We start from the raw sequence: 72,089 nt of genomic DNA on the forward strand, positions 1-72,089 counted from the left end.
CAATGCAAATAGTCTGGGTAGCCATTAGAGTCTTATGGCTTGGGGGTGGAAGCTGTTTAGAAGCCTCTTGGACCTAGACTTGGCGCTCCGGTGCCGCTTGCCATGCGGTTGCAGAGAGAACAGTCTATGACTAGGGTGGCTGGAGTCTTTGACAATTTTTAGGGCCTTCCTCTGACACCGCCTGGTATACAGGTCCTGGATAGCAGGAAGCTTGGCCCTGGTGGTGTACTGGGCAGTACGCACTACCCTTTGTTGTGCCTTGCGGTCGGAGGCCGAGCAGTTGCCATACCAGGCAGTGATGCAACCCGTCAGCAAGCCTCCGACCTGTCATTCACCTGTTTTCAGATATAGTTTTCTACATTTTTCATTAAGTTGTTTTCATTAGCATACTGTTAGCTAGCTAGCTATCGCTAGCTGGCTGGCTCACTTACTAACATTACATGTATGATCTTTGTAGTAATATTATTAGAATCTCAGTATCAAGGCTTAGGAGAAGACCCAGATGCAGACAGTTTTGAAGTAACAAAAGTTTTTTTACAGAAACAGGGGGCAGGCAAATGACAGGTCAAGGGCAGGCAGAGAACAGTAGTCCAGAGCAGAGTCTGGAAGGTACAGAACGGCAGGCAGGCTCAGGGTCAGGGCAGGCAGAATGGTCAAAAACTTGGAAAGCTAGAAAACAGGAACTACAGAAAGACAGAAGCACAGGAAAAACGCTGGTATGCTTGACAAAACAAACAAACTGGCAACAGACAAACAGAGAACACAGATATAAGTACACTGTGGATAACGGGGAAGATGGGCAACACCTGGAGGGAGGTGGAGACAAGCACAAAGACAAGTCAAACAGATCAGGGTGTGACACTCAGAGCCATTGCTAGTTATAGCCTAATGTTAGCTAGCTAACATTGAATCTAGTCGGTTAGATTTAGCCTCCTGCAGATTCATGCAGGGAGGTAATGTTATAAATTGAGATTATGGTTTATAGTTTAGCTTGCTACCTAGCTACATGTCTAAACAAAAGACTCCAGTATGCAAGTCACCATTTCACTGTACCGTTTACACTTTCTGTATCCTGTACATCCTGCTAGGTAAAGTACCCCCCTTATCTCAGCTCACTGGTCAACATAGCAGCACCCACATGTAGCACATGCTCCAGCAGGTATATCTCTCTGGTCACCCCCAAAACCAATTCTTCCTTTGCCCGCCTCTCCTTCCAGATCTCTGCTGCCAATGACTGGAACGAACTACAAACATCTCTGAAACTGGAAACACTTATCTCCCTCACTAGCTTTAAATAAAAGTGAAATACATTTTTCAAAAAATACATGTGACAAATAAACCATGATTTTATTTTATATAGTGTGTGTTTACCAGAGACTGTAATGTGAAGAAACATGACCTGCACCAAAGTCAAATTAGGATATAATGTTAGGCCAACGAGAGGGTGTCCAAGTTCTTTCTTCAGTAGAATGCCCTAATTTAATTTCATCACACTCACAACTGTAAGCTATTTTCTGTAATTAGTGCTGCAATTAGTGCCCCAGATGTTTCTGCCATCTCCTTAGTTATCAGACTCTGCTTCCACGGGGCATTCCACTGATTTCAAAACTCTGTCCTGCAACAACTAGAGAGAAACACTTATTTGTGATATCTTTTTTTTTAAAGCCATACACATACTGAGCAGCCCTTAGTTATCGACTGAAGCTAGCTATGGCAGAGTATTCCCAACTCATCTCTCGGGATGTCCAGCCTATCCGTTATCTCAGCCAATCATGGCTAGCGAGAACGTTCCTGAATTTTCCATGGCTAAACCAACTAAGCTCATAATTTAACAATTTTATTCGTATTTACAGACGGGATACAAGTTTGCTATTAAGGCACATGAAAGTTCACATGTTCCAGAAGGCATTTCTACCAACAAAAAAAAACACCTTTTGATAAGTTCAAATGCCTCGCCTGTGAAGCAGTGATGCGTGACATATACCTTGTTTCCTGAAACGAGTCGCATATTATGAAAGGCCTTATGAATCTGTATTACTGTCACGCCTTGGTCTTAGTATTTTGTGTTTTCTTTAATTATTTGTTCAGGCCAGGGTGTGACATGGGTTTATTGTGTTGTCGTATTGGTTTTTTTTGTAGGCATTGGGATTGTGGCTGATTAGGGGTGTGTCTAGCATAGGCTTGGCTGCCTGAGGCGGTTCTCAATCAGAGTCAGGTGATTCTCGTTGTCTCTGATTGGGAACCATATTTAGGTAGCCTGGGTTTCACTGTGTATTTTGTGGGTGATTGTTCCTGTCTCTGTGTTAGTGTTCACCAGATAGGCTGTAACAGGTTTTCGCGTTTCGTTTGTTGTTTTTGTATATTATGTTATTTCATGTATCGTCGATACTACATTAAAGAACATGACTAACCACCACGCTGCATTTTGGTCCGCTTCTCCTTCAACTGACGAACGCCGTTACAATTACATACTTTAAAAGTTGTTTATAAATTTGTGAATAACTAGCCTACTAAACGTTAACAAAGTGAGAGTAATGATTTTTAAATGATGAATAAACTATTTACTAAACCATTAAATTATTTATTTCATTGGGAAGAAAAAATAATAATAAAGTGTTACCACCCATGGAGTGGATAGGTTGGTGTAGAAGATAACTTAAAGGAGTAGTTCACTATTTTACAACATGATGTTAGATGGTACCTCACCCTGAAAGTAGGCTATGGCCCAGGATAAAGTGTTCTTTATTAACACTGCAGTGGGCTAAATCAGGGTCACACAAATCTACTTTGAAAGAAAAGTATACACCTCACACAGATGGTTATGGCCTTAAAAAAGAAGGCACCTGTACCATGTCAGATAGAGAGTTGAATGTATTACATTTTGAGTTTGCATCCCAATATTACACAATTTAAATAGATCACAGAAGACTGAAAAATAACTACACTGTTTGACACAGAAACACTAGATTTTAAAAAAAAGATAATGAAAAATATTAATTACATTCCACCCATGAGGCCACTAGGTCATTTTGACTGCAGGAAATGGCTACACAGCCACTACAATCTTCAGCTAACTTTAGCCACCGCTAGCAAAACATCTATGAAAATTATGGAGCATGTGATCCCCTGAGACCCCAAAAATGTAGAATCAACTCAAATCAACTCCTTATTTCGTTTCATGTTACTTAAAAGTGATTTGGCCATAGAAAAAAAATAAAAAACATGTTCACATGCTTCAAAACTTCAATTAGTTTTTAGCTAGTGGTGGCTATAGTTAACTATGTTTTGTTGTGGCTGAAAACTGAACAATGGATTCATATTTATCCTGGCTCATAGTCTATATTCAGGCTGAGGAAACATCTAATATCATGTTGTAAAATAAGGAACAACTCCTTTAAATTAAAAACACAATTGTTGACCTCAAATTATACACATCTACATTTTACAATTTAATCATTTACCAGACACTCTTAACAGGAGGGTAACGTGCCGTGCCTCAAGCGCACAGAAATATTTTTCACCTAGTCGGCTTGGGGATTCGAACCAGCGACCTTTCGGTTACTGGCCACTAGTCTGTTACCATAAATAAAAATAAAAAATACACTTTTTATTTTGCTCTGGTCCCCTTTTTTTAACCTTTTAAGGATCTGACAAACCCACGACATACCCAAATCTAACTGCCTGTAGCTCAGTCATTGAAGCAAGGATATGCATATTCTTGATATCATTTGAAAGGAAACACTTTGAAGTTTGTGGAAATGTGAAAGGAATGTAGGATAATATAACACATTAGATCTGGTAAAAGACAATACAAAAGAAAAAAACGTTTTTTAAATTGTTTTGTACAACCATCTTTGAAATGCAAGAGAAAGGCCATAATGTATTATTCCAGCCCCGGCACAATTTAGATTTTGGACACTAGATGGCAGCAGTGTATGTGCAAAGTTTTAGACTGATCCAAGGAACCATTGCATTTCTGTTCAATATGTTGTACCATGACTGCCCAAATGTGCCTAATTTGTATATAAATACATTTTCGAGGTCATAACTGTGCACTCTCCTAAAACAATAGCATGGTATTATTTCAATTGTACAGTGCTGTTAGATTAACAATAATTTTTAGCTTTCTGCCAATATCAGATATGTCTATGTCCTGGGAAATGTTCTTGTTACTTAGAAATTCATGCTAATCGCATTAGCCTACATTAGCTCAATCGTCCCGTGGGGGACCCACCGATCTTGAAGAAGTTCTTTAACAACATAGGGAAAATGAATAATTTAGATAGAATTATAATTATTTCACCTAGGGATGTACATCTGAGAGATGCACTTGACAGCATACTTCCTCTCCTCTGAGCCTTTGAAGAGCGGAAAATTAAGTGCCAAAACAAGTAGAAGAAACACAATAACGTTGGCTACTGAACCTCAACAGAGTCCTCTCGCTCCCTAACTTCCCCTTATAATGTGCAAATACATTTTCCCTATTCTCTGTAAACCAGAGCTAAATTAGATCACTTTACAGTCGGTGTTTGCAGTGGCCTCCAAAGCGCAAACTGTCTCTGTGGGAAACCGACCATGAACAGTTAAAAACTGACAGTAATCTCCAAGGATAACTCATTTGAATAAAACATACACTCACTAGCCAGCCCTTGGCAGATCAATTAGTAGAGTGGAAGAGAGAAGAAGAGAGGGATATTCCTCATTTCCTCCCGCTTGTCTTTGCATTGTTCCAATCATTAAATCTAGTCAATTTTATCTGGGCTTCAGGCTGATTGGGAGATCTGTTTCTGGGAGCGAGAGAGCAGAGCTTAACAAGCATTCCATGGTGTGGCTTAGTCAGGAAACAGACAATTAAAGTCCAGGTAGCAGATAATGGACCCTATCAGATATTTATGTAGTTGGGGCTGTATAGTAACTAATATACATGGGTTCTAACTTGAAAACCACAAAGACTGACGGAAGGCCCTAAACGCAAGATCATAATTTCTTTGACAAGGTGGAAGAACAGATTGCATGTAGTCTTCTGTACAAGGTAAACTGGTGCGCACCAGGTGGCACTTCCTTTTTAGTATGGAAACTGGCTGTGGCGATTCTTCGACAATATTCACAACATATTGACTCAGATACAACCTTTATAGATTAAAAAACTAATTTCATCAATTACACGTGGAAAACTTATTTGAGTGAACATTAGCAATCCAGCAGCAGATGAAATATAAAATGTATTATCTCCTCCCTCTCTCCCTGGTTATAGTTTGTGGCTATCAGTGTCTAGCTGGCTAGGTTTATGATATTTACTAGCCCATACCAGTGACAAACGTAGGTATGTTATCGACATATGGCAGTACACAAACAAAATCTAGCTCACTTATTTTGCCAGCAAGAAAGAAATAGCCACACTAGCTATTATTACCAAATGCTCTTCAGGCAAATCACGAGTGGTACCATTAGTATGACAAGATGATAATACAGATCCTTCAGAAAATATTCAGACCCCTTCAATTTGTCCACATGTTGATACTTTACTGCCTGATTCTAAAATTGATTTAATAAAACATTTTCCTCAGCAATCTACACATAATAGCCCATAATGACAAAGCAAAAACAGGATTAAGACATTTTTGCAAATATATTAAAAATAAAAAAATATAAATAACTTATTTACACAAGTATTCAGACCCTTTGCTATGAGCCAGAAAATGTTGCTCAGGTGTATCCTGTTTCCATTGATCATCCGTGAGATGTTTCTACAACTGAATTGAAGTCCACCTGTGGTATATTCTATTGATTGGACATGATTTGGAAAGGCACACACCTGTCTATATAAGGCCACACAGTTGAAAGTGTATGTCAGAGCAAAAACCAAGCAATGAGGTCGAAGGAGTAGAGCGCTGAGACAGGATTGTTTTGTCATGACTACACATGAGGATTACATTGGGTCAGAGCAGCTTGGCAAGGGCTGACAATCACCAGACGCTCTGCCAGACCCTTTAGCACCTCCACAAACTGGTCAAACATTTTATGCAGCAGAGGACTCCCTGGCTCTCTAGTATTGGGATGGGATGTCTTTGTCTAGAGAGAGGTTTACCAGCCCAAAACTCTAGCATCCAAAAAGTGAACACTGGAACAATATTTCTAACATAAAGAATATGGGAAATGGTCAGTGGGGACCTAAAGAATAATAATTTTGCTTTTAATTTTGTGATATAATTAAAAACTGTATGAACCAAATACTGTAACTTAGGAAGGGCACCCCCTCTAGCTGTCAAGTTTCCATCGAATACGTTTTCTATGTGATATGACAATTAATGAAACTATTTTTTGTAAGATAGGAATGTGATTTTAGGAGTCATAAGAGATAACTTCTAATCATATCCTTTGCACATTAAGTACCCACGCCCCGAATGAGGTCAGAGAGCTTGTCAGCGTGATGGAACTGTCCTTTTCGACCATAGTGCCTGACTAAGAATTAGCAAATCATACCAGAAGATGTGAGACTGTGGTCCACATGTTGAAATGGATAGAAACTCTGAACCTCAACACTAGATGAGAAGATAACCTCACCTACAATACCAGGAAACATGGATTGTTAGCTACTTGTGGGAAATGGATAAAACAACAAAAGGTGAAAAAGATCAACTCACCAGACTATAGCTGTCCGTGTAAAGGGGTTCAAACTCTGACTATTCACACAGGTTAAGAACAAGTTCTGAACAAAAACTGCCCATTGGATACCGGACAACTAAGAAGAAGGACATTGTGACATCTGATGGAACCTCAGAGCATGTACAAGTGGCATGTACAATGGCATTCAAACACGTAAATACATTCATTGCTTCTTATTCCAAAATGGGTGGCGTTTTGCGTGCAAAGTATATGATTAATGTGACAAAAGTCCTAGAATGTATCCACGATAAATATTCCTTTTTCTCCATCTCTCTATTTTACTCACCCCCTTTTCCATCTCTGTGTAAAACGCTATCATATCTTGGTAGTCCACTAGGGACTTTTGTCTCAGACATGTCGACATTTGGTTAGTTTTATCTGTCTTACTTAGATGGAAGACATGAGCTAAATGCGGTAGCTTTATAGCTAGTTAACATTAGCATTAAGGTACCAAGCTAGTTCTTTCACTTACCCTTATCACTTCCGTGCTCACTGAAGCCCGTGATAATTCTCGGTTTCTGCTGGTACAGCTGGCTGTTTGAGATGCTTTAGAAGCCCCATTGATGGTAGGGACAACATCTACTTTGAGAAGCAACTTCTTGATGAAGCCCTCCTTCCATTGTTGATGACTCTGAAAGTTCTCAGGGATGAAATGTGCCCCTCAGATTGACGAGTAGATGTCCAATTTGCCCGCCTCATTCTCACACATTTTAAAGAATCTTTTCATTCACTGTGTGACGTTCACCACGGGGTATTGTGGGATTGTTTCCAGAAGTTAGTGCTGATTTGGAGAAAACCTCAAACCCAACTTTTAGAACAAGATTACAATATTATAACAATTGATTGAAGAGTTTTATAATTTGTGAATGTTATCTTTGGGTGCTCTAAGTTACCATTATATGCATTTCTGGCATTGAGAAATAGGTGCTACACTCCCTTTAAATCAATAAGACAGCAGTCAGCAGATTACCATTCCGCCTCCCCCTCATCTCTTTGCACGACAAACGTTATTTGGAAAGCTTTTCTGCAGGTTGCTTACTCAAGCAAAGCACAGGCAAACTTTTAGTCACACTGGCTGAGAGCTCTCACAGCAGCCACTTGTGGTGCCTTAGTGTCTCTTTTCTGCTGTATTTCAACCTTGTTATGCAGTAGCTTACCCAGCAGAGGAAAAGAAAACATACAATGGTGGAGGATTTTATTGTTTTGAAGATCCTTTCCAATCACATATCATCATCTTGATATATCACATATCACCCTCATGATATGCACACCACATTTCACTGCACAATATCTAGCGTGTATCACAGCCAACTGAGTAAAGTATTTCACAACCCACAGACAGAATGGAAGTATTGCCTGTGCACTGACCTTGAATGCAGAGAAAAATAATAGAACACTTTGCACCAATCAAGAACTCAAAGGGAGATAGGCTTTGATATACTGTAGGCATTGTTTTTCTTGCTAGTATATGCAAATCCCAGTAACATGGTAAAACGACTGCAAGTCAAGTTCTCTTTGTGAGGTCAGCGATCGGCGGTAGACATGCAGAGTTGGATACAGTTGATTAATTCTTCTTTGGTGTCCACATCTCTTCCTCTCGTTCTCTCCTTCCAGACTACATACTAATACTCTCTCAATTCCTCTCTCTCTCTTTTTCTTCCTTCCCCCTCTGTCTCTTCTCTTCTCCTTTCACAAACAGGGTGTCAGATATCTAAAAGTAACAAGGGAAGGAGACATCCAATTAAAAACACAATGCATTATTATTTCAGAGCCTTCCCCACAGGCAATCTGGGAAGCCGTTCAGATGATATAACAGCTCACCAGACCCTATGCCACTACGCCAGCTCAGAGGACACGATAAGGAGGTTTTTACTGTTAATGCGTGAGCTCACCAGCTGTGGCAACTATGGACTTTCCCCAGCAGCTTGCGCTTTCCCCCTCTCTCACCCTCCCTAGCTCTCATCCTCCCTCTTCCCCTCTGCCTTGCTCTCTCTCTCTCTCTCTCTCTCTCTCTCTCTCTCCTCTCTCTCACTCACAAACACGCACACTCCCAAATGCACAGGGATTGCAGCAGCATGTACTGTACGAGTGCCTATTGCCAGTGAGTGCAGGAGCGGCAGCGGACGAGTGTCAGTGATGCTTGAATGAGGTGAAAGAGAGAGAGAGAGAGAGAGAGAGAGAGAGAGAGAGAGAGAGAGAGAGAGAGAGAGAGAGAGAGAGAGAGAGAGAGAAGTAGGGAGGACTTCATTGTGGACCTTACGGGTTTGGAGGCCGTTTTCTTTTCTATCCTGAACCTTTGCCGATGTGCCACAACTATCCAGCTGTCACTGCAGTGGCTGTCTCTTTGGTACCCTATCCTCTCTCTGGACGGAGCTCTCTATGCCACTACATGAATGGATATGCACCAGCTCAGTGGGAGATCTATGCTTTCTCATCCTTTGCTCCACTGATTTGTTTCTCAAGGTAAGTGTTTAACACTTAAGTCTGTATAGTAATAATGATAGGAAGTTAATATAGAAACATAGGAGAATCTGCACATAATGTCAGTTTATCAGCTTTGATTTGTCAAGATACAGCAGGTGCCCGAGTGGTTTGAATGTCTTTACTGTATTTGCTCTGATATACTGTATGTCCGGTTGCTTTATTGTCTAGACGCTGATATGTGGAGGATTCAAAGGGGGCATTCTAGCCAACCAGTAAAAGGCTCACAATTTATCTGGAGAAAGCAATGATGTTGTCTTTATGTTATCTGTTTCACTTTTGGCTGATACTATCTGATTTCCTGTTTAGAAAGTGTAATGAACAGATTACTGAACAAGGAAATGTTCAGGTGAATATTCAGTTAGATTTTACATATTGATTTAGTCTTGTAGTATTGATCGATTGCACTTAAGGGTTGACCATTATTGCTCTTTTCAATGGGCTAACACATGTGATCATTGGCATTGTATAATTTGTAGGGATATCAATGATAGTGCTCAAGTGCTTGTGACAGTGAGATGTAGTTGGTGTTCAGTGTTGAACACATACCATAGCTACAGTAGTGCTGCTGAAAGTACAGTGATTATTATGAGCGATAGATGTGTTCCTCAAGGCTTCATGTGACGAGGAGATGAGGATCCCACCTGGGACTCGCAACTTATCATGAGTAATGACGTGTGATCTTGACGCTCCCGGCAGAGCACTGCATCACATAGAGGGCAGATCAGATTTTCTCTCTCTCCTCTCTCTGTCTATTAAATACTGTTTCATAGTCATCCCACCCTTCTCTCTCTATAGCCCCGTTTATACCTGGTGCTAACATGCATCCTTTGTCCTGATCTTGTCCACATTCTGATTGTGCCCAAATTTTGGGGCAGGTGTAGATGATTAAAAGACGCATTGTGATCTGATTTTGATGAGATCTTCCTGACCACCTCCGGAGGTAATCAGGGATTCAATGTATCTGGATATCGATCAAGTGTAAACAAAGCTGGATGGTCAAGCCAATTAAATCATTATGCAAGCCTCTAAAATAATTGACAGGTAGCTCCACTAATGTATTGCATCAATAATTGTCAATAATTCATATTTTTTTCAAAATAAATACAGGAAGACAACAGGAAATCTGGTCACAATGCAGACATAGTGGACAGATAAGAAACACATTCTAATACCATGTGTTGATGTGACACTGGTTGGATCATATTGATCAGATCACAAAATCCACATTAGCGCAAGGTGCAAACGAGGCTTCTGAAACCAGTTCAGAGGGTTTGTTCTCCCCCTGCCTCATTTCAAACCAATCTCTGTCTCTACAGAAACCTTTATCTTAGAAACCAGCTTATGGTGTGCCCAAACCATCTTCTATCCTAGGCCCCCACCTCTGTCTCTATCAGTCTAATCAAATATTGGATTCTCTCCTGGCTCTGTTTATGAGAAACCAACCACTTAGTTCCTTCATCCTTTACTGTTGTTGGAGCAATTCAAATTATCTTACCCCTTTCTTTGAAACATCAGCAGCCATACCCTCGTCAGTGAGTGAGTAAAAAGCGTGGCTCACAGTAACCTGTAAATATGGTACAATTGGGCAAGGAACAGCTACTGTAAGGCATGGGAACATTAACCAATCTGCCATCACACTCTCTCCTGCTTCTGGGAAACACCCCTCAGCTCCTCACAGCTCTCTCGCCCTTGTAACCATGTCAATGCGTCAGGTGTAATGCACTTCTCCTTGTCATGGCGATGCTAAACTTACTGTTCGGAAAGATCCATTTCATAGCATTGGCTTTCAGTGAGAAGATGAGAAAATTGAGGCCTTTTTAAAAGCTCCCCTACTCCTCTGTAAAAGAAAGTGCAGTGCAGTGATGAATCTTTTAAGCCAATGCCATAAAGCACAGTCTCAGGTCTCAGGTGTATCCTGCAGCCCAGCAAGTTACTAAGAATTCACCAGACAGACAGAACCGAGATATGAGGATGTGCATTACTGGGGGATACCTAGCCTATAACTTGGTGGGTATGTCAAAAAATATATAGTAAATACCACACATATACTACAGTGTGTAGTAAAGTATTCTACAGTATACAAAAAAATGATATAGTAAGTACTAAACATGATCGAGGGATACTGCAGTGTGGAGTATAGTATTCTACAGTATACTACAATTTGCTACAGAATTCTATAGTAAGTACTATAATATTCTATAGTAACCTGTAGTATTTTCTCATGTGGGGAAGGCCAGTATGATAATGATAAGAAAACCAATTCTTACAGATGTCCCCACATCAGGCACATTATTCTCAAATCACATATTGTGCAATGGATGGCGAAGTACTTCTGATTAGGTAAACTTGCATGATCAAACAGTAGATACAAAGTACCCAACAAAGAGTTATGGCCCCTCCTCTTTTGGCATCCTAGTATTAAAAAAGGGTGCCAATATGCTATGCAACACACACATCTGGCGTGTGTCCTCAGATATTCCCAATTATAAACTGAGTGGTTCGAGCCCTGAATGCTGATTGGCTGAAAGCTGTGGTACTGTATATCAGACCGTATACCAAGGGTTGACAAAACATTTATTTTTACTGCTCTAATTACACTAGTAACCAGTTTATAATAGCAATAAGGTACCTCTAAGGTTTGTGGTATATGGCCAATATACCTCAACTAAGTGCTATATCCAGGCACTCTGCGATGTGTCATGCGTAACAACAGCCCTTAGCCGTGGTATATTGGCCTTATACCACACCATGTCAGGCCTTTTATCTTAATTATCTCTCTCTGTATAATGGGTTTTTCCAAGATGGTGTCATGGGGGAATTGGTGCTTTGGGGCAGTCAATGCTCCTCAGAAGAGCAAGGGGAGGACCATCCTCCTCAGTGAATCTAATAAATAAATATTGAAACTTATATTTCTTTGATAATATTGAGAAACAACCTAGGTTTACAAGTAGCTTTTCCTATTACCATGTAATTACCATGTGCCATATCATATTCTGCGATTAGGTTCTTCAGTAGATAATGCTAATGATCTTTACTCCACAAATAGAGTTGTGAGGTACTGTATGTTATATAAATTAATTTTGTTGTGTAAATAACACTTACATGGTGCTGTGAGCAGTGCTCGGACTGTGCCATACACACTCAGTAAAAAGGGTATGGTTAGAGTACAGTAATTCTTCCCTGGGGTACAAAATGGTCTAAATACACATAATGTGCCTTCAGAGGTACACATAATGATCTCACATGGTACTGTTTGGTTCGTTTAAGGGTACATGTGTGGCAGTGGAGGCTCCTCAGAGCAGGAAGGGGAGTACCATCCTCCTCAGTGAATTTCATAAAAAATGAAAATAGCAAAATATTAGAAGTTGTATTTTTGAGATACAACTGTACTAAATATATTCACGTTACCAAAACAATGATTTTAAACACTGTTTTTCAGTGAAGGTCTACAGCAGCCTCAACAGCACTTTGTAGGGAAGCACCATGGTGTAGCCGTAGGACAGCTAGCTTCCTTCCTCCTGTGGGTACATTGAATTTAATACAAAACCTAGGAGGCTCAGGCTCACCCCCTTCCATAGACTTACACAGTAATTATGACAACTTCTGGAGGATGTCCTCCAACGTATTAGAGCTCTTGCAGCATGAACTGACATGTTGTCCACCTATTCAGAGAATGAATATAGAGCTGAAAGCATAAGCTACAGCTAGCTAGCACTGCAGTGCATAAAATGTGGTGAGTAGTTGACTGGGGCGGCAGGGTAGCCTAGTGGTTAGAGCATTGGACTAGTAACCAAAAGGTTGCAAGTTTAAATCCTGACAAGGTACTAAATCTGTCGTTCTGCCCCTGAACAGGCAGTTAACCCACTGTTCCTAGGCTGAAATTGAAAATAAGAATTTGTTGTTGACTTGCCTAGTAAAATAAAGGTTAAAAAAAGAGAGAGAAAGACAATAGATTTCTTACAAAATGAAAGAGAAGCGAGAGAGAGGGCAATAAAGAGAGAGCTGTCTATATTTTTACTTTAAATTTCACTTACTTAGCTGGTGTGTTAAGAGTAAATGAGTGAAGAGGTGTGGAGTCAGGCGCAGAGAGCAAAGGATGTGGGAAAAACAACACGCTTTAATGTCCTGGAAACATAACATGTACAAAAGTGGAAACACAAATGAACAGAAATATAAACGGACAGCGTGAAACCCAAAATGCCAACAAAAATACACTCAAACAAGGAAACAGGAGAACAAGCCCGCACGAAACAGAAGCGGGCTGAACAGACTATATATAACCCTATCCTAACAACCAAACTAGAAACAGGTGCTACCAATTAGACAAAACTAAACGAACACAGAACAACGGATTGCGATAGCTAGTAGACCGGCGACGACGACCGCCGAGCATCACCCGAACAAGAAGGGGAGTCACCTTCGGTAATATTCGTGACAGTACCCCCCTCGGCCTCCGGGGACGACCCGGAGGCCGAGGCGCTGGGCGATCCGGACGGAGGCGATGGAATTCACTCAACATAGAAGGGTCTAGAATATCCCTCACCGGAACCCAGCACCTCTCCTCCGGACCGTACCCCTCCCAGTCAACGAGGTACTGCAAGCCTCTCACCCGGCGTCTCGAGTCCAGAATAGCTCGTATCTTGTACGCCGGGGACCCCTCGATGTCCAGAGGGGGCGGAGGAACCTCCGGTACCTCATCTTCCTGCATGGGACCAGCTACCACCAGCCTGAGAAGAGACACATGAAATGAGGGGTTAATACGATAATACGAAGGAAGTAATAATCGATAACAAACCTCATTTATTCTCCTCAGGACTTTAAATGGCCCTATACACTGCGGACCCAGCTTCCGGCAGGGCAAGCGGAGAGGCAGGTTTCGAGTCGAGAGCCAGACCCTGTCCCCAGGTGCAAACACGGGGGCCTCACTGCGGTGACGGTCAGCGCTCTTCTTCTGCCTTATACTACCTTGGCGTAATGACTCTTGGACCGCCCTCCAGGTCTCTTTAGAGTGCTGTACCCACTCCTCCACCGCAGGAGCCTCAGTCTGGCTCTGATGCCACGGTGCCAGGACCGGCTGGTACCCCAACACGCACTCAAATGGTGACATGTTGGTAGAGGAGGGGCATAGTGAATTCTGGGCTATTTCTGCCCAGGGAATATATCTCGCCCACTCCCCTGGCCGGTCCTGGCAATACGACCGCAGAAACCTACCCACCTCCTGGTTAACTCTCTCCACCTGACCATTACTCTCCGGGTGATACCCTGAGGTCAGGCTGACCGAGACCCCCAGACGTTCCATAAATGCCCTCCAAACACGGGAGATAAATTGGTGGGCCCGATCAGAAACTATATCCTCGGGCACCCCGTAGTGCCGGAAGACATAGGTGAAAAGAGCTTCCGCAGTCTGTAGGGCCGTAGGGAGACCGGGCAATGGGATAAGACGGCAGGACTTAGAGAACCGATCCACAACGACCAGGATAGTAGTGTTACCCTGAGAGGGGGGGAGGTCAGTAAGAAAATCCACCGAAAGATGGGTCCACGGCCGTTGTGGAACGGGAAGAGGTTGTAATTTACCCCTTGGCAGGTGTCTAGGAGCCTTACTCTGGGCGCACACCGAACAGGAGGAAACATAGAATCGCACATCCCTCCTCAAAGTGGGCCACCAGTACTTCCTCTCAAGACCTCTCACTGTCCTATAAATACCTGGGTGACCCGACGAGGGTAGACAATGAGCCCATCGAATCAATTGATCACGGACAGCCAGCGGCACGTACCTACGACCCTCCGGACACTGTGGAGGCGCAGGTTCCCCCCTTAGCGCCCGCTTGAAGTCCGCGTCCACATCCCATACTACCGGTGCCACCAGCTTAGCTGCCGGAATGATGGGAGTAGGATCGATGGACCTGTCCTCAGTGTCATAGAGTCTTGACAGCGCGTCAGCCTTAGTGTTGAGGGAACCTGGTCTATACGAGATAGTGAAACGAAATCTGGTGAAAAACATGGCCCACCTTGCCTGACGAGGATTCAGTCTCTTAGCTGATCGGATATACTCCAGGTTACGATGGTCAGTCCAGATAAGGAAAGGGTGCTTAGCCCCCTCAAGCCAGTGTCTCCACACCTTCAGGGCCTTAACAATAGCCAACAACTCCCTATCCCCCACATCATAATTCCGCTCCGCTGGCCCGAGTTTCTTAGAAAAAAAAGGCACAGGGGCGGAGCTTCGGTGGCACACCCGAACGCTGTGATAGCACCGCTCCAACCCCAGCCTGGGATGCATCCACCTCTACTATAAACGCCAAAGAAGGGTCCGGATGTGCCAACACCGGCGCCTTAGTAAACATCGCCTTCAACTTATGAAAAGCTCCGTTCGCCTCTGCTGACCACTGCAAACGGTGGAAACCTGGTCTGGACTCTCCACCGTTGTAGCACCGATGGAAACCCCTACACACCTGCCTGAACACTCATCAGACCACCCCTGTAGAGTTCCCTGTTTCCACGAAATCGTAGGATTATGAATAGCTAGCCAGGGAATCCCCAGAACAACTGGAAACGCAGGTGAATCGATAAGGAACAAACTAATTTGCTCCTTGTGATTCCCCTGCGTAATCATCTCCAACGAAATTGTGGCTCTCTTCACCAGCCCTGACCCTAATGGTCGACTATCTAAAGAGTGCACTGTAAAAGGGGGGTCTACTTTTACTAACGGAATCCTCAACCTCTGAGCGAGTCCGTGATCTATAAAGTTTCCAGCTGCGCCTGAATCTACCAGTGCCTTATGCTGGAGAGAAGGAGAATAATTAAGGAAACAAATTAATAGGAACATGTGACCAACAGGAAACTCTGGGAGAGTGTGGTGCTTACTCACCTGGGGTGACCGATGAGTGTTCTGCCTGCCCTCATGATTCCCAGATTAATTCCTCCAGCACCGACCAGACGTGTGCCCTCTCCGGCCACAACTGGTACAGGAGGAGCTTCCTCCTCCGATCTCCCTTGACGCGGTCCCTCCTAGCTCCATCGGGATAGGGGCAGGAGGATCAGGAGGTAGAACTGACAGGACCCTTTCAGAACGTCCACGAGCAGTTAGCAGATGGTCTAACCGGATCGACAGGTCTATCAGTCCATCCAGGCCAAGTGTAGTATCCCGACAGGCCAGCTCCCTACGGACGTCCTCTCTCAGGCTACACCTGTAATGGTCTATCAGGGCCCTGTCGTTCCACCCTGCTCCCGCAACCAAGGTCCGGAACTCCAGCGTGAAGTCCTGCGCGCTCCTCGTCCCCTGTCTAAGATGGAACAATCTCTCACCCGCCGCTCGACCCTCTGGAGGGTGATCGAACACGGCCCTGAAACGGCGGATGAACTCCGGGTAGTTGTCCTTCGCCGAGTCGGGCCCATTCCAGACCGCATTAGCCCACTCCAGGGCTCTACTGGTCAGGCAGGTGATGAGGACCCCTACTCTCTCCTCCTCCGAGGGGGCCGGCCGAACGGTGGCCAGGTAGAGGTCTAATTGCAGCAGGAATCCCTGGCACCCCTTCGCTGCTCCATCGTAATTCCTCGGAGGCGTCATGTGCAGAGAGCTGGAACCGGATCCAGATGGGGGAGATGGTAGAGTTGCTGGTAGGAGGGTCGGTGGGGTAGTCGTAGGGAAACCATTCCTCTCCCAACGATCCATCCTCTCCATCATCTGTTCTATTGCTGATCCTAGGCGATGGAGGATGGACGTGTGATGTTGAACTCGCTCCTCCATAGTGGGAAGAGGAGTGGTCGCTGCTCCTGCTGACTCCATATGAAGGTGCGGGCTTCTGCTAAGAGTAAATGAGTGAAGAGGTGTGGAGTCAGGCGCAGAGAGCAAAGGATGTGGGAAAAACAACACGCTTTAATGTCCTGGAAACATAACATGTACAAAAGTGGAAACACAAATGAACAGAAATATAAACGGACAGCGTGAAACCCAAAATGCCAACAAAAATACACTCAAACAAGGAAACAGGAGAACAAGCCCGCACGAAACAGAAGCGGGCTGAACAGACTATATATAACCCTATCCTAACAACCAAACTAGAAACAGGTGCTACCAATTAGACAAAACTAAACGAACACAGAACAATGGATCGGCGATAGCTAGTAGACCGGCGACGACGACCGCCGAGCGCCACCCGAACAAGAAGGGGAGTCACCTTCGGTAATATTCGTGACATGGTGGCTGCAGCTAGCTTGTTTAGCCTACTCAAACACCCGGCACAAACAGAGAGGGATGCTATGTTAGCTAGCTGGCAATGGCTATCCAACACTGGCACTCTTCCAAGTCAAAGTACATTTTTGGTTTAATTTATTTATTGCCACCGGGGCCCACCGGTGTAGCTGCTAAGCTACTTTATCACAACGATGTAGGCTGTGTGTAGTGGTTAATGGTTATGATACGAAGGTTTGGTTTGGAAAGGTTTTTTTGCCTGGCCACAGACAACTGAGAGCATACAGATCATACGGTTTGTATGTGGTTGCTATGAAAGTGAACTGTGTTTGTGTGTATTCATTCCGCCGTATCTATTGAAAAACGTTTCTTATAATGAAGCAAGTGGAATATAACGGGGATAAACTTACCTGAATTTGTCCAATAAAAACACTTCTTTGCAACTGTTGGACTAATGATTACACTCTAGATCAGCTACATGTAGGCAAGAGTGTGCAAGACAGTATTGAATGTGTCACTGCTTGTCACCTTGACTGCAAAAAAAAACCATCTCGACCAATCATGGGCTAGGTTGTAGCAACGATGGGTATAGGGAGTATAATGTACTAGCCGAAACCTATCAATGTTACATTGAGCTGGGTGAATAGAATATGAATGACAGCCATCCAATATGCTTAAACAGCACCAACCACCACTGTGTTGGGGAATTAGTATGTGGTTTCACAACATAAATAGTACGGATTGCTATGATTTGATGCACTGAGAAAACATGCCTTGGCAGCAGATAGACAGCAAACTGCAAGTGAGATATGGTTTTCCATTCACTGATGATATGCATCACGTGTGCTGTGTCAAGGTCAATGACATTGATAGTGCTGCTATCAATGCCTCTGTAATACCATTACTATACCATTTATGAGAGTGGATAGGCTGCATTTTAATCCTACAAACACGCCTTATCAGGAGAGCATGTCAATCACTACACCTCAAGAGAATCTCTCTAGAAGCATGTTCACATGCTGGAGCTGGAGGCAGAGCTGAGTATCGTAAGTCAGCAATGTTATAGATTTGCTAGCAGGGATAGTGATACATTCATATATATATATAACCAGACAGCTCATTCCTATGTCCAAATAACTGACAGAAAACACTAGATAATTATGGCGATGACCACTCAATCATAGCATCTGATGTGGGGTTTTCCATCTAACATTTCTGTATGAAGAACTGAAGGGCAATTGTAACAGACAGCATGGTCTGCCAGAGTTCATAAGGAGATTTAAGAGGATTGCTTTTGCAATTTTAGAGTCAATGCATTATTCATAATCCCCTGGATGGTTGGGGCCAAACCAGGGAAGAACCTCTGGTCATTAGCAGTGATAGGTAGCCCTGGGAAGTAGGGAGTGAGTATGAAGAGGAAAAGTAACTGGTTATTCAGAGGAGCTGTGGCGGTGACACATACTCAGTTGTCTTTAAAATGATCATACGACACTCCAGGTTTGCTCACGAACCTTGAGGGAATGAGGATTTTTTTAAATATACAGTATATATTCTCTATGTGTGAATAAGCATTTAGCTTCTTTACATGCTTTGTCTTGTGTTTGAATATAAAGTAAGGACCACTAGAGGGGACTTTGTATGGATCTAGATACAATTCAATGGTTTGAGATGGCAAGAAGAATATATCTAAAAAGGCTTCCCTTTCATCTGTAGTCTGAGATACAACAAAAGGTCATAATGTCTACAAGGCTACAAAGTAAGACACCTGGCACGATTCCCAATGCATTCAGTTGGCCCTTTTATCAGCCCTTGTCCAATGCTATCTTAATATTGTGTGAGTGAGAGGACCTGACGTACTGACAGACTCTCTTTAAAACGTTGAAAATGGGGCTTCCTTTCTTCCTTTTATTCAGGTGACATTAGGGGTAGTGTGGTAGAATCAGTGCTCATATATTGCCCACATGGACAGAAGGCAATGCTAAGGCTAATACAGGCTCTTGGATAACTCCAAAATATCAATGACATACATATGATTTTTCTACATAACTTCATAACCTCATTACAGTCTGTTTCATTATAAGCAATTGTGTGGGGTAGTGCTTTGGACTTTGGACTTATAAGGAGTTTGAGATGAAAAAACAGTATGTCACCAAGCATACTGATGGATTGACTACGTCTCAAAATGATTGAACGTGATTGCTTTCAGAGAAGTGACTATGCCATGAAGGGCCTACATTTGTGTAGTAACAAATGATGCGTTCAGGTTTATTTATCACATAGTGTCTCATCGTATAAAGATGATGAACTAGCTTGGCTCTGATATTTCCTTTTAACACAATTTCATTCTCTAAAACTGCTTTCCATGTTAGTCCGTTGGTAATCAAATCTATTATAAATCTCGTACACTATTCCAATGACACAAAGTCAAACATTATTCAATGCACTACAGGCCCTTAAATACGACAGCTCTGAATGTGGAATATCTATAGAAATATTTATTTGGCATAACAATAATAACATACAATAAGTCTGTGTCTGTGTGTGTCTCATCTGTGACATAAATCGTGATCACGTATAAATTCATCTCTGGGCCTGGTTGCATAAAACATTTAAAGTTATCTTTTCCCTTAAAGTTTCATTAACTTTAAGTCAGTTGCACAAAACATTTTAAGGTGAATCCCCCCCTAAAATTGAGTGGCAAAGTTAAGGATCCACATGATGTACCTTAACTACTTCATTCAGTATCGATTTCAATGTAAACGTCATTTGTGGAGTTGAATGTCGCTTTCGTCTGCCCTGGTTACAAAAGGAAAACATAAACCAGCTAGCTACTTACCTAAACAATGGAAGGTGCACAAACCATGGCTACAAAGCTAGCTGGCTAGTTAGCTATCTACCCTTTCAGCCGTACATGCTTTCAAACTACAGTAAAACCCCTTAAGTATGCTCTTACCTAAGGGAATAGTTGAGGGGATCTATTTAACACCCTTAAACAATTATCTTAGATAAGGGACAATTATTCCTTAAGGTGGTCCCTTAAGGAAAACACTTAAGATGTTTTATGCAACCAGGCCCTGACAGTCTAGATGTTAGTTGCTCAGTAACAGAACAAAGAAAATAAAAACAATCTGCTGCCTAAAGTAAATGTACTGTGATTAAACCCCAGCATATTATGACATACACTGTATATTTCTCTCCCTTCTCCCAGAAACCATGGTGAGCAAGGAGAGCAGCAGGGTTGTGCTCTCCAACTCAGAGTCAGATTCAGAGACAGGCCCGTCACATAGCTTGGAGGCACAATACGGTCCTGACGGCAAACAGCAGGTGAAGAAGAGGAACAAAGCCTTACAAGTCCGCTTCAAGGATATCTGTGACGCCCAGAACGAGCAGCGGGCAGGGGGGCGAGGAGCAAGGTCCATTTCCTGTAAAGTGGCATACAGGAAGTACATGGCGATGCCTGCGCGGCGCTCCATCCCCAATGTGACTAAGAGCACGGGTGTTCAGACGTCACCAGACCTTACGAAACACTACCAGACTTTCCCCTTCGAGCGAAAGAAAGGACACACCATCAAACACACGGCCTTGGTGGAGGACTACAAGGGTCAAAACAATGGGTTTTTGAGTGACTTGAAAGGTCAGGACGAGGCAGTGAGTTTAGAGGAGTGCTCATCATCTCAGGATGCAGGGAAGCATGTGCGGCAGACGCAGGCACTGCTCCACCACAGGGACGACAGCAGTGGCACAGAGGATCTGTTATCCGGTGCCAACTGCGTAGACGGGCGTGCATGCCCGGACCCCTCTCTCCTCACAAAGGACACAGAGTGCTTTGCAAATGACCCAACTCCCATGGGAGAGCCGGAGAACCAGGCTTCTGGCGTGAGGACCAAACACAAAGTATTATCCAAAGTGGACACGACGGGTGCCAACCCTTCCGCCAAACGGCAGTTGGCAAACTGCGAGGAACTCTTACAGGACACAAGATTAAAGGTCACAAGTCCTGTTGCCTGGAACTCCTTGACGCAAGTGGAAAGTCTAGGCCTAGGGAGTCCGTCGGTGCACCACAAACGCAAGAAGGCCATGCAGCCCAATGGACAACAGTCTCAGACACTGCCCCACCCCCACAGTGCTGGCTGCTCTGTGGTCAAGGTAAAGGCACATCAGTACCAATCAGGGACTTTACCAGCCCCAAGGAAAACACAGTCGGGCCTGGAGTATCAGGCTTGTCCTCCAGAACGGCAGGGTGCCTGTCAGCAGATAGTGCCCTTACCTGGGAATGGGGATATTAAGGGAAAGCTCCAGGCCATGGAAAACCTCATCAGCTCCAGTCAGGAGACCATCAAGGTGTTACTGGGGGTCATCCAAGAGCTGGAGAAGGGCGAGGCTCAAAGAGAAGGGTGAGTTGAACCATCCACCATGCATCAAATGTGCCCAAATTCCTCAAGGTGGGAGTTTGACTCTAGTTCTTACTTCATAGGAGGGTGGTTTGAAAATAAAATATATAGATTTTTAAAGATTCATTTTGCGGAATTGCCTTCTTGAACATATTAACTTTCATGTGCCTCGATTACAAACTAGTATGTGATCTGTAAATATGGATAAAACATTTAAATTACGAGCCTAGTTTAGCCAAGGAGAAAGCACTGAGCTATATAGGGAGAAAGACAGGATCCTTCATGGTCAGCCATGATTGGCTGAGATAATGGAGGGACTGAAGATGCCAAGAGATGAGTCCTGATTGGTCTGTCATGTCATAGGCGTCTGTCTATAACAGAATGGGGGCTTACATGGTAAGTTTATAGATAATCTTGGCTATCACAGATTTTTGGAAAGATATACAGTTGAAGTCGGAAGTTTACATACACCTTAGCCAAATACATTTAAACTCAGTTTTTCACAATTCCTGATATTTAATCAGAGTAAAAAATCCCTTTCTTAGGTCAGTTGGGATCACCACTTTATTTTTAAGAATGTGAAATGTCAGAATAATAGTAGAGAGAATGATTTATTTCAGCTTTCATTTCTTTCATCACATTCCCAGTGGGTCAGAAGTTTACATACCCTCAATTAGTATTTGGTAGCATTTCCTTTAATTAAATTGTTTAATTTGGGGCAACGTTTCAGGTAGCCTTCCACTTGCTTCCGACAATAACTTGGGTGAATTTTGGCCCATTCCTTCTGACAGGACTGATGTAACTGAGTCAGGTTTGTAGTCCTCCCTGCTCGCACACACTTTTTCAGTTCTGCCAGCAATTTCTATAGGATTGAAGTCAGGGCTTTCTAATGGCCACTCCAATACCTTGCCTTTGTTGTCCTTAAGCCAACTTGCCACAACTTTGTAAGTATGCTTGGGGTTATTGTCCACTTGGAAAACCCATTTGTGACCAAGCTTTAACTTCCTGACTGATGTCTTGAGATGTTGCTTTAATATATCCACATGATATTCCTACCTCATGATGCCTTCTATTTTGTGAAGAGCGCCAGTCCCTCCTGCAGCAAAGCACCCCCACCACATGATGTTGCCATCCCCGTGATTGACGGTTGGAATGGTGATCTTTGACTTGCAAGCCTCCCCCTTTGTCCCTCCAAAAATAACGATGGTCATTATGGCCAAACAGTTCTATTTTTATTTCATCAGACCAGAGGACATTTCTCCAAAAACGTATGATCTTTGTCCCCATGTGCAGTTGCAAACCGTAGTCTGGCATTTTTATGCTTTGGAGCAGTGGCATCTTCTTTGCTGAGCGGCCTTTCAGGTTATGTAGAGATAAGACTCGTTTTACTGTGTATATAGATACTTTTGTACCTATTTCCTCCATAATCTTCACAAGGTCCTTTGTTGTTGTTTTGGCACCAAAGTACGTTCATCTCTAGGAGACAGAACACGTCTCCTTCCTGAGTGGTATGATGGCTGTGTGGTTCCATGGTGTTTATACTTGTGTACTATTGTTTGTACAGATGAACGTGGTACCTTCAGGCATTTGGAAATTGCTCTCAAACAGGATCCAGACTTGTGTTGGTCTACACTTTTTTCTGATGTCTTGGCTGATTTCTTTAGATTTTCCCATGATGTCAAGCAAAGAGGCACTGTGTTTGAAGGTAGGCCTTGAAATACATCCACAGGTACACCTTCAATTGACTAAAATGGAGTCAATTAACCTATCAGAAGCTTCCAAAGCCATTGCATAATTTTCTGGAATTTACCAAGCTGTTTAAAGGCACAGTCATCTTAGTGTATGTAAACTTCTGGCCCACTGGAATTGTGATACAGTGAATTGTAAGTGAAATAATCTGTCTGTAAACAATTGTTGGAAAAACTACTTGTGTCATGCACAAAGTAGATGTCCTAACCGACTTGCAAAAACTATAGTTTGTTCACAAGAAATTTGTGAAGTGGTTGAAAAACGAGTTTTAATAATGACTGCAACCTAAGTGTATGTAAACTTCAGACTTCAACTGTAGCTATGGAAAAATTGTTTCTACATCTCTCAACAACATTGCTGCCCTGATTTTAGCTGGTGCTATAGACAAAGCTCAGTTGTGAGAGATTACTTTCTGTAGTACAATTCCATGCTGACTCGTGTGTTTACATGTCAATTGTTGAAGAGATGGGTGGCGCTAAGAGAGTGTGAACAATGCTGAATGGCCGTATACAAGAAAGAGCTCTCTAGCCATTGTGATAATTGCAGCAAAACTTAAAAGGGCTTTTTCTCAAAGTGGGTATCCAAGTTTATCAACTTTAAAAGCTGCATTACTTTCCCATTACTTTCTCCAATTGCAGTGTATGCCAAACCATTTTGTACTTTTCAGGTTCAGACATTAACGGGGCCAGTAAAAACATGTTGGCAAATGGATCTCGTTGTGCCAGTAACTTTTCAGAGCATTTTCGCATTCCAGTTCAAAATTAACCTGCTCTGTTGCAGTCTACCATTGAAAACCATTAAAGACTACACACAGAAAAGTTATGCTATTGGTTTTTGAGGTATATGATTGGACACTCATTCAAGCACCACCATGTTCCCGCGAGTCACAACTTCTCGAGGGCTCGAGCTGTACGTGAGTTGACGCAAGCTGTCCAGAGCAAAAAGAAGCACCCATCAATCTACACGAAGAGCTTATTTATTTTAGTTATTTTAAAAAGTAAACTTTCAATAGTGAACAGACTGTACTAGCAATATGCTGGCTACTGTTGATAGTGTGCTAAAAGAAAGATACAAAAAGACACCTAGCATTCGTCTTGGCTAGGCTACTGTAGCCATGTTGATATCTGTTTTGACTTAAAGGGTCAGCATCCTATTTTCTTATGTAAAAAAAATCTCTAAATTACAGACACTAGTGTATGTTAGATACAATTAATTAAACAATGCAATTAAAAAAATAGAGTAATTGGGCTCCAATGTGTTTTAAAACTACACTATGACAATAATTACTCTACACCCGCAATAGCATTTGCTGAATATTTTTATGTAACCAATACAATTTCATTTGATGTCCCAAAAAGTCAAAATTCTGTCTGGGCCAGTAGATTTTTGGCCAACTGAGAAAAAAAGTAAACATTGGACCCTGGTTTTATAAACTGTAGAGAACAGTTTGTCAAAAAAATGCAATAATCCTAGGATCCTGTAACCAGTCACATATGGAATTGACATAACTGACATACTCAAGGGAGTACATACATTGTGTGTGTGTGGTTCAGTCATCACTGAGATTTGATGTTCTTGGTAGTCCTGCAGCCCTTCAAACTGCTGTGGTATGTGTAGGCTAAATTGAGCTTGTGAATACATACATCAAGGCTATCTCTGTCATCTCATTCCAATAGCAAGGAAGTAAGTGGTCTCTGATTGAACTGTAGATATCATTAAGTATATTTGCTCAGTTGTACAGAGGTACTAACAAGTGCATAAAGTTTATGTGCCAACTCCAAAAGGCCAAACCTCTTCATCATTAGACAGAAGGCAAAAGGCTGTCTGCTCTGCTCCATCACTACAATCCAGAGTGGCACAAAGCAAATTGCATTAAGCCTTCGCCACAGCCACCAGAGAACACGGTACCCCTGATGTCACTCCTTGAAGCCTAGTTTAAAAGGACCAATTATCAACGCATCATAAAGCACTGGCTTTCATCTCCTCTGAAGTATGGGCTCATATGGCCCTTTAGTATGTTTGACCACTATTATTAGAGCCTGCTTGTCACCACAAGGCCCCAGTATCTCAGCTCCCTGCCAAGCCATTCTAAAGCTGTCTGTCTTCAAAGTGATGGTCACAGATTTCCGGTGGAACGGAATAGTGTCTGAAAGCCAGTCTTATTCTCACTGGGATAAAGGCATTACAGTATGTGGATGGATTTCTCAGGTGAAAGCTCTGCTTCTAGAGCACACAGTGATGTGGAAGTCAGCGCTATAGGGACAGTGAGGATTTCTTATTTGCACAGTGAGGACGAGCAAATAACACCGGAGTGAGCCTGTGCCAGCAAACAGTGGCACAGCTTAGAGATGACTTATAGTGTCAGAGCTTAGAGAATTACTTTCCGACACAGTGTCCTCACATAAAGTCATCTGGCCTAACACAACATTGGTACATTGCTAGATTAACTGAAAATACAGTTCAGTGAATACAATTGTAGTTTAGATTTACAGTAGACGGTGTTGTGTTAGAAATGTGATGACCTTGATTATGATGGTAACACTCAAATATCTCAACAAAAAACCTCCCTTCTTTTTGTGTGACTCAAAGAGTTATTGTGTATTCAGGCGCTCAACTCCACATTCAAGAGCAACCTCTAAGGTGACATGGACAGATGAACTTGGTGACCTTGCATTCCCATCTGCAATTTTGATCCATCCAAGACAGATAAGGTCATCCTTATGACATGGTGAGCAGCAGAGTTCAACCCCTCTAGTTCTCATCCATTATCCCCCAGTGACAATAAGCAATTACATGTCCTGGTGGACCCAGTTGCCCCTTCTGCTTTCCAGATGACCCCTCCCTACCAGTGGAGGCTGGTGGGAGGAGCTATAGGAGGATAGGCTCATTGTAATGGTTGGAATGGAATAAATGGAATGGCATCTAACACATCACACATATGGAAACCACATGTTTGACTCCTTTCCTTTCATTCCATTCAAGCCATTACAACGAGCCTGTCCTCCTATAGCTCCTCCCACCAGCCTCCACTGTTCCCTACACATCATGAATGAGAAATCCCAACACTGCCACCAACGTATGTTACATCCCAACGTATGTGACATGAAGGACGGGACTGTTGACACTGTGCGACTACTAGAGAGATGTATATAGATGCCATCAAATATCCATGCATGCTCAGTTCACACTTGTGTCTGATTACTGTAAGTATGCCTCAGGAGCAGAATGTACATACAATTGTGCCGAAGATGGAGGAAGCATAGCAATCTAAGTAATGACAAGACAATACAGGGCGGAGACTGGGCTTTAGGGCTCTTTGGAATGCCATAAAGAAGACAGACAGCCTTTGTCATGTTGATTGTCTTTTGCCTCCCTAAATCTCATTCTCTTCTGAATACATTCAGTTGGATGGAGCACAGAGAGATCACATATATTGATTTTTCTTTAGTATTCATAAACATGGTTAATAATGCATTAGTTCTGTTAGAAAGTCTGGTGAAAACAATATTATGAAAACCACTTGTACACTGTGTCATAAGGATAGAGATGAGCATATTACATCTAGTGAGTATGTCTATTACCTGGCCAACCCAATCTCACAAAAGACTAGCATTATTAACACAAATCCATGTCAGTTTGGAAAGTAGATAAATGAAAATGAAATAAATGCATCATCCATTCTTTCACCTCTCCCCAGGCTTTCCTACCGAACGGGACAGGACACAGCCAACTGTGACACGTGTCGAAACAGTGCCTGCATCATTTATAGGTGAGTACTTGTTTACAGCTTGTTTACAGCTTGAAAGGTCACTTACACCTGCAATGGAACAACATGGCATGAGAGGTGCTTATATGTACTGTATGTGTGAGGTGATATACTGTAATGTGGCAAACCAAGTGCTAAGAGTCAATTAAGTAGAATGTGTTTTCTGGTAATGAGTAGAATAGAATAGTTCAGAGGATATCATTATTATCACTGCATGGTGTTAATGGTATTACATGAAGTATTAATGGGCGTAGCTCGATTGTGAAACAATAGTGACAATTGACAGAATATTCTGTCAGAGGGAGATCAATTTATTGAGCACCATCCACGTGAATCTGAGGTGGAAATAGATACCAGGAAATGGTGTGACTGAGATCAATGATAAGTTCACTGAAGGAGAAGAGAACACTCCTATCTGGGTCAGATCAATTCTGAAAATAAACTATTGATATCCTATTACAATTATGTATAGACATCCTCAACTCTTATTTCAGAATCTGGTGAGCATTTGAATAGAGGAATGTAGTGAATGTAGAAAGGAATTAACACATACACCGAATTAGAAGCAGCAAATTGAGTTTAATTTCTAGATGCAGGTTCTGCCCATATAACATTGTCATGGTTGAAGAAAAGAAAATAAAGAAAGAAAACTATAGATGTTCTGACTTCTCCACTCGTCTGAGAGATCTAAATGATCCTCGGGCAGGTTGCAGATGTGTTCACACTGTGACTCCATTTTTCCCAAGAGTCTAATTCCTTCACTTTGCCTTCAGAGACAAGACTAAAAACATCCATCTCAGAGATCGACTCCAATTTAAACAATATACAATATTACAGAATATACGGAAGCATGCCATCTGAATCATGGTACTGAGCCTTCAAAGTTTGTCACCATCAAGATGTTAGTTGTTTTTGTACCTTAGTGTGCCAGCAAGCACCTTCCATTCAGCAAGCTGCTTCTTCAGCTGTACGGCTTGTTCCAGCCTTACAGGCTGGGAAAGACTCACAGGGGCAAACATAAGATAGCAGGGTTTGTGATGTCACAAATAAACACCGTAACAGAGACTGCTATAGCAGAGATCTAAATTTAAAAAGTGAACAAATTTCAACAAATACATTCATGTCCATTTTTTGCACTCATTATCGTCATCTTAGTAAACGACTCATGCTTTAAGTACATACACTATATCCATGAAAAAACAGCATGCATTTAAAAAAAAACTTTGGCTAAGGGAACTTCTAAATAATTTGATCAGGTATAGACTCTAGTCTAGTCCCCAATTTTACTAGAGTTGATATTAGATGTTAGATAAGGCCTCTAAATGCTAACAGAGTGACCTGAACATTGACTGGTTATCATCTAGTTGTTCTCTCAAGAGGAAGCTTCTTACCGTGACTAATGGCTGGAACATGACCCAAGTTATCACGCAACCAACTTGAATGTATATCAATAGTAATGGATCTGTGATATCCACTTATAGTTGAAATCGGAAGTTCACATAGACTCAAGTTGGAGTCATTAAAACTCGTTTTTCAACAACTCCACATATTTCTTGTTAACAAACATCTACTTTGTGCATGACACAAGTAGTTTTTCCAACAATTGTTTACAGACAGATTATTTACTGTATCACAATAACAGTGGGTCAGAAGTTTACATACACTAAGTTATCTGTGCCTGTAAACAGCTTTTAAAAATCCAGAAAATGATGTCATGGCTTTAGAAGCTTCTGATAGGCTAATTTGCATAATTTGAGTCAATTGGAGGTGCACCTGTGGATGTATTTCAAGGCCTACCTTCAATCTCAGTGCCTCTTTGCTTAACATCATGGGAAAATCTAAAGAAATCAGCCAAGACCTCAGAAAATAGATTGTAGACCTCCCCAAGTCTGGTTCATCCTTGGGAACAAGTTGCTGAATGTACCACATTCATCTGTACAAACACTAGTACACAAGGAAACACATCATGGGACCACACAGCCGTCATACCGCTCAGGAAGGAGACGCGTTCTGTCTCCTAGAGATGAACATACTTTCTTTGGTGTGAAAAGTGCAAATCAATCCCAGAACAACCGCAAAGTACCTTGTGAAGATGCTAGAGGAAACAGGTACAAAAGTATCTATATCCACAGTAAAAACTAGTCCTATATTGACATAACCTGAAAGGCCGCTCAGCAAGGAAGAAGTCACTGCTCCAAAACTGCCATAAAAAAGGCAGACTGCGGTTTGCAACTACACATGGGGACAAAGATCGTACTTTTTGGAGAAATGTCCTCTGATCTGATGAAACAAAAATAGAACTGCTTGGCCATAATGACCATCGTTATGTTTGGAGGAAAAAGGGGGAGGCTTGCAAGCCAAAGAACGCCATTCAACCATGAAGCACGGGGGTGGCAGCATCATGTTGTGGGTGTGCTTTGCTGCAGGAGGGACTGGTGCACTTCACAAAATAGATGGCTTCATGAGGTAGGAAAATGATGTGGATATATTGAAGCAATATCTCAAGACATCAGTCAGGAAGTTAAAGCTTGGTGAAAATGGATCTTCCAAGTGGACAATAACCCCAAGCATACTTACAAAGTTGTGACAAAATGGCTTTAGGACAACAAAGTCAAGGTATTGGATTGGCCATCACAAAGCCCTGACCTCAATCCTATAGAACATTTGTGGGGAGAACTGAAACGTTGTGTGCAAGCAAGGAGGCCTACAAACCTGACTCAGTTACACCAGCTCTGTCAGGAGGCATGGGCCAAAATTCATGCAACTTATTGTGGGAAGCTTGTGGAAGGCTTCCTGAAACGTTTGACCCAAGTTAAACAATTTAAAGGCAATGCTACTAAATACTAATTGAGTGTAAGTAAACCTTTGACCCACTGGGAATGTTATGAAAGAAATAAAAGCTGAAATAAATTATTATCTCTACTATTATTATGACATTTCACACTTCTTCGGGATCAGTGTCCCTTCCACGGGACGGTTGAGCTAACTTAGACTAATGCGATTTGCATGAGGTTGTAAGTAACAAGAACATTTCCCAGGACACAGACATATCTGATATTGGCAGAAAGCTTATTTTTTGTCAATCCTTCTGCACTGTCCAATTTACAGTAGCTATTACAGTGAATGAACACATGCTATTGTTTGAGGAGAGTGCACAATTTTGAACATGAAAAGTTTTTAATAAACTAATTAGGCACATTTGGGCAGTCTTGATACAACACGTTTGAACAGAAATGCAAAGGTTCATTGTATCAGTCTAAAACATTGCACATACGCAAAATCGAAATTGCACTTGGCTGGAATAATACATTATGGCCTTTCTCTTGCATTTCAAAGATGATGGTACAAAAGAAATACAAAACAATGTTTTTTTTTCTTTGTATTATCCTTTACCAGATGTATTGTGTTATATTATACTACATTCCTTTCCCATTTCCATAACGTCAAAGTGTTTCCTTTCAAAAGGTACCAAGAATATCCATATCCTTGCTTCAGGGCCTGAGCTAGATTTGGGTATGTCATTTTAGGCGAGAATTGAAAAAAGGGGGTAATCCTTAAAGAGAATGATTGCTGTTTTGAATTTTGTGTGGAAGGGGTGGAAAATGATTGTTAAACATCATTAATGATCAGCTACCAGGTATTGACAACCTAGATGGGAAACTACTGAGAATGGTTGCAGACCTTATAGCCACCACTATTTGCCATGTCTTTAAACAAAAGGAGTGTGTGTGTCCACAGGCTTGGAAGGAAGCTAAAGTAATTCCACTGCCTAAAAATAGTAAAGCCCCTTTTACTGGGCTCTATCAGCCCACCAGTCAGTTTTCTGCATGTTTTCAGTAAACTGATGGAGAACAAATACAATTCTGTTTTTCAAAGAACACGTTCACTAGTGACTTTCAGCATGTATGTAGTGAAGCTCACTCAACTTGTACTGTACTGACTCAATTGACTAAAAAATTAAAAATAAGATGATATTTGGATGTGTATTGTTAGATTTCAGTGCAACCTTTCAGTGCAGCCTTAGATGTTATTGACCATAATTTGTTACTGAAAAAACAAACCTTTTATGATTTTACATCACCTGTCATCACATGGTTGGAAAGTTACTTATCCGTTAGAACTCAGAGAGTATTCTTCAATGGAAAATTCTCTAACATCAGATATGTACAGTATAGAGTACAGTATCCCTCAGGGCAGTTGCCTTGGGCCGTTACACTTCTCTTTTTTGTTTTACAAATGATTTGCCACTTGTCTTACAAGAAACTATAATGACAATGTATGCTAATGACTGCACACTCTACACAGCTTCATTAAATAGTACCCAGAAAACACCAGTCTCAACAGCAACAATGAAGAGGTAATTCCAGGATGCAGGCCTTCTAGGCAGAGTTGCAAAGAAAAAGCCATATTTCAGACTGGCCAATAAAAATAAAAGATTAAGATGTGCAAAAGAACACAGACGCTGGACAGAGGAACTCTGCCTAGAAGGCCAGCAACCCAGAGTCGCCTCTTCACTGTTGATGATGAGACTGGTATTTTGCAGGTACTATTTAATGAAGCTGCCAGTTGAGGACTTGTATTTCTCAAACTAGACACTAATGTACTTGTCCTCTTGCTCAGTTTTGCACCGGGGCCTCCCATTTTTCTTTCTATTCTGGTTAGTGCCAGTTTGCCCTGTTCTGTAAAGGGAGTGGGACACAGCGTTGTACGAGATCTTCAGTTTCTTGGCATTTTCTCGCATGGAACAGCCTTCATTTCTCAGAACAGGAATAGACTGATGAGTTTCAGAAGAAAGTTTTTTGTTTCTGGACATTTTGAGCCTGTAATCGAACCCACATGCTCCAGATACTCAAATAAGAATTTGATGCTCCATATTTATTGCTTATTTAATCAGGACCATAGTTTTCAGCTGTGCTAACATAATTGAAAAAGGGTTTGTTTTCTAATGATCAATTAGCTAATCCAAGTTTACAATTTTAAAAGGCTAACACAATGTGCCATTGGAACACAGGAGTGATGGTTGCTGATAATGGGCCTCTGTACGCCTATGTAGATATTCCATTTAAAGAATCTGGTGTTTCCAGCAGCAATAGTCATTTACAACATGAACAATGTCTGCACTGTATTTCTGATCAATTTGATGTTATTTTAATGGACAAAAAAATAGCTTTTCTTTCAAAAACAAGGACATTTCTAAGTGTCACCAAACTCTTGAATGGTAGTGTATACTAAATAATATATGTGAAATTTGTTTTGAAATAGAATGGACCATTATCATGCACCTGTATCGAAACAGGGGCATCAACGCACTTAAACTGCGAATGGAGGATGATTTTCCCGTGGTTCATTTTCATGCCAGCCTGGTAGGCTATACTCCTGTTGTAAATATAAGCAATTTGCTTAATATTAGGAAAGTTGAGAAGTAAATATTGTACGCCTATAGAAAGCTGATGGGATCCGTCTCTGTTTAGTAGATGCCATCACTCTGTTTTCTCGCACAATTGCATAGCCTATAGAAATGTTGCTCAACATGAGGTCATGGGCTCTCAGGAAGTGTTTGATTAGATTTTTGATTACATTTGTATTGATGTCAGAATGATTAGAGTGACAATTGAGTGCTGAGTACCAGGTTTAGCAAGTTTGGTAGGCTACTAATGACCAGCATCAGCATCAGACCTTGGAGAAGCCTAATTACTGTGACTAAACGGTCACCTGGAATTTGTAGGCCTTCATGACTGATGATCGCTGGTGTGGGGTCCCGAGCGCTCTGGAGCAGGTTTTCATCAAGGATCTATCTGTATTTTGCTCTGTTCATCTTTCCCTCGATCCCGACTAGTCTCCCAGTGCCTGACACTAAAAAACATCCCCACAGCACGATGCTACCACCACCATGCTTCACTGTAGGGATGGTGCCATGCTTACTCTAGACGTGATACTTGGAATTCAGGCCAAATAGTTTAATCTTGGTTTCATCAGACCAGAGAATCTTGTTTAAGTCCTTTAGGTTTCCTTTTGGACAACTCCAAGCGGGCTGTCATGTGCCTTTTACTGAGGTGAGGCTTACGTCTGGCCGATCTACTGAAAAGGTGTGATTGGTGGAGTGCAGAGAACTGGAACTGGAACAGAGGAACTGGAGCTCTTTCAGAGTGACCATCGGGTTCATGGTCACCTCCCTAATCAAGACCCTTCTCCCTCGATTGCACAGTTTGGCCGGGCGGCCAGCTCTACGAAGAATTTAAGAATGATGGAGGCCACTGTGTTCTTGGGGAACTTCAATGCTGCAGAATTGTTTTGGTACTAGATCTGTGCCTCGGCACAATCCTGTCTTGGAGGACAATTCCTTCGACCTCATGGCTTGGTTTTTGCTCTGACATGCACTGTCAACTGTGGGACCGTATATAGACATATAGGTGTGTGCCTTTCCAAATGTGTGCCTTTCCTTTCCATGTCCAATCAATTGAATTTACCACATGTGGACTCCAATCAAGTTGTAGAAACATCTCAAGGATGATCAATGGAAACAGGATGCACCTAAATTTAATTTGGATTCTTATAGCAAAGGGTCTGAATACTTATGTAAAGAAGGAATATGTTAATTTTTTTATAAATTAGCAAAAATGTCTAAACATCTGGTTTTGCGCTGTCATTATGAGCTATTCTGTGCAGATTGGTGAGGGTAAAAAATGCATTTAATACATTTTAGAATAAGGCTGTAATGTAACAAAATGTGGAAAAAGTCAAGGTTTCTGAAAACTTTCCGAATGCACTGTATGTGGACCCCAGGAAGAGTAGCTGCTGCATGTGCAGTAGCTCATGGGGATCCTAATAAACTAAACTAGAAGTTAATCTCCATTTTAACCTGAGTTAACGTAATCAGTACCTAATCAATGAATGTTCTCACCCAGACAAAGCCTCTCATTTAGTTCAGCCCTGTTCTCTTGTTGCGTAAATAATGCTTCATGTAACAGCCATGGTGTCAGAGTAAGGAAATTGACATGCAGGAATGATTCATATAATGATGTGCTTTTTCTTGTACCTTAGTCTCATGAGCAATATGTTCCCTCATGAGCAATATGTTCCCTTAGTGGTTAGCGCGTTGGACTAGTAAAAATCAAATCAAATCAAAAATCAAATCAAATTTTATTTGTCACATACACATGGTTAGCAGATGTTAATGCGAGTGTAGCGAAATGCTTGTGCTTCTAGTTCCGACAATGCAGTGATAACCAACAAGTAATCTAACTAACAATTCCAAAACTACTGTCTTATACACAGTGTAAGGGGATAAGGAACATGTACATAAGGATATATGAATGAGTGATGGTACAGAGCAGCATACAGTAGATGGTATCGAGTACAGTATATACATATGAGATGAGTGTGTAGACAAAGTAAACAAAGTGGCATAGTTAAAGTGGCTAGTGATACATGTGTTACATAAGGATGCAGTCGATGTTGTAGAGTACAGTATATACATATGCATATGAGATGAATAATGTAGGGTAAGTAACATTATATAAGGTAGCATTGTTTAAAGTGGCTAGTGATATATTTACATCATTTCCATCAATTCCCATTATTAAAATGGCTGGAGTTGGGTCAGTGTCAATGACAGTGTGTTGGCAGCAGCCACTCAATGTTAGTGGTGGCTATTTAACAGTCTGATGGCCTTGAGATAGAAGCTGTTTTTCAGTCTCTCGGTCCCAGCTTTGATGCACCTGTACTGACCTCGCCTTCTGGATGATAGCGGGGTGAACAGGCAGTGGTTCGGGTGGTTGATGTCCTTGATGATCTTTATGGCCTTCCTGTAACAACGGGTGGTGTAGGTGTCCTGGAGGGCAGGTAGTTTGCCCCCGGTGATGCGTTGTGCAGTCCTCACTACCCTCTGGAGAGCCTTACGGTTGAGGGCGGAGCAGTTGCCGTACCAGGCGGTGATACAGCCCGCCAGGATGCTCTCGATTGTGCATCTGTAGAAGTTTGTGAGTGCTTTTGGTGACAAGCCAAATTTTTCAGCCTCCTGAGGTTGAATAGGCGCTGCTGCGCCTTCTTCACGACGCTGTCAGTGTGAGTGGACCAATTCAGTTTGTCTGTGATGTGTATGCCGAGGAACTTAAAACTAGATACCCTCTCCACTACTGTTCCATCGATGTGGATAGGGGGTGTTCCCTCTGCTGTTTCCTGAAGTCCACAATCATCTCCTTAGTTTTGTTGACGTTGAGTGTGAGGTTATTTTCCTGACACCACACTCCAAGGGCCCTCACCTCCTCCCTGTAGGCCGTCTCGTCGTTGTTGGTAATCAAGCCTACCACTGTTGTGTCGTCCGCAAACTTGATGATTGAGTTGGAGGCGTGCGTGGCCACGCAGTCGTGGGTGAACAGGGAGTACAGGAGAGGGCTCAGAACGCACCCTTGTGGGGCCCCGTGTTGAGGATCAGCGGGGAGGAGATGTTGTTGCCTACCCTCACCACCTGGGGGCGGCCCGTCAGGAAGTCCAGTACCCAGTTGCACAGGGCGGGGTCGAGACCCAGGGTCTCGAGCTTGATGACGAGCTTGGAGGGTACTATGGTGTTGAATGCCGAGCTGTAGTCGATGAACAGCATTCTCACATAGGTATTCCTCTTGTCCAGGTGGGTTAGGGCAGTGTGCAGTGTGGTTGAGATTGCATCGTCTGTGGACCTATTTGGGCGGTAAGCAAATTGGAGTGGGTCTAGGGTGTCAGGTAGGGTGGAGGTGATATGGTCCTTGACTAGTCTCTCAAAGCACTTCATGATGACGGAAGTGAGTGCTACGGGGCGGTAGTCGTTTAGCTCAGTTACCTTAGCTTTCTTGGGAACAGGAACAATGGTGGCCCTCTTGAAGCATGTGGGAACAGCAGACTGGTATAGGGATTGATTGAATATGTCCGTAAACACACCGGCCAGCTGGTCTGCGCATGCTCAGAGGGCGCGGCTGGGGATGCCGTCTGGGCCTGCAGCCTTGCGAGGGTTAACACGTTTAAATGTCTTACTCACCTCGGCTGCAGTGAAGGAGAGACTGCATGTTTCCGTTGCAGGCCGTGTCAGTGGCACTGTATTGTCCTCAAAGCGGGCAAAAAAAGTTATTTAGTCTGCCTCCGTGACTGGGCTGGATTTCATCTTGTAGTCCGTGATTGACTGTAGACCCTGCCACATGCCTCTTGTGTCTGAGCCATTGAATTGAGATTCCACTTTGTCTCTGTACTGACGCTTAGCTTGTTTGATAGCCTTACGGAGGGAATAGCTGCACTGTTTGTATTCAGTCATGTTGCCAGACACCTTGCCCTGATTAAAAGCAGTGGTTCGCGCTTTCAGTTTCACGCGAATGCTGCCATCAATCCACGGTTTCTGGTTAGGGAATGTTTTTATCGTTGCTATGGGAACGACATCTTCGACGCACGTTCTAATGAACTCGCACACCGAACCAGCGTATTCGTCAATATTCCCATCTGACGCAATACGAAACATGTCCCAGTCCACGTGATGGAAGCAGTCTTGGAGTGTGGAGTCAGCTTGGTCTGACCAGCGTTGGACAGACCTCAGCGTGGGAGCCTCTTGTTTTAATTTCTGTCTGTAGGCAGGGATCAGCAAAATGGAGTCGTGGTCAGCTTTTCCGAAAGGGGGGCGGGGCAGGGCCTTATATGCGTCGCGGAAGTTAGAGTAACAATGATCCAAGGTTTTACCACCCCTGGTTGCGCAATCGATATGCTGATAAAATTTAGGGAGTCTTGTTTTCAGATTGGCTTTGTTAAAATCCCCAGCTACAATGAATGCAGCCTCCGGATAAATGTTTTCCAGTTTGCAAAGAGTTAAATAAAGTTCGTTCAGAGCCATCGATGTGTCTGCTTGGGGGGGATATATACGGCTGTGATTATAATCGAAGAGAATTCTCTTGGAAGATAATGCGGTCTACATTTGATTGTGAGGAATTCTAAATCAGGTGAACAGAAGGATTTGAGTTCCTGTATGTTTTCTTCATCACACCATGTCCCGTTAGTCATGAGGCATACGCCCCCTCCACTCTTCTTACCAGAGAGATGTTTGTTTCTGTCGGCGCGATGCGTGGAGAAACCCGTTGGCTGCACCGCCCTGGATAGCGTTTTCCCAGTAAGCCATGTCTCCGTAAAGCAGAGAACGTTGCAGTCTCTGATGTCCCTCTGGAATGCCACCCTTGCTCGGATTTCATCAACCTTGTTGTCGAGAGACTGGACATTGGCAAGAAGAATACTGGGAAGTGGTGCGCGATGTGCCCTTTTCCGGAGTCTGACCAGAACACCGCCGCGTTTCCCTCTTTTTCGGAGTCGTTTCCTTGGGTCGCTGCATGCGATCCATTCCGTTGTCCTGTTTGTAAGGCAGAACACAGGATCTGCGTCGCGGAAAACATATTCTTGGTCGTACTGATGGTGAGTTGACGCTGATCTTATATTCAGTAGTTCTTCTCGACTGTATGTAATGAAACCTAAGATGACCTGGGGTACTAATGTAAGAAATAACACGTAAAAAAACAAAAAACTGCATAGTTTCCTAGGAACGCGAAGCGAGGCGGCCATCTCAGTCGGCGCCGGAAGGATACAAGTTCAAACCCCCGAGCTGACAAGGTACGAATCTGTCGTTCTGTCCCTGAACAGGTAGTTAACCTACTGTTCCTAGGCCGTCATTGAAAATAATAATTTGTTCTTAACTGACTTGCCTAGTAAAATAAAGATTTAAAAAAATAGTAATAATAATTTCTTAAGCGATGATCTATAATCTGAGATAACTAATGTGACAAATCACATTTGCTAGTACAGTATCTAACTGAAGACTAGTATGGTACGAAAGAGGATTTGAAATTATTCAATTCCTACCATAAATGCTGCTATGCATTGCTTCGTGTAGTCTTCCTGATTTACAAACTACATAATCTAATTAGTTAATATATGAGCTGTTGTATGTTAACAAAGTGATTACAGCCATTGATGTCTCACAATGATTCAACAAGAATGCTCCTGCTTATTTGTGATGCTATGCATTTGGTGTGATATCATTATGGGATTACTTCAAATAAACACAGTTTCCACACTAATACAAGAATGCATGTCATAACAGGAAGAAACAGAACAGATACAGGATGTAGGCTTTTACGTGGGTAATACTGTATGTATGTAGGCAGCCTCATGTCCTTTGGGTATGTGGAGTATATGTACTAACTAAAAGAACAAACGATGTGTTGAAAAACACCTGTAATTCTGGGAATATAAGAGGGGATAAACATATCTACACACTTTGCTCCTTTATTCATGAACCTTGGTTGGAGATATGTAAAGATGTTACATGATTTATGAATAGCTTTGCTTCAGTATAAGTTGATTGTAAGTGAAATCCTGAAGTGGTGTTTGATTTAATTCACAAGGTCACATAGAAGGAAGCAAATAATATACTGTTTACCAACAATGCAGATGACTTACAGTACATCACACCATAAACACTATTGGGACAGATATACATAAATCAAACAAACAAGGACTAACTAAACAATATACAGCAAGGAAGGATAATGGGTAGAGAAGGAGCCAGAAAGGATTAAGGGCAGAGAAGGAGCCAGGAAGGATAAAGGGCAGAAAAGGAGCCAGGAAGGATGAAGGGCAGAAAAGGAGCCAGGAAGGATAAAGGGCAGAGAAGGAGCCAGGAAGGATAAAGGGCAGAAAAGGAGCCAGGAAGGATAAAGGGCAGAGAAGGAGCCAGGAAGGATAAAGGGCAGAAAAGGAGCCAGGAAGGATAAAGGGCAGAGAAGGAGCCAGGAAGGATAAAGGGCAGAGAAGGAGCCAGGAAGGATAAAGGGCAGAGAAGGAGCCAGGAAGGATAAAGGGCAGAGAAGGAGCCAGGAAGGATAAAGGGCAGAGAAGGAGCCAGGAAGGATAAAGGGCAGAGAAGGAGCCAGGAAGGATAAAGGGTAGAAAAGGAGCCAGGAAGGATAAAGGGCAGAGAAGGAGCCAGGAAGGATAAAGGGCAGAAAAGGAGCCAGGAAGGATAAAGGGCAGAGAAGGAGCCAGGAAGGATAAAGGGCAGAGAAGGAGCCAGGAAGGATAAAGGGCAGAGAAGGAGCCAGGAAGGATAAAGGGCAGAGAAGGAGCCAGGAAGGATAAAGGGCAGAGAAGGAGCCAGGAAGGATAAAGGGCAGAGAAGGAGCCAGGAAGGATAAAGGGCAGAGAAGGAGCCAGGATGGATAAAGGGCAGAAAAGGAGCCAGGAAGGATAAAGGGCAGAGAAGGAGCCAGGAAGGATAAAGGGCAGAGAAGGAGCCAGGAAGGATAAAGGGCAGAGAAGGAGCCAGGAAGGATAAAGGGCAGAAAAGGAGCCAGGAAGGATAAAGGGCAGAGAAGGAGCCAGGAAGGATAAAGGGCAGAGAAGGAGCCAGGAAGGATAAAGGGCAGAGAAGGAGCCAGGAAGGATAAAGGGCAGAGAAGGAGCCAGGAAGGATAAAGGGCAGAAAAGGAGCCATGAAGGATAAAGGGCAGAGAAGGAAAACTGCTTTGATAGAGGCAAAAATATTTTTTATCTTTATCAATGCACTGATCACAGAGAGACAACAGCTTTACGCTGACCCAGGTCTAGAATGCATGATAATTATTCTCAAAACTTGAGATTATCCATAGATAGCTCTAAATCCTTAAAAAGGAAAATACATTTTCCACTGGAAGTGCCAGGATGTAACCTAAACACAGCCGTTCCATGAAAAGTCTATGCAAATGATTCATTGTGTTATTAGAAAAAGGCCTGTGGAATATATACAAAGGAAATTATTATCATTCCATCTGTGTTCAATAGGTTTTTCAGCTCCTAAATTGTGTGCCTCTGCATTTTGTTTTGACTGTCCTTGAATAGGACTTGGGAAATGAAAGCAAGACGACCATCTATCAAGTGCTATCTGTCTCTGCCAGCGCAATGGGCAGTAAATATATCAAAAAACTTGGTCTAGTTTTTTTTTCTCTACAGTATCCCCTTACTCCATCTTGCTGATTTACACACTGGATTGAGTGTCACACCCAATCCCCCAATATATATTTTCAAAGTCTACAAGGCGAATGATGATTCTTTCTATGAGTGTTTACCATTTTCTTATATCATTCATGTTATGTACTTCACATGTTACAGTGTATACTTTGTTTAGCCATTCGTTTTTTTTACTATTCTTTATTTTCTGAGATTTTTGTTGATTTCTTGAACTGTTATGTTAGGACTGTGGCTTTCAGCTGTGTGAATAAAAATAGATATCCAACCTAAAATGGACAAACAGTAGAGGTTTGAGTAGACCATTCTTTGTTATGACAGGCCTATTCCTGCCAGGGCCTGTGGTGGTGACTCATAGTGCTGATAGGGCAGCCAGCAATAATCACCTTGCTGGGCAAACCATTCTTTGCTTCCACTTAATGAGCTGGCCTGGATACAGTGAGCAGAATTAAAAAGAGCCAAACTAAAAAAAAAGGCTAAACCAAACGGCCAATTATTCCTCAAACTTGGACAGTAACTGCTCATTGCCAAGATTAGCAGCAGCAGAGACGTGGCCTCTAATTCCGAGCAGCAAGTCAGTTCCAATATGGCTAATCAATCCATGGCTTGGGCTCCTGCAGGTGCCCAGTTGAGCTGAGGTAGTCAATCTACAAGCCCTACCCAGAATTCAACTCCCGCCCGACACTCCCAGCCCCTCCCTCTTGTATACTGCAGCATCCAGTGCATGCTACTGATACGAACAGAGCAGAGAGAGAGACAGGGGGGATGGAGAGGGAGGGAGATGAGAGAGAGCATAAAGGCCTCACTGCTGTAGTCACATCACATCCCATTGAAAAGCAGGCTGGGGAAACAAATGCAAAAAAAAACTGAGAAAACAGTGGATGTAAAGATTATGGCCCAGAGTGTCTAACCTCTGCTCCATACAGTTCCCAGCCATGCTAATGTCCTTCTGGAGCTTAGGGCTCTATTCAGTCTGTATCGCTGAAGTGTTATTGATTGCGCAATAAAAATGTAAAGGTAATTTCTGATTGAGCCGACATATGCTGTGTTTACCATGAATGCAGTCACCACCAATTCGGCAACATTGCCTTTAAATTTCAATCATGCTGTAACAATGAAATTCTTCGATACGAATTGAATAGATTCCTTAGACTACTTAGTATGGCTCTGCAGTAACATCAACAGTAAACAGTCTAGGGTCTTTGCCCATATTCCATACCAGGGGAGCACAGGTGAAAAGCCTGATTTCTGATGCACACCCACACGGATTGGGTTACTAGTTCTAGTTCATAATGCATTACATACGTAGGTACAAGAATCAGAATGAAAAAAGAAGGTGAGGGTTGAATCTTGTTTGCAGAGATTTTTTATAAGGCTAATTTGAGGCTATTAACGACTTCACAAATCAGTGCTAATACAGTTCCTGGTTGTATGAGTTGGGTTTAATGAAGATGTTCTAGAATTACTCTTAAGAGCAAGTAGCTAACTGGGTTAGCGTGTATGCCCCCTGCTTTTAGCAAAGATGCAGTAGTTTCATTGGTGTTGAGAGGGCTTGTAGTATCGATGTGTTCAATAAAGTATGTGTCCGTCATTCTGTGTGCACATGACTGTGTTACTGTAAGGCAGTCAACCATTAAATAGAGCTGGACCTTAGCTGACATTTTAACAAAGAAGGTACTATCAAAATGGCACCTTGTCAGTCAAAGATATATATGTTCAGTGGTTCCAAGTGAATCATTTGTACTCTGGTGATATAAATAAATAAACGTAGGCAATTGAAGTATATTAGTTGGATATTTTTATTTTCTATTTCATGAGGGGGTGACTGCACCATTCATGTCGGTAGCCCAGAAGGAAAGACAAATAAGGAGCATTGTATAATATACCGTATTCTGGAGGTGATATGGGAAGGGGAGAAAATATTGAGAACATTTACATCTTCATTTAGCAGATTATAAGAATAAAACCTACAGTAATAGTAAAGTAATGTGCTACCAAACCATCAACATTATAGAATTAGAAACCAACCAGAGAAGGAAGACAGTGAGAGCATGTAGGAGACAACATCTGCCATCACCACCCTCCAAGGAAGAACAATCATTAAACAATGTTCACTCCACCGGGATCACAGCTAAACAATCAGGCACCAGTGATCACACACACAGCTATTCACAGACCGTAGCTAAACAGATGATTAATCTGCTTGTGAATGATTGAAAATGCTATACCCCATCTCTAGCTGTCCCAATCTGTTGAGAATGAGATGATCTGAGATCCGTGGTCTTTGTTTACTCAGTCACCTGCTCCCCGGGGCCACCCGCACAGTACAGTGTGCCTCGGGCTCCCTGATGAGCCAATTGTCCACAGCATACAGTAATTGCAGCTCTCTGCCAAGTGATTCATTGCTTAATATGTGCCAAGACCATTCCATAGTGTGCTGCGCTGTTGTGCTTTGTGCTGTTTTCTAGCGAAAGCTTGGCATCAACAAGAGCCCTGAAATGCTGAGCTTTCAGAATGGCTCTAGAAATACTGGGTAATAAGAGGACGTCATCTGTACATATACAAAGCGTGCAACTCATTTCAAAGTTGTGGCAATTCAATCTTGATGGAAGTAAGAAGCAAGTGACCGATGTAAAATCTCAACAACCCAAAACAGAGGTACAGTATGTGCTGGCACATACTACATCATTGAAGTGCTCATCATTTCACAATCCTGTTTTGGGGGAAAGGTTCAAGTATTAACTGCCTGTATATATTCAATGTTGTATTTATAGTCACATGTATATTCCTGTAATCAGACCTTTATTGATTGATTCAATCTTCTGCCAAATGCCTGTCTGGCACCATGTATCATTTTCTCTGAAGGTTGTCATAGAGTTGAATAACTGACACTTATCTTAAGGGTATGGACACTTCCTAAGATTAACTCTGTCATTTTTGAGCAGAGCATCTCCTTCAGAAAACTAATTGGACTGCCTGTCATGCCGGTGATTGTGAAAAGGGCTGAACAGGGCATTGTACATCCATCTGTCTGCCTACACTGTGTATACTTATGTTTGACCTTGGAGGGTTTTCATGTCATTTCAGAAGGTTTGACTCCTCTTTAACTTCCATCTGTTTGACTGGCAAACAATATGCCGCTTCAAATTGTTCTACACTTTCAATAAAACAATTTATCAACGATAAATAAGATCAGTCTTAGACAACATTGTGTGATAAGGTTAATGTTACTTGCCTGTTGGAGAATTACACTTTCTGCTACTGCTACTATTTCTAATGTTGCTTCTAGTACTGTACAACCACACGTTGCAATCTTCAGAGAATGGATGTTTTTGATTAAATTGCAGAGGCCTGGAAAATATAATGACTCCGGGGGAAATATTTTTTGTCAACGTATTAAATTGGCAGTCAGGTATGACAGTGTGAATCCTACTTTACTCATTCCAAAATAGTATTTTCCATATTTATTACACATGCCAATGGTAATACGTAAATAAATAGATTAACGTAATCAATAGCTATAGATGTAGTACGTCTGGGCCTGCTCGGGTTGTGAATGATTTAATTTGGTTGGGATAAAGCTCTGTGCTTCTCCCAGCAGTGAGAGATTTAGTCTCAGTGCCCGAATGGAATCGGATGATGGCAGCCAGGGATTACAGCAGAGGATGTGGAAATCAGACAGCAGAAACGACTCACATCCCGACTACTAGATGGACATACTGTATCATGTTAGGGAATACCCTTCACTATGCACTGAAACATACAGATGCTCATACTTTTTATATACATTAGTCTGATGTCACATCCAGTACATTTCAGTGTTAGAGGAAATTATTTGTGGTGCTATGACAATTATCAGACTGTACTGTGTGCTTCCCAAACAATCCATCTGGAGTCTATGGCTAGCGACTACCCTGGATTATCAACGGACAAATTGAATGTCGGCGAATTGGCAGTACTCCTGAATCATATTATTAACTTAAAATCACTTTTATGGGATCAAAATCCAATGTACCAGATTGTGCAGAGTCATGGTTCATATTTGAGCTCCTTCATTCATGTTCAATTTGTGATACCCACAATTAAGACTGGTTTGAATGTTATTCAATCTCTTAAATCCTGGTACTCTAAAAGCTAAACCGAAATAGGATTGAACCATCTTTCCACAGTAGCTTCAAATTCTAGTATTTTCCTTCTCTAAGAGAAGGAAAATATCACAGAACATCTGTGGCACCTTAATTGGGGAGTATGTGGACACCTGCTTGTCGAACATCTCATTCCAAAATAATGGGTATTAACATAGAGTTGGTCCCCCCTTTAATGCTATAAGAGCCTACACTCTTCTGGGAAGGCTTTCCATTAGATGTTGGAACATTGCTGGCGGGGACTTGCTTCCGTTCAGCCACAAGAGCATTAGTGAGGTCGGGCACTGATGTTGGGTTGGTCAGAGGTCTGTGCAGGCCAATCAAGTTCATCCCCACCAATCTCAACAAACCATTTCTGTGTGGATTTTGCTTTGTGCACAGGGCCATTGTCATGCTGAAACAGGAATGGATCTGCTGCCAAACCGTTGCCACAAAGTTGGAAGCATAGAATTGTCCAGAACACCATTGTATGCTATAATTTAAGATTGTGTTTTATTATATATTATTGTTACATTTACATTACATTTAAGTCATTTAGCAGACGCTCTTATCCAGAGCGACTTACAAATTGGTGCATTCACCTTATGACATCCAGTGGAACAGCCACTTTACAATAGTGCATCTACATATTTTAAGGGGGGAGGGGGTGAGAAGGATTACTTTAGCCTATCCTAGGTATTCCTTAAAGAGGTGGGGTTTCAGGTGTCTCCGGAAGGTGGTGATTGACTCCGCTGTCCTGGCGTCGTGAGGGAGTTTGTTCCACCATTGGGGAGCCAGAGCAGCGAACAGTTTTGACTGGGCTGAGCGGGAACTGTACTTCCTCAGTGGTAGGGAGGCGAGCAGGCCAGAGGTGGATGAACGCAGTGCCCTTATTTGGGTGTAGGGCCTGATCAGAGCCTGGAGGTACTGAGGTGCCGTTCCCCTCACAGCTCCGTAGGCAAGCACCATGGTCTTGTAGCGGATGCGAGCTTCAACTGGAAGCCAGTGGAGAGAGCGGAGGAGCGGGGTGACGTGAGAGAACTTGGGAAGATTGAACACTAGACGGGCTGCGGCGTTCTGGATGAGTTGTAGGGGTTTAATGGCACAGGCAGGGAGCCCAGCCAACAGCGAGTTGCAGTAATCCAGACGGGAGATGACAAGTGCCTGGATTAGGACCTGCGCCGCTTCCTGTGTGAGGCAGGGTCGTACTCTGCGGATGTTGTAGAGCATGAACCTACAGGAACGGGCCACCGCCTTGATGTTAGTTGAGAACGACAGGGTGTTGTCCAGGATCACGCCAAGGTTCTTAGCGCTCTGGGAGGAGGACACAATGGAGTTGTCAACCGTGATGGCGAGATCATGGAACGGGCAGTCCTTCCCGGGAGGAAGAGCAGCTCCGTCTTGCCGAAGTTCAGCTTGAGGTGGTGATCCGTCATCCACACTGATATGTCTGCCAGACATGCAGAGATGCGATTCGCCACCTGGTCATCAGAAGGGGGAAAGGAGAAGATTAATTGTGTGTCGTCTGCATAGCAATGATAGGAGAGACCATGTGAGGTTATGACAGAGCCAAGTGACTTGGTGTATAGCGAGAATAGGAGAGGGCCTAGAACAGAGCCCTGGGGGACACCAGTGGTGAGAGCGCATGGTGAGGAGACAGATTCTCGCCACGCCACCTGGTAGGAGCGACCTGTCAGGTAGGACGCAATCCAAGCGTGGGCCACGCCGGAGATGCCCAACTCGGAGAGGGTGGAGAGGAGGATCTGACTAGCTGCTGGGCAGATAGCAGTGTAGACTACGTTAGGACGACGAAATACAAGTTGCAATAGAAGTACTGTTTCACTATGTTGTCCTCTTTCTTTTCCTTTTTTTTCTGTCCTTCTTTTGTCCTTATTTTGTCTTCCTTTCTTCTGTTAACTAGATACTTTTTGTTGTTATTCTTTGTAAGCTAGCTAGCTTCTTCCAGGAGAGTCCCTAGCAACTGCTTAGCAACAAGTAAACAATTCTGCTAGCAATTCAGCTAGCTAAGATAACTGTACAATTTTATGAAAAATAGTAAATTTTTCAAAAGCCTGTCTTTTTGGTTTGTTCCTTGTTTTGTCTTCTATTGAGTCTTGCAGTTTTCTCTTGATTTTTTTGATGTACTTCACTCTAAAAAACCATTTAAAATTGTGTTAACTCAATGTTATTGTGTTGTTTGTGTTGCAGTGTGGAGCTGGACTTCAAGCAGCAGGAGGACAAGTTACAGCCCCTGATTAAGAGACTGTGCCCCTTGGACAACTCTCAATACCCTGCTCTGCCTTACCCCCACGAGGTGTTCACTTCAACCCCCAAACGCAAGTCCAAGACAGAGTCCAAAAAGCATGGTCGCTGGAAACTCTGGTTCCTTTAACTTAGGGAAGACCTTGGCTTTTGGAATGGACTTTTGGATCTGTTTTTACACATCTATCTTCCCTCAAAGGGATCTATCACAACAGTAGATGTTCTGCTCCAGGGAACGGATAATCTGATAACAGTAAATCATCTAAATCAGGATTCTAAGTTGGAACTGCACTAGAAATCAATGGGGGATTTTTTTTAAACAATCTTAGCTCTGCCAAGCCTTCAGTGTTTGGTTCAAAACCGGAGAAGGTCAACTTATACCCTGGCTAAAGGTTAGCAGAACTACATGGTGAGACTGGATATATTTTTGTCATCATGAAATGTAGCCCACAATATGAAGATGGATATTATTTATTTACCGGGCAAATGTTTCTCTCACTTTTTAAAAATGATTTCCAATGGCACACCTTTTTGGTCTCTGCTTGACCAGAAGAGGAATCACCATGTGGAAGGCCTGTTTCTCTAAAAATATACTTTAATTGTACATCAGCCTGTTGGAAAAGCACAAACATTTGGAGACTGAGAACATCATGGAAGAAGAAGTTATATACAGTACATTACACTATATTAGTGAACCGACTCTACATGAACCCTTCTTGCCTCTTCTCTCCAGTCTTGAGAGAGCCCAGTTACTCTCTCTCCCCTTTCTTCCCCTTTCTCTCTTTCCCTTTTTCTGTCTGTCTGTCTCGCTCTCTCTCTTTCTCTTTCTCTGCACACAGACATGCACTTCAGGAGTATGTACAGGAAGATTGCGATATATGGGATCCTAGACTGCTTTGTTTTTTGGAAACAGGATATAGTCAAGGTTATAGTTCTGTTCTAATAGCTGTTCTAATCCATCAATGTGCAGAAATAGGGGTTGAATCCAAGATTTGACTATTGCATATAGACAAAAATATAGACTTATTTTAACATATTAAAGTTTGTTGATTATATTATATAACATATTAAAGTTTCTTATTACTGTGTTATTCAACATGCGGCAGACTATTTTATGAAAATATGATTGAATTTCAGTTGAAAAAGTAAGCATGGTTTTGACACTTCTTTATCACTTCCCATGCACAAAGCTGTCATTGCCTTTCACTTACACACATGTTAACATCTCACTAACTTACTCTAACCCACAGAAAGGAAATGTACTGTAAGGACAGGACGAAATGCATCAATATTATATCTGGAATATGCATTTCACATTATAAACTGGGTGGTTCGAGCCCTGAATGCTGATTGGCTGACAGCCGTGGTATATCAGACCGTATACCACGGTTATGAAAAAGCACTTATTTTTACTGCTCTTATTAGGTTGGTAACCAGTTTATAATAGCAATAAGGCACCTCGGGGCTTCGTGGTTTATGGCCAATGTACCACGGCTAAGGGCTGCATCCAGGCACTCCGCTTTGTGTTGTGTGTAAAGAACAGCCCTTAGCCGTGGTATAATGGCCTTATTGCTTAATTCTAACTCACTTGGCTCAACTGATCATCATCACAGACCATATGGTCCTTCACGTAATGCCATAATTCTGCAACTCATTAATAATTTTGATTAACGTTGATCAGCACCAAACACCTTTGCTTACTATCTCCTATATGATTACATTAGGGGTGGAATCAACTCACGACCCAGAAGTAGCAATCCATGCACTGAACTTACAACAATAAAGAAGGGCTATTTACAGTATACATAAGCATGTAGGGTATTCAATCTTTATATTTCTAGGCCTTTGACGAATAGTGACTTTGGATCAGATGGATTCATTTGAACATAAACCATCCACTTATTGCACCTAATATTTATAGATAATAATTTAAATCTCACAGAAAAAATGTCACACTGACAGCAAGTGATTCAATCACACATTTGATCTTCTTGACTGGGTTACCAGGTCCTTCAATATTACTGTACAGATGGAGGAACTTAATTTGAGCCAGTTTGCTACTGAAAGAAAATACACCTGCAGAAATAGGCAATGTGAATGTGGATTATAATTAATTACATTTTTTGTAGGGGTTGATAGATTTTTCATTAGGGCAAATCAAGTATCACATTTTAAAGTGGAAATTACAAACGTTAGAAGCCATTTTAAACATCAAATACACAAGTGTACATTTCTTGCTGTGCAGGAAAGTTCTCCGCAACAAAACAGTGATCAAATCAAGATCCTACATCTGTAGCATATTGAAGGACAGACGCATAGCTATACCTTAAGGAAGTGCAATTCATTGATTTGCAATATTATGCATTTTGTACTGTTTTTACCTTAAAACAAATGCATTTTCAATAAAACCAATATAATTGTAAGAGGTGTGCCGACATTATTCTAAAGTATACTATGTGAATTGCAATTCACTGACAATATGATGCAACACAATGTTGACGGAACATACAGTTGAAGTCGGAAGTTTACATACACTTAGGTTGGAGTCATTAAAACTAGTTTTTCAACCACTCCACATATTTCTTGTTAACAAACTATAGTTTTGGCAAGTCGGTTAGGACATCTACTTTGTGCATGACACGAGTAATTTTACAGATAGATTATTTCACATATAATTTAGGGTATTACAATTCCAGTGGGTCAGAAGTTTACATACACCAAGTTGACTGTGCCTTTGAACAGATTGGCTAATTGACATAATTTGAGTAAATTGGAGGTGTACCTGTGGATGTATTTCAAGGCCTACCTTCAAACTCAGTGCCTCTTTGCTTGACATCATGGGAAAATCAAAACAAATCAGCCAAGACCTCAGAAAATAAATTGCAGACCTCCACAAGTCTGGTTCATCCTTTGGAGCCTGAAGGTACCACATTCATCTGTACAAACAATTGTGCGCAAGTATAAACACCATGGGACCACGCAGCCATCATACCGCTCAGGAAGGAGATGAGTTCTGTCTCCTAGAGATGAACATACTTTGGTGCGAAAAGTGCAAATCAGTCACAGAACAACAACAAAGGACCTGTGAAGACGCTGGAGAAAAGAGGTACAAAAGTATCTATAAAACGAGTCCTGTATCGACATAACCTGAAAGGCCGCTCAGCAAGTAAGAAGCCACTGCTCCAAAACCGCCATACAAATCCAGACTACGATTTGCAACTGCACATGGGGACAAAGATTGTACTTTTTGGAGAAATGTCCTCTGGTCTGATGAAACAAAAATAGAACTGTTTGGCCATACTGACCATCATTATGTTTGGAGGAAAAAGGTGGAGGCATGCAAGCGAAAGAACACCATCCCAACTGTGAAGCACGGGGGTGGCAGCATCATGTTGTGGGGTGCTTTGCTGTAGGAGGGACTGGTGCACTTCACAAAATAGATGGCATCATGAGGAAGAAACAATATATGGATATATTGAAGCAACATCTCAAGACATCAGTCAGGAAGATAAAGCTTGGTCGCAAATGAGTCTTCCAAATGAACAACGACCTCAAGCTTACTTCCAAAGTTGTGGCACAATGGCTTAAGGATAATAAAGTCAAGGTATTCGAGTGGCCATCACAAAGCCCTGACCTCAAACCTATTGACCATTTTTGTGCAGGACGGAAAAGCATGTGCGATCAAGGAGGCCTACAAACCTGACTCAGTTACTCCAGCTCTGTCATGCTCAACTTATTGTGGGAAGGTTGTGCAAGGCTACCCGAAATATTTGACTCGAGTTAAAAAATGTAAAGGCTATACTGCCAAATACTGAGTGAATGTAAACTTCTGACCTACTGGGAATGTGATGAAAGAAATAAAAGCTGAAAATCATACTCTCTACTATTATTCTGACATTTCACATTCTTAAAATAAAGTGGTGGTCCTAACGGACCTAAGGCAGGGACTACATACAGTATTTAGACCATCTGGGAACCAATTGGTACATCAACATGCTACTGTACAGCTCCTAATCCATGCTTCCTTCCTTGTCTTGTTGATAAAGACTCCTAGCATGAACAGGGCTCAGCTGCAGTGTTGGATTGCTTTGAGGTCTGCCTAGTCACTCTCAGAAGTCTCTCTCTTTCTCTAAATGTGATTGGCTCACTCTCTGGCAGGCCCACAACTGGCATGCCCTGAGGCTGGCCAGTTTCCAGCCTGCCACTTGCTGCCCAGATGCCGTCAGCTTGGACGACTAAACTCAAGGGTGTAATTTCCCTCTCCCTTCCTCTCTACCTTCCTATATCGCTCCATCCCTCACTTCCCCCAGCTACAGTACAGTGAAACCATGGTTACCATGGTGAAACAGGTTGGATCATTGACACAAGCTCAGTGGCTCAGGTCCATAAGAACCATTATAGTGTCTGAGTTAAGCAGGGCTTTTTTACGTGTCACCTTTCCATGCAAAATAAAATGGAATAGAATATCGCCCTTCATCATCCACATCCCCACAACTGGAGGTTAAAGTCGGGCAATGATGACATGTCTACCCATCCTCGCTCTATCCACTACCAGGATATCTAGGGCTCTATTCATCCAGATGTGCTTTAGCCGACATCCGCATAGCGGTTGTTTTGACAGTGTAAGAGGTAGAACTGCATTAGTGCTGTCCAATCCACAATTGGTTCCTGGCATTATACCTAAAGCAGACATTGCTATTGGCTGCACAGAGTCGCAATGAGAGGAATCCCATAGAGCCATTACAAGTTTGAACAGCGTAATGTGAAATGTAATTTAGGGAAGAGTGGGGTAAATTTTGCAATTTTTTTACAGTCAGCATCACTCCATCAAGGGAAATATAACATTCTTTCTACCAAGGACATCTACATATATTTCAGGATGTTGTGTAACCCTGGAAATAATCAGAATAATGTATATGTAACCGATGTGAAATGGCTAGCTAGTTAGTGGTGGTGAGCGCTAATAGCGTTTCAATCAGTGACGTCACTTGCTCTGAGACCTTTAAGTAGTTGTTCCCCTTGCTCTGCAAGGGCAGTGTCACGGTTTTCATATGGTGAAGGAGAGTCGGACCAAACTGCAGCGTGTATATTGCGATCCATGTTTAATCAAACAACGTAAACACGAATAAACACAAACACTACAAAACAATAAACGAAACGAAAACCGAAAATAGCCTATACATGTGTCAACTAACACAGCACAAGGACATCAAGACACTCAGGACAATCACCCACAATACAACCAAAGAATATGGCTGCCTAAATATGGTTCCCAATCAGAGACAACGATAAACACCTGCCTCTGATTGAGAACCACTTCAGACAGCCATAGACTTTCATAGAACACCCCACTAAGCTACAATCCCACTAAGCTACACAACACATACAAAAACCCATGTCACACCCTGGCCTGACCAAGTACATGAAGATAAACACAAAATACTTCTACCAGGACGTGACAGAACCCCCCCCCCCTAAGGTGCGGACTCCCGAACGCACCTCAAATCAATAGGGAGGGTCCGGGTGGGCGTCTGTCCATGGTGGCAGCTCCGGCACGGGACGTGGACCCCACTCAGTAAATGTCTTAGTCCCCTCTCCTTGCGTCCCTAGATAGTCCACCCTCGCCGCCAACCATGGCCTAGTATTCCTCACCCAGAACCCCACTAGACTGAGGAGCAGATCGGGACTGAGGTGAAGCTCGGGACTGAGGGGACGCTCGGGAGTGAAGGGAAGCTCGGGAGTGTAGGGAAGCTCGGGAGTGAAGGGAAGCTCGGGAGTGAAGGGAAGCTCGGGAGTGAAGGGAAGCTCGGGAGTGAAAGGAAGCCTAGGAGTGAAAGGAAGCTCAGGCAGGTTGATGAATCCACCAGATCCTGGCTGACTGGCAGATCCTGGCTGACTGGCAGTTCCCGGCTGACTGGCAGTTCTGGAAGAGTCTGGCTGACTGGCAGATTCTGGCTGACTGGCAGATCTGGAAGAACCTGGCTGACTGGCAGATCTGGAAGAATCTAGCTGCTCCCTGCAGACTGGCAGCTCCCTGCAGACTGGCAGCTCCCTGCAGACTGTCAGCTCCCTGCAGGCTGGCAACTCTGGCTGCCTCATGCAGACTGACAGCTCTGGCTGCTCCATGCAGGCTGACAGCTCTGGCTGCTTCATGCAGACTGACAGCTCTGGCTGCTTCATGCAGACTGACAGCTCTGGCTGCTTCATGCAGACTGACAGCTCTGGCTGCTTCATGCAGACTGACAGCTCTGGCTGCTTCATGCAGACTGACAGCTCTGGCAGCTCCATGCAGACTGACAGCTCTGGCAGCTCCATGCAGACTGACAGCTCTGGCTGCTTCATGCAGGCTGACAGCTCTGACTGCTCCATGCAGGCTGACAGCTCTGACTGCTCCATGCAGGCTGGCAGCTCTGGCTGCACTGAACAGACAGGAGACTTCGGTAGCGCAGGAGAGGAGAAAGGCTCCGACAGCGCAGGAGAGGCGAGGCACACTGTAGGCCTGATGTGTGGTGCTGGCACTGGTGGTACTGGGCCGAGGACACGCACAGGAAGCCTGGTGCGGGGAGCTGCTACCGGAGGGTTGGGGTGTGGAGGTGGTACTGGATAGACTGGACCGTGCAGGCACACTGGAGCTCTTGGTTGAATTCTCTCGGTCGCCCTGCCAGTGCGGCGAGGTGGAATAGCCCGCACTGGGCTATATAGGCGAACCGGAGACCCTGAACGCAAGGCTGGTGCCATGTAAGCCGGCCCAAGGAGACGCACTGGGGACCAGATGCGTAGAGCTGGCTTCATGGCATTTGGCTCTACGCTCAATCTAGCCCGGCCGATACAAGGAGCTGGAATATACCGCACAGGGCTATGCACCAGCACTGGGGACACCGTGCCACCACTGCATAACACGGTGCCTGCCCGGTCTTTCTAGCCCCCCGGTAAGCACAGGGAGTTTGAGCAGGTCTCCTACCTGGCGAAGCCATACTCCCTGTAAGCCCCCAAAGACATTTTTGGGGCTGATTCCCGGGCTTCCATCCACGTCGCCGTGCTGCCTCCTCATACCAGCGCCTCTCCGCTTTTTCGCCTCTAGTTCCTCCTTGGGGCGGCAATATTCCCCTGGTTTAGTCCAGGGTCCTCTCCTGTAGAGGATTTCCTCCCATGTCCAGAAATCCTTATTGCGCTTCTCCTCTTTGGGCTGCTCCTGCCTGTTGACACGCTGCTTGGTCCTGTGGTGGGTGATTCTGTCACGGTTTTCATATGGTGAAGGAGAGTCGGATCAAACTGCAGCGTGTCGATTGCGATCCATGTTTATTTAAACAAACGTAAACACGACTAAACACGAACACTACAAAACAATAAACGAAACGAAAACAGCCTATACTTGTGTCAACTAACATCGAACAAGGCCATCAAGACACTCAGGACAATCACCCACAATACAACCAAAGAATATGGCTGCCTAAATATGGTTCCGAATCAGAGAGAACGATAAACACCTGCCTCTGATTGAGAACCACTTCAGACAGCCATAGACTTTCCTATAACACCCCACTAAGCTTCAATCCCACTAAGCTACACACCACATACAAAAACCCATGTCACACCCTGGCCTGACCAAATACATGAAGAAAAACACAAAATACTTCGACCAGGGCGTGACAGGCAGTGTTTTTTGTGGTGCGATGGGTAACGATGTTTCGGGGGTGGTTGTTGTTGATGTGTACAGAGGGTCCCTGGTTTGAGCCCAGGTTGGGGCGAGGAGAGGGACGGAAGCTATACTGTTACATATACATTACAGTTCTGAAAATATAGCTTTTTGGGGAGGATAAATCTGCGGGACAGGGTAAATTAATCCGCCGACAAATTTCTGTACTGACTAAAATATGACCACTAACTTTTTACAAATTTATTGCCCCAAAACAATTCAACACTATCCCTTTTTGGTATTTTACATTTTTTAATCATCTTTTAACACAGGCAAAACTTTTAACATAACCCATGCACATTGATTTTCTCAACTTGCCATTGACTCAACTTACCTGAAGGCAAACATTTTGACTATATTAACCCACACAGCTACAAGCTTGCACTTTCATGCTAGGTTTAGGACCTCCTATTGAAGCATATAGAGACCCAAGCTGATGAAAAGAACAAGCTTAATGTTATCTACTTTGGTTTAGATACAAGTTTCATGAAACCTCAACACAATAAATTAATTAATTTTACTTGGTGAAATCAGTTATTGGGACCTAAACTTCCTTGACACTTTTTCCATGTGGTTTCTTCCTTCACAGACTCCATTAAATTATGACCGCTTACTAATTATTCGGTCAAAGTATGCATTTTGTGTATGGTTTCAAATTTAGCGTAATTATTTTTATAGCTTACACTTTCTTGTTCTGGACTTCTGACTCGAGAAGGACGGGTGTGGTTTTGTAACAATGATCAAGAGCAGCGGCTCACCAATTTGACAGCTCCAATGCAGTTACACCTCAAACACCTCCAAACTCCAAAACATCAGCTATGAGGGTGTCGTCTATCACCGGTTAAAGCATGATCTGATTGAATCTAGTCATAAAGGCTACTGGATAAGGGAAGACCTCTCAAACTGCATACTGATGTTTAGAGTTGAAATGTGAAGCAATGCTGAGTCATGTTGCCAACTGCAGTTTACCACATCATTGAAGGATTTGTATTGGCATCAGCCAGGTCCTCCTATCCTGTTAGTGTCCTGTGTACATCACAGTACCATTCACTTTCAATCTCTTTTACCAAGCTGACCCAGTACCATGACCACTAGTGCTATTAACCATAACACACATCAGTGAATAAACATTATTTTGGGGGGGGGGGCCATTTGAGACCCCATACGAAAGCATGGCTGGTAAATCCATTTGTTCTATCTACTGTAAAACAGCCTACATCACACCGAAGGGTTTCTACTCAAGCATAGAATCCCTTAATCCCATAACTACGGGCAGGTTAAGATGCACTTTGGGTAGAGTTGGAGCCCCACAATGGAGGTAATAAGGCTAAGTGGTTTACAATTCAATACCTATGACATAAACCACCACTATAATGTCACACAACAAAGCATCAATGTTTTCCCATTTCTGTGTAACGACGTTAGTCTGTTGAAGGAAGAGAGTCGGACCGAAATGCAGCGTGTTGGTTACTCATGACTTTAATGAATGAAAATGCGGTACATGAAATAACTGAAACTAAATACAAAAACAACAGAACGGAACGTGAAACTAATTACAGCCTATCTGGTGACTACAACACAGAGACAGGTACAATCACCCACGAAATACAAAGCGAAACTATGGCTCCCTAAATACGGTTCCCAATCAGAGACAATGATAAGCACCTGACTCTGATTGAGAATCGCCTCAGGCAGCCAAGCCTAACAACACCCCTAATCATGACATTCTGTCTGGTGTGCTTTTTTTCATTTGATTTGAACCTTTATTTAACTAAGCAAGTCAGTTAAGAACACATTCTTATTTACAATGACAACCTACCAGAGAACAGTAGGTTAACTGCATTGTTCAGGTGCAGAATGACAGATATTTACCTGGTCTGCTCAGGGATTCGATCCAGCAACCTTTCGGTTACAGGCCCAACACTGTAACTACTAGGTTACCTGCCACCACCCATATTTTAGTGTGGAGATTAATGTCTAAGGTTGTAATTTTTCCACAACCATAAAGTTGTGTTGTTAGGTCATAAAAAACTGGCATATAAAGCATATAACTGTGTCGGCTTAGTTGATGGTGCCACATCGTTTGCTTGGTTATTCCTAGTAAAGTAGATCATCTTACACAAATGCCCCAGGGAGTGTTGGAAGTGGGTCAGCCCTTGCCAGAACTTGATTTCCAACTAATTTGAGTAATAATATTTAGAAGAACTATGTAGTGTTTACCTAAGCGAGTGCCTCATTGCCTGCATCCGTAATGGGTCAGCGGTCAAACGACCTCCACTCATCACTGTAAAACGCTCCCTGAAACACTTCAGCGAGCAGGCCTTTCTAATCGACCTGGCCGGGGTATCCTGGAAGGATATTGATCTCATCCCGTCAGTAGAGGATGCCTGGATATTTTTTTTTAATGCCTTCCTAACCATCTTAAATAAACATGCCCCATTCAAGAAATTTAGAACCAGGAACAGATATAGCCCTTGGTTCTCCCCAGACCTGACTGCCCTTAACCAACACAAAAACATCCTATGGAGTTCTGCATTAGCATCGAACAGCCCCCGTGATATGCAGCTATTCAGGGAAGCTAGAAACCGTTATACACAGGCAGTTAGAAAAGCCAAGGCTAGCTTTTTCAAGCAGAAATTTGCTTCCTGCAACACTAACTCAAAAAAGTTCTGGGACACTGTAAAGTCCATGGAGAATAAGAACACCTCCTCCCAGCTGCCCACTGCACTGAAGATAGGAAACACTGTCACCACTGATAAATCCACCATAATTGAGAATTTCAATAAGCATTTTTCTACGGCTGGCCATGCTTTCCACCTGGCTACTCCTACCCCGGTCAACAGCACTGCACCCCCAACAGCAACTCGCCCAAGCCTTCCCCATTTCTCCTTCTCCCAAATCCATTCTGCTGATGTTCTGAAAGAGCTGAAAAATCTGGACCCTACAAATCAGCCGAGCTAGACAATCTGGACCCTTTCTTTCTAAAATGATCTGCCGAAATTGTTGCCACCCCTATTACTAGCCTGTTCAACCTCTCTTTCGTGTCGTCTGAGATTCCCAAAGATTGGAAAGCAGCTGCGGTCATCCCCCTCTTCAAAGGGGGGGACACTCTTGACCCAAACTGCTACAGACCTATATCTATCCTACCATGCCTTTCTAAGGTCTTCGAAAGCCAAGTCAACAAACAGATTACCGACCATTTCGAATCTAACCATACCTTCTCTGCTATGCAATCTGGTTTCAGAGCTGGTCATGGGTGCACCTCAGCCACGCTCAAGGTCCTAAACGATATCTTAACCGCCATCGATAAGAAACATTACTGTGCAGCCGTATTCATTGATCTGGCCAAGGCTTTCGATTCTGTCAACCACCACATCCTCATCGGCAGACTCGACAGCCTTGGTTTCTCAAATGATTGCCTCGCCTGGTTCACCAACTACTTCTCTGATAGAGTTCAGTGTGTCAAATCGGAGGGTCTGCTGTCCGGACCTCTGGCAGTCTCTACAGGGTTCAATTCTTGGACCGACTCTCTTCTCTGTATACATCAATGAGGTCGCTCTTGCTGCTGGTGAGTCCCTGATCCACCTCTACGCAGAGGACACCATTCTGTATACTTCCGGCCCTTCTTTGGACACTGTTAACAACCTTCCAGGCAAGCTTCAATGCCATACAACTCTCCTTCCATGGCCTCCAATTGCTCTTAAATACAAGTAAAACTAAATCCATGCTCTTCAACCGATCGCTACCTGCACCTACCCGCCTGTCCGACGGCTCTGACTTAGAATACGTGGACAACTACAAATACTTAGGTGTCTGGTTAGACTGTAAACTCTCCTTCCAGACCCATATCAAACATCTCCAATCCAAAGTTAAATCTAGAATTGGCTTCCTATTTCGCAACAAAGCATCCTTCACTCATGCTGCCAAACACACCCTTGTAAAACTGACCATCCTACCAATCCTCGACTTTGGCGATGTCATTTACAAAATAGCCTCCAATACCCTACTCAACAAATTGGATGCAGTCTATCACAGTGCAATCCGTTTTGTCACCAAAGCCCCATATACTACCCACCATTGCGACCTGTACGCTCTCGTTGGCTGGCCCTCGCTTCATACTCGTCGCCAAACCCACTCGCTCCATGTCATCTACAAGACCCTGCTAGGTAAAGTCCCCCCTTATCTCAGCTCGCTGGTCACCATAGCATCTCCCACCTGTAGCACACGCTCCAGCAGGTATATCTCTCTGGTCACCCCCAAAACCAATTCTTTCTTTGGCCGCCTCTCCTTCCAGTTCTCTGCTGCCAGTGACTGGAACGAACTGCAAAAATCTCTGAAACTGGAAACACTTATCTCCCTCACTAGCTTTAAGCACCAACTGTCAGAGCATCTTACAGATTACTGCACCTGTACATAGCCCACCTATAATTTAGCCCAAACAACTACCTCTTTCCCAACTGTATTTAATTTATTTATTTATTTTGCTCCTTTGCACCCCATTATTTTTATGTCTACTTTGCACATTCTTCCATTGCAAAACTACCATTCCAGTGTTTTACTTGCTATATTGTATTTACTTTGCCACCATGGCCTTTTTTGCCTTTACCTCCCTTCTCACCTCATTTGCTCACATTGTATATAGACTTGTTTATACTGTATTATTGACTGTATGTTTGTTTTACTCCATGTGTAACTCTGTGTCGTTGTATCTGTCGAACTGCTTTGCTTTATCTTGGCCAGGTCGCAATTGTAAATGAGAACTTGTTCTCAACTTGCCTACCTGGTTAAATAAAGGTGAAAAAAAAGAAAACTGAAGTTATAGTCAAGCATTGGATGACACTGGCACCAGCAGCTCCAGGCCACTGCCCTTCCTAAAGAGTATACGTGGTGCCACCCAGAGAGCACTGATCTCAAAGGCATGACTCACACACAGTCAACACTGATATGGATACGTCACTATCTTTTGGTTACATATACAGTATATACATATATACAGTACCAGTCAAAAGTTTGGACACAGCTACTCATTCAAAGGTTTTTCTATATATTTACTAATTTCTACATTGTAGATTATAATAGTGAAGACATCAAAACTATGAAATAACACATATGAAATCATGTAATAACCAAAAAAGTTAAACCAATCAAAATATATTTGATTTTTGAGATTATTCAAAGTAGCCACCCTTTGTCTTGATGGCAGCTTTGCACACTCTAAACATCCCTTAAAACAGCTTGGAAAATTCCCGAAAATTATGTCATGGCTTTAGAAGCTTCTGATAGGCTAATTGACATCATTTGAGTCAATTGGAGGTGTACCTGTGGATGTATTACTCAGTGCCTCTTTGATTGACATCATGGGAAAATCAAAACAAATCAAACCTCCACATGTCTGGTTCATCCTTGGGAGCAATTTCCAAACGCCTGAAGGTACCAAGTTCACCTGTACAAATGCAAGTATAAACCACTGCTCCAAAACCACCATAGAAATGCCAGACCACGGTTTGCAACTTTTTGGAGAAATGTCCTCTGGTCTGATGAAACAAAAATAACTGTTTGGCCATACTGACCATCGTTATGTTTGGAGGAAAATGGCGGAGGCTTGCAAGCAAAAGAACACCATCCAGCAACAGCATCATGTTGTGGGGGGGTGCTTTGCTTCAGGAAGGACTGGTGCACATCACAAAATAGAAGGCATCATGAGGTAGGAAAATGATGTGGATATATTGAAGCAATATCTCAAGACATTAGTCAGGAAGTTAAAGCTTGGTCGCAAATGGGTCTTCCAAATGGACAATGACCCCAAGCATACTTCCAAAATGTTGGCACAATGGTTTAAGGTCAACAAAGTCAAGGTATTGGAGTGGCCATCACAAAGCCCTGACCTCAATCCCATCAAAAAGTTGTGGGCAGAACTGAAAAAGCGTGTGCGAGCAAGAAGGCCTACAAACCTGACTCAGTTACATCAGCTCTGTCAGGAGGAATGGGCCAAAATTCACCCAACTTATTGTGGGAAGCTTGTCGAAGGCTCCCTGAAATGTTTGAACCAAGTTAAACAATTTAAAGGCAATGCTACCAATTACTTATTGAGTGTATGTAAACTTCTGAGCCACTGGGAATGTGATGAAAGAAATAAAAGCTGAAATAAATCATTCTCGCTACCATTATTTTGACATTTCACATTTTTAAAATAAAGAGGTGATCCTACCAGACCTAAGACAGGGAATTGTTATGGTCGTCATGACAGATGCCCAGGATTAAATGTCAAGAATTGTGAAAAACTAAGTTTAAATGTATTTGGCTAAGGTGCATGTAAACTTCAGACTTCAACTGTATGTTTCGGGCCATGTTAGAGAGATGGTAACTCTGCAGATCCACCAAGGCAGACCAACAGCAGTCATAGGACAAAGTCACCTAGAGGGGAACAGCCAGTCGGAGTCTCTATCAGCTGGCAGTGGGAAAGATGCTGTACATGCAGAGATGCAGAGGAGGAACGACCAAGGAGAAATTAGGAGAGTGAAGAGGTAAGATCAGAGGGGAGATACGCTTTGGTTAGAACCCAAATTGAAATATCACTGAAAATTAAACTTGACTTTTTATATAGAAAGAGAGGCTTATCTGGTCAGAATGGGGCCATACCTGCATGGTCGTCATGACAGATGAGCATCAAAGCATCAAAACATTGAATGGTGGAACTCTGTGCAGCACTTCCCCCCTGACATAATCATTGGTTCATCCCCCACACCCTCATACAGCAGCCCTCCTGAAGCATGGGGTTATCACTCCATGTACGACAGCACTATACAGAGTTACACTATATATACAAAGTATGTGGACACCCCTTCAAATTAGTGGATTCGTCTATTTCAGCCACACCCGTTGCTGTCAGGTGTATAAAACACACAGCCATGACATCTCCATAGACAAACATTGGCAGTAGAATGACCTGACTGAAGAGCTCAGTGACTAGCAACGTGGCACAGTCATAGGATGCCACCTGTCTAGAAGCAACAATGGCTCAGCCACGAAGTGGTAGGCCACACAAGCTCACAGAATGGGGCCGCTGAGGCCTGAAGCACGTAGCGCATAAAAATCATCTGTCCTTTGTTGCAACATTCCCTACCAAGTTCCAAACTGCCTCTGGAAGCAACGTCAGCACAATAACTGTTAGTCAGGAGCTTCATGAAATGGGTTTTCATGTCCGAGCAGTCGTATACAAGCCTAAGATCACCATGTGCAATGCCAAGCGCCAGCTGGAGTGGTGTAAAGCTCACCACCATTGGACTCTGGAACAGTGAAGTGATGAATCACTCGTCACCATCTGGCAGTCCTACAGACATATCTGGGTTTGGCAGATGCTAAGAATATGCTACCTGCCCGAATGCATAGTGCCAACTGTAAAGTTTGGTGGAGGAGGAATAATGGTCTGGGGCTGTTTTTCATGGTTCGAGCTATCCTCATTAGTTCCAGTGAAAATAAATAAATGATATAGCATATAATGCCATTCTAGACAGTTGTTTTACCAACTTCGTGGCAACAGTTTGGGGAAGGCCCTTTCCTGTTTCAGCGTGACAATGCCCCCGTGCACAAAGCGAGGTCCTTACAGAAAGTGTTTGTTGGGATCCGTGTTGAAGAACTCGACTGGCCTGCACAAAGCCCTGATTTCAACCCCTGAGGGATCAATCTAGTGGAAAGCCTTCCCAGAAGAGTGGAGGCTGTTATAGCAGAAAAGGGGGAACCAAGTCCCCCGAAAAATGATGTCCCTCCCACCTCTAAAAAAGTTGCGCCCTTGCTGAAGAGATCACAAAGACAGAAAGAGACAGAAGGAGAATCAGGGTTACAATGAGAATGTCAGAGAGATACAAAGTCTGTGAGAGATACATAGATAGAGCAAGATAAAGAGAATGAAAGACACATATACTTTCCTGTATTCCTGAGCTTGAAATCCTCTCCATCAAGAGAGAGACCAGGAAGAAGACTCTACAGCTTTCTCCCCTAGTGAAAGAGAATAGTGTATCCGAGTTCCTATATTCAAAACCACATGAATATTGCATGGAAACCACATAAAAACAGAAACGAAAACAGGAATTTATAGGAGATAAATTCAAATGTTCTTGTCATGATAGTGTATATGTCATATTCACCTAATCTTCATGTCCCTGAAATGACAAGTTTATGAAAGAATGTCAATCAGTGGCTCCTCAGCAGAGGAAGGGGAGGACCATCCTCAGTGAAATATATATTTTTTAAATTGTGAAACATTAAAAAGTTATCATATTTAAATAAAACTATATTAAATATATTCATATGTCACCAAATAATTGATTAGCTCTTTTTTTGTTGCAATGAAGGTCTACAGTAACTTCAACATCACTGTATGGGGTAGCGCCATAGTACATTGACATCAATACAAAACCTAGGAATAATTTGGATACATTGTTGGATAGAGATAATATGAAAGGTGATAGTTGAACATTTTTTGGTTATTATTCAATTCAAATTACAGTAGACTGAATAGGTATATTATAAATTGTTTTATTGGTTCTAAAACTTTATTTTTGTGTCCAGTTAGTGCAATTGTCTTGCTAATTTCAGTAGCTAGCTTGCTACTGTACCAGCGCGAGTGTGAAGTTTTCTACACCAGAATGGTAGAATGACCAACGCTACAGAAAATGTTGTGGACTTTTTGTTGAAGAATCCCTTTCATTCTCTGGCGTACACGGAAAAGATGCGAATTAAAAGCGAGGGTCGACAGCTGCCTGAGATCAGTTTCATGAAGAAGATGAAAAGGTGAGCTCGTTCAATATTAGCTGGTATCAATATCACCTGGTATCAAAAGTATAGCTGGTTAACTGGGAGCCTGTATTATTGGTCTTGCCTGCGTTTTTGGGCATGCAATAATTTGCTTTTAGAGGACATGACGAGATGGAAAGTTCCGCCGACAAGGAGTTTTGCCGAGGTAATTGAACGTTACGATGCTTTACTTGCTGAACATATCAAACTTTCGACTGTCATTTCTGAGATGTCGAAAACAATTCCGAATGATTTGATAGCTTCCACCGCATCATCCATTAAAAGATTAAAGAGAGTTTGACGCAGCACATTTTTTTCGTGTGTGCTCAAGTAGACTTTCCACTTTCCTCCGGTATTTATTTCCCAAAGATGATAACACAATCACCCCGGACAGACACAAGCAAAAACTAATGATATATATGTTGCAGCAACCTAGACTACACCTAAACATTAGAAATCTGAAATGGTGTATGGGATGAAAACAATACTATTTTTCAGTCTAATCAACAGTAGGTTACTAATTAGAGCAGCTGCATACAGCCTATGCGCCCTGTCCATCTGGTCAGGGTAAACTAATTGGTTACGTTATGTATTTTTAGTCCATTTGTGTGCCAAGAGAACATGTGAATGTGGTCAAATTGAGTTTATATTCCAAATTGGGCTGGCTAGGCTGCCTATACGTTTTTAATCCAAAGTGCTTCTAGTTCCGACAATGCAGTGATAACCAACAAGCAATCTAACTAACAATTCCAAAACTACTGTCTTATACACAGTGTAAGGGGATAAAGAATATGTACATAAGGATATATGAATGAGTGATGGGTAACAGATGAAAACCTGAAGTCTCACCATTAATACAATTCTGTTAACATTAATTGCAGTCATTTTGAGACATTTTCTGACAACATGCTGAACTCAAATGACATGTATAAAGTTAGAAAAAGATGCCTTACTGCTGGCTGCTTGAGGAGGAATCCAAACTCCTAAAACACAAAGAAACAGTCCAGGTCAATCTGCAGTGATGTGCTGGTGTAGCTTTACTGTATCTATCACTCACTTACACTTTAGTATTTACTATTATTGAACACATCCCTTTAATCATGATTTCTGACATTTTTAAGTCCAATCCTAGAATGCTGTGTACAATATCATGTGACACCAAGCAGTTCCTCAAATCTGGAATAGGATGTGTGTGCGTTTCCCAGAATTAGGAACCTTATGATTGTCATATTGGATTTAGATTCAAAATAAAAAGAGAGACAGTTTGTCAAGACGAGACTGAATTTTAAACCTGACCTAAACGACTTAAAAAGTCAAAGCCATCCTTACAGCTCCTGAAATAATAATGGACTGCTTCGAAACAGCAAGCTTTAAAAGCTAGCAGTCGCCCTGCCCCGCCCCCTTTGGTTAATGTTGCAAACTCGGACAACAATTTCCCAGAAAGCCCAATTCCCCCTTCTAACCACTTGTGAAATCCCCTCACAATGATCTCAAACTGTGTTTCTAATACACAATTAAATAAAAAACAGACAACCCCTTGCTTATCTGGAAACGTGGATATGTTGTGGTGGACTGTCATTACAATTGCTTCACGGAAACCTGGTAAAAGTATGTTTAGTGTTGCTAGCCACGGAACGGTTCTGAATTCACTGTCAGCTTGCAGTCAACGCTATAACTAGGCAGGTTCTGTCAACACTACAACTAAGCACGGCAAACCTGCCTAGTAAAAGCGTATTGGTGATTTCTCGAGTATCATCAAAATAAATAAATCACGGCACATTTTTAGACTCATTCAGCAGTTGTTGCCTGGTTAAGTACAATACATTGGAAATTAATGTTGACAGTTAAATTTATATTCCTAAAACTTTGAAAATTAGGATGTCGCTGCTTCCTGTTGCCAAGACATTTTGATAAATACCTCCCAAACACAGTTTTAAAGTGACCTAATCAATATGCAAAAACAGTTTGATGTATTGAAGACATAAACATAAAATGTTCTCTCTACATATAATGTCAAGCAAAAAAAAAGAAACGTCCTCTCACTGTCAAATGCATTTATTTTCAGCAAACTTCACGTGTAAACAAGATTCAACAAGTGAGACATAAACTGAACAAGTTCCAGAGACATGTGACTAACAGAAATGGAATAATGTGTCCCTGAACAAAGGGGGAGTCAAAATTAAAACTAACAGTCAGTATCTGGTGTGGCCACCAGCTGCATTAGGTACTGCAGTGAATCTCCTCCTCATGGACTGTACCAGATTTGCCAGTTCTTGCTGTGAGATTACCCCACTCTTCCACCAAGGCACCTGCAAGTTCCCGGACATTTCTGGGGAGAATGGTCCAGCTGCATACAGCCTATGCGCCCTGTCCATCTGGTCAGGGTAAACTAATTGGTTACGTTATGTATTTATAGTCCATTTGTGTGCCAAGAGAACATGTGAATGTGGTCAAATTTAGTTTATATTCCAAATTGGGCTGGCTAGGCTGCCTATACGTTTTTAATCCAAAATGATTAACTGGAATGAATGAATCAACATAATAGTGATGACGGATGTGAGTTAATGTTTTACAAGGCCTACAGTTGCATAGGCCTGCATAATGCAAACATACATAATGCAAGCTCAGCCCTGTGAGTTCTATTGTCTATCAGTTGCCCACACCCTCCGATCCAACAAGTCCCAGACATGCTCAATGGGATTGAGATCCGGGCTCTTCGCTGGCCATGGCAGAACACTGACATTCCTGTCTTGCAGGAAATCACTCACAGAACGAGCAGTATGGCTGGTGGCATTGTCATGCTGGAGGGTCATGTCAGGATGAGCCTGCAGGAAGGGTACCACATGAGGGAGGAGGATGTCTTCCCTGTAACGCGCAGCATTGAGATTGCAGGCAATGACAACAAGCTCAGTCCAATGGTGCTGTGAAACATCGCCCCAGACCATGACGGGCCATCCACCTCCAAATCCATCCCGCTCCAGAGTACAGGCCTCGGTGTAACGCTCATTCCTTTGACGATAAACGCGAATCCGACCATCACCCCTGGTGAGACAAAATCATTTATCTTTGAAGAACTTCAGATGTTTTCACTCAGGAGACTCCCAGTTAGATAGCAAATGTTCCTTTTTTCCAAAAATATTATTTTTGTAGGCGAAATAGCTCCATTTGTTCTTCACGTTTGGCTGAGAAATCGACCGGAAAATGCAGTCACTACAACACCGAACTTTTTTCAAAATTTGCTCCATAATATCGACAAGCATGGCAAACGTTGTTTAGAGTCAATCCTCAAAGTGTTTTTCACATATCTATTCGATAAAATATCCACCGGGACAACTGGTTTCTCATAAGAAGCGATTGGAAAAATGGCTACTTGTGAACTTTCCGCAAGATTTTCTGCGGGAGCCATCATGCGACCACTTGCTCAATGTGGTCCCTTACGGCTATTCTTCAACATAAATGCGTAAAAAGACGTCACAATGCTGTAGACACCTGGGGGAATACGTAGAAAGCGTAAGCTCATTCGTAGCCCATTCACAGCCATATAAGGAGTCATTGGCATGCAGGCCTTTCAAAAAATAGGGCACTTCCTGGTTGGATTTTTATCTGGGTTTCGCCTGTAACATCAGTTCTGTTGCACTCACAGACAATATCTTTGCAGTTCTGGAAACGTCAGAATGTTTTCTATCCAAAGCTGTCAATTATATGCATAGTCGAGCATCTTGTCGTGACAAAATATCCCGTTTAAAACGGGAACGCTTTTTATCCAAAAATGAAAATACAGCCCCCTAGTTATAAAAGGTTAATTAGGCTTTTGGAACCACAAAAAAGACCTACTCAAAACACAACTCATGGAGACATATCTGACACAGTAGTGCTTTGACAGCTCACGTGTGGAAGAATGAGGGAGGGAGCTGATCATGGACTATAGTATATGGAGGGGTGAGCATGCCTCCATTTACATACAGTGGGGCTTACAGAAAATGTTTAACCTCTGTCATTGCCAACAAAGTGGATATAACAAAGTATTGATAAACTTTTGTTATTGACCAGATACTTATTTTCCACCATAATTTGCAAATAAGTTCTTTAAAAATCCTACAATGTGATTTTCTGGATTTTTTTTCTTCTCATTTTGTCTGTCATAGTTGAAGTGTAGCTATGATGAAAATTACAGGCCTCTCATCTTTTTAATTGGGAGAACTTGCACAATTGGTGGCTGACTAAATACTTTTTTGCCCCACTGTAGATGGGGCTGTAGCAGAGCAGGTTGAGAGCTTCAATTTCCTTGGTGTCCACATCACAAAGGAATTAACATGGTCCACACACAGAGGGCATGATAGTGCCTCTTCTCCCGCATGAGGCTGAAAATATTTGGCATGGGCCCTCAGATCCTCAAAGTTTTATATAGCTACACCATTGAGAGCATCTTGACTGGCTGCATCATCACTTGGTACGGCAAGTGCAAGGCACCCGACCGCAAGGTGCTACAGAGGGTGGTGAGTAGGGCACAGTACATCACTGTGGCCGAGCTTCTCACCATCCAGGACTATACCAGGTAATTTCAGAGGAAGGCCCAAAACATTTTCAAAGACTCCAGCCACTCAATCCGCCATTACCGCACGGCACAGTGTCAGTGCACCAAATCTGGAACCAGCAGGACCCTGAACAGCTTCTACCCCTAAGCCATTAGATTGCTAAATAGCTAATCAAATGGCTACCCACTGCTGCCTATTATCTATTGTGTTGCCTAGTCACTAATCCTACCTGTTTTTTTTTAACCTTTATTTAACTAGGCAAGTCAGTCTTATTAACAATAACGACCTAGGAACAGTGGGTTCTTAGGCCTTGTTCAGGGCAGAACAACGCTTTAACCACTAGGCTACATGCCACCCCATAGTACATAGCTACCTCAGTTATCTTGTACCCCTGCACATAGACTCGGTGCTGTGTATAGCCATGTTGTTTTTAATTGTTATTCAATGTAGTTATTCCTCGTGTCACTATATTTTTTTATATAATATTTTATTTTTAAATCATTGAAAAAGGACCCGTACGTACGTAAGCATTTCACTGTTAGTCTACAGCTGTTAACAAAGCATGTGACAAATACAATTTGATTTGAAAGAAATCACCTAATATATGGTGATTTGTTGAATTTCGACAACAATTGTGTTAGGTTTATCTGAGAGACATCGTTAGCTGTCAGGGAGACTTTGAACAAGCTGCCTCATGTTCTGTGCACTTTGCGCAGCAGTGTATTTGGGGAGAACACTGTGTCATTACATGCATTGTCAGGCAGTGTGATTACTCAGAGACATATCTGTCACAGCAGTGCTTTGACAGCTCACATTGTGTGGAAGAATGAGGTAGGAAGATGGAGGGAGGGAGAGAGCTTAGGGCAATGCTTCAGTGTCAGCTCAGCTATACAGTTCATTAAGAGCACCCACCCTGTCATATAACCTGTCAGTTCAAGTCTACCTCTTCTGTCTCCCTTATTCTCCTCGCAGTAACATTTATGGTAGCATTTTGTCCCAAGCTCACAGGAAAAGACTTCAGCAGGGTGAGTTATACTACACTTATCCATGATGTCTTTCCGTCATCACACATCTTGTGATGCATTCATTTTAATAGCAGGTGGCCTTGTCTAAATAACTGTCTTTGTACACCCTGTACCTGACATGTTTTAGCCTCACATATGCAGAGCTTGACAAGAGTTTGATATGAAGAGTACCCATTGATTCTGGATGAAAGCGCATGTGGGTGTGAAAGAAATGGATATGAGAGTAAAGTACACCGCCAGACAAACAGCTTATAGTTCCACTTTAATACACAGCATACAGTAAATGGAACTGACAATGATACACAACGAGAGGAGTTTTCTAACCTGTCAACCTATCCGAGTGAACATAGCTCAGACTGAGAAGAGAACCTTTATAACCAATTATATCAGCTCCATCAACCTTTGTGCCGGGTGTTGCCTTTGCACCAGTGAGAAATAGGAGAAGGAGCACAATGGGTGAGACCGAGAGCAGGAAAGAGAGATAGACAGCTAGAGAAAGTTGTTTAGTGCAGTAAAAATGTTCTGCTCCCCTGAACTTCGGCGTGTTTATTTTGCAGTAAAGCTCTGAAAGCCCATTGCATATTTACTAAAAGCATGGGCCTCTAAGAAATGCTCCCCTCTAAAAATCCAGTGTGTTGCTTTGGATGCTAACCAAAACAGTTTATGATTGGCTTGTAAGCTACGTGAGGTGGATACATTTTGAGTTTAAAAGAATAGTGTCCTTCTCGACAGTGGGATGAGTCGTCACCAATATGTTTTCTTAGACAAGACATCACTAGTGTTATAAATAATACATTATATATTGTGGTAGGTAGGAGTGCATGAGATTACCCTTCATTGTGCTGCAGATGTGACACTGTGCATGACAGTCTTATAGCCTTCCTTGCAAACTGACATCTGCCACTGTGCCAGCTAACCCTATCTACCTGACACACTTTAAATTGCTATTGGGCTCCATTTCCATAGCAACCAGGTGTGTCATATCACATATTCTATGCTCAACCTGTCAGTCTACCTCTGTGCCTCAGGGATAAATGGATCCATTCAGAGAGAGGAAGGAAAACAGAAGCTGAAATAAGGGCAGACCGATGACTAGTCAGTAGAATGAGTTGCCTTGAGGTTGTTTGTGGGGTTCAGATAGTAAACTTTGATCTCTTCCTAGAGAAGCTCACATCCTACATTTATTAATCAACACACTAATTGATATTTCTCACATAAACAAAGCTTTTGACGTAAGATAAGAAAAGTTACCAACGAGACACTGAGCCAAATAGGAAAGTATCTTCTACAGTCGATCAGCTCCTTAAGTAATATATAGCATTTTTTAAGTTATAGTGTTCACAGACCACATGACTTGACATGAAGTCGATATTTCTCATCAGGCTTATGAGCTATGGGTAGGTGTTCATGATGCTGATCATGGCTAGATAAATTCTATACTGTAGACCAGGGTTTCCCAACTGGTGGCCCCGGGGGCGAATTTGCCCCTTAGTTGATTTTATTTGGGTTTCTGAGCCCCTCCCCCCAAAAACTTTATATACAGTATACACTACTGTTCCAAAGTTTGGGGTCACTTGGAAATGTTCTTGTTTTTCAAAGAAGAGCAAGTTTAGACATTGTTAATGTTGTAAATGACTATTGTAGCTGGAAATGAAAAAAAAATGATTTATTTTTATGGAATATATATATTTATGTAATAAATATATATATGTATGTAATAAATATATATATATATTTATGTAATATCTACATAGGCGTACAGAGGCCCATTTTCAGCAACCATCACTCCTGTGTTCTAATGGCACATTGTGCTAGCTAATCCAAGTTCATCATTTTAAAAGGCTAATTGAACATTAGAAAACCCTTTTTCAATTATGTTAGCACAGCTGAAAACTGTTGTCCTGATTTAAAGAAGCAATAAATGGGCCTTATTTAGACTAGTTGAGTATCTGGAGCATCAGCATTTGTGGGTTTGATTACAGGCTCAAATGACCAAGAACAAAGGACTTTCTTCTGAAAGTCACGTACGCTACGGTCACAAGACACAGGCCTTCTAATTGTCCCTACAATGTCTAAGCAAACAGCTGGAGGCAGGGCTTTCTCCTATAGAGCTCCATTTTTATGGAATGGTCTGCCTACCCATGTGAGAGACGCAAACTCGGTATCAACCTTTAAGTCTTGACTGAAGACTCATCTCTTCAGTGGGTCATATGATTGAGTGTAGTCTGGCCCAGGAATGTGAAGGTGAACGGAAAGGCTCTGTAGCAACGAACCGCCCTTGCCGTCTCTGCCTGGCCAGTTCCCCTCTTTCCACTGGGATTCTCTGCCTCTAACCCTATTACAGGGGCTGAGTCACTGGCTTACTAGGGCTATTTCATACCGTCCCTAGGAGGGGTGAGTCACTTGAGTGGGTTGAGTCACTGATGTGATCTTCCTGTCTGGGTTGGCGCACACCCTTGGGTTGTGCCGTGGCGGAGATCTTTGTGGGCTGTACTCGGCCTTGTCTCAGGATGGTAAGTTGGTGGTTGAAGATATCCCTCTAGTGGTGTGGGGGCTGTGCTTTGGCAAAGTGGTTGGGGTTATATCCTTCCTGTTTGGCCCTGTCCAGGGGAGTCATCGGATGGGGCCACAGTGTCTCCTGACCCCTCCTGTCTCAGCCTCCAGTATTTATGCTGCAGTAGTTTATGTGTCGGGGGGCTAGGGTCAGTTTGTTATATCTGGAGTACTTCTCCTGTCCTATCCGGTGTCCTGTGTGAATTTAAGTATGCTTTCTCTAATTCTCTCTTTCTCTCGGAGGAGGACCTGAGCCCTAGGAACATGCCTCAGGACTACTGGGCATGATGACTCCTTGCTGTCCCCAGTCCACCTGGCTGTGCTGCTGCTCCAGTTTCAACTGTTCTGCCTGTGATTATTATTATTTGACCATGCTGGTCATTTATGAACATTTGAACATCTTGGCCATGTTCTGTTATAATCTCCACCTGGCACAGCCAGAAGAGGACTGGCCACCCCACATAGCCTGGTTCCTCTAGGTTTCTTCCTAGGTTTTGGCCTTTCTAGAGAGTTTTTCCTAGCCACCGTGCTTCTACACCTGCATTGCTTGCTGTTTGGGGTTTTAGGCCGGGTTTCTGTACAGCACTTTGAGATATCAGCTGATGTACGAAGGGCTATATAAATACATTTGATTTGTTTTGAAACTGGTCAGTCTATTCTTGTTCTGAGAAATGAAGGCTGTTCCATGGGAGAAATTGCCAAGAAACTGAAGATCTTGTGCAATGCTCACAGAACAGCGCAAACTGGCTATAAACAGAAGAGGAGTGGGAGGCCCCGGTGCACAACTGAGCAAAAGGACAAGTACATTAGTGTCTAGTTTGAGAAAAAGATGCCTCACAAGTACTCAACTGGCAG

General features: G+C 42.7%; 1 protein-coding gene across 1 annotated transcript; it reads left to right on the forward strand.

Moving 5' to 3' along the window:
* The first annotated feature begins 8,848 nt into the window (after positions 1–8,848).
* LOC124038266 (inhibitory synaptic factor 2A-like) lies at positions 8,849–49,052 on the forward strand. The gene is made up of 4 exons (XM_046353910.1): positions 8,849–9,129; positions 20,547–21,732; positions 27,176–27,247; positions 46,579–49,052. The coding sequence occupies exons 2-4, from the start codon at positions 20,552–20,554 to the stop codon at positions 46,760–46,762; spliced, it is 1,437 nt and encodes a 478-aa protein (XP_046209866.1). The 5' UTR covers positions 8,849–9,129; positions 20,547–20,551; the 3' UTR covers positions 46,763–49,052.
* The last annotated feature ends 23,037 nt before the right edge of the window (positions 49,053–72,089 follow it).

This window comes from Oncorhynchus gorbuscha, linkage group LG06 (assembly GCF_021184085.1).
Source record: "Oncorhynchus gorbuscha isolate QuinsamMale2020 ecotype Even-year linkage group LG06, OgorEven_v1.0, whole genome shotgun sequence".
Classification (NCBI taxonomy): domain Eukaryota; kingdom Metazoa; phylum Chordata; class Actinopteri; order Salmoniformes; family Salmonidae; genus Oncorhynchus; species Oncorhynchus gorbuscha.

Coding starts and splice junctions, on each gene's coding strand:
- LOC124038266 (XM_046353910.1), top strand. CDS start 20,552: ATGGTGAGCAAGGAGAGCAGCAGGGTTGTGCTCTCCAACTCAGAGTCA. Junction 21,733..27,175: donor GGCGAGGCTCAAAGAGAAGG/GTGAGTTGAACC, acceptor ACCTCTCCCCAG/GCTTTCCTACCGAACGGGAC. Junction 27,248..46,578: donor AGTGCCTGCATCATTTATAG/GTGAGTACTTGT, acceptor TTTGTGTTGCAG/TGTGGAGCTGGACTTCAAGC.